We start from the raw sequence: 72,089 nt of genomic DNA, 5'->3' as shown, positions 1-72,089 counted from the left end.
TTTTGGGTTAATCGCTCTCAATTTATAATGTTTCATGGAAGAGAATTACAGATCCCAAACATATTGTGGAAATAAACTTATTCATGATCAGAAACTATTTTTTTAAAAAAATGCATACAGAACGGGTTAAATAAGTAAAAAAAACATATACATGCATAAGCTGAAACAATAAAATAACAAAATAAGCAATGAGGAAATAACTGACATTAGAAAAATACCATTTTAATCCCCCTTAAATAGTGGCTGACCAATCCAAACTGATCAGGTTATCACCATTGACCTTTTTATTAAATTCCAATGTAGAAAACCTATGGGGTTTTTTTTAGAAGCTTCTATGGAAATATCTGCTGGCAAAAACTGTACACCCTTAGACTCAGTCCATCCTCTGCATTTAGCAAGAATTAGGTGCAGTAATGTAGGTAGCATACTAGGCAATATAATTGGATTATTGCTTTGATGGCTACATCTGAATAGTTGCAGTCATGTTGTAGGCCTGTGGTGCTCCATAATGTTACTCCCATGGTTCTAATAAGGAGAGAGCGGAAATGTTTTCCTAGCTCTTATTTATAGCTCTTATTTAAGAGTTAACTTTCGGGGAAGAAGGCATTCAAGCTCAAACCTGCTATACTACTCTACCTGCATAATACGATGCAGCTAGGATACAATGATAAAAATTGCACTTTTCCTTTTGTAATATTATGTTTTTATCACTATGGTATTTTTAAGTTAATAGAATTAAACATTCAACTCCCATGCCTCGCTGCCAAGAATAAATAACATATCTTCCATTTTGGAAATGCAATATGGAAGGTATATTCTTTTACATTATTGGTAGCAAAGGGTAAAATGATTTGGAAGCAGAATGTTTTACTGATTATGACTGAGGCAAAGGAAGGAAGGCAAGGTGTCTCTCTTCTAAAAGTGCCATTGTTCATGACAACACAGTCTAGTAGTCTTATATGAGAAACTCTGATTCTTGATATATTGTATAGAATCACATATTCCTTCGTCTATCACACTGCCTTCCTTCTTATGCTGATTCAGTGAAAATTGCTGATTGTGGGCCATCTCAAACAGTAAATGCTTACATATAGGGGAAGGAGGAATACATGAACCTAATACTCCTTGATTGTTCATTTATACCAACATAAACATTCCTCAGATTTACACCTGAACCACCATTGGCATTGTCCATGTATGCCTTATTACTATTAAATTTATATACCACTTATCTCACCATTCAAGACAAGTTCATATCACACACCACACATCAGAATGGCTATGATGTGTGTGATACAACATATACTTTTTATTTAGAAAATGTATCTGAAATGCATCACTTTTTCTGATGAGATAGAAATATTTTGGGCAACAGAATCATAGTACTCCTCTATTTTCCTGTATAAAAGTATCACAAACGCAATTGACAGAGCAGATATGCAAACTTTATATTCAGAAGATGTCTTTTAAAAGTATTTGAGATCTGAATAAAGTGTAGAGTTGATGTTATTAGAAGTCACAGTACTCATTTGAGGCTTGAGGACGTAGCAAAATTAAGAGAGACTTTAGAAAATTGACAGGTCAATGAAGAAGAGTTTGAGGAATTGGGTATGTCAAGTTTAATGAAAAGAAGGACTAGAGGCGATATGATAGCAGTGTTCCAATATTTGAGGATCAATGTATACTCCAGAGCACCTGAAGGAAGGACAAAAAGCAATGGATGGAAACTAATCAAGGAAAGAACCAACTTAGAATGAAGGAAAAATTTCTTGACAGAACAATTAAGCAGTGGAATGAGTTGTCTCCAGTTGTGGGTGGAGATTTTTAAGAAGCGATTGGATAATCATTTGTCTGAAATGGTACAGGGTTTTCTGCTTGAGCATGGAGTTGGACTAGACCACCTCCAAGGTCCCTTCCAACTCTGTTTTTCTATTATTTTGTTTCTCTAGGCAATGACTTGGGGGCCACTCAAAAGAAAAGGTGGGGAATGCCTGTAGTCTATCAATCCCTGAAGTTGATGGTTTGCCTGCCCATAAAGGCAACATAATGGACAATATTTCTGCTCTAAGTCAAAGCTACACATTTATGAATAGAAAGGTACCAGGTATGTTGCAATGATTGTAACTGGGTGAGAAAAAATGGCATAATAACTTTTGGTGGTTTAATATTCTTATAAGTTTTTTTAGTGATGATGAACTTGGGTTTGAAATAGTGATATCCGGAAAAAAAATGTAGTAACCCATTTGTTTCTCATATTTCATTTAACATTTCTGGCAACTGTTTAGAAAGGGAGCCTTTTCCCGAGATTGGAGAAGGAGGACATGCAGCCAGGAAAATATAGTTTTAAGGTTATGGAAACAAGTGCAAGATGTTATACTCCAAAATCACATATTTCTTTTTGAATCCAGATCACTGCCCAGTTCAAGTAGTTATTAACAGTTCATGTTCTTTTTGGAATATGTTTGTTTATTTTAGGCAAGCAACACCTGTCCATGGTTCTCTCATTTTAATATACTGCTATGAACAAATAAACCTATCAATTTTCTTCCTGAAGGAGATGCTTTGGAGTAATTGGCATATATTTTCAATACGGTATAGAAATACCCAAAACACAACTGAAACAACTGAAGGATTCAGCTAGAATATCAATCTGTGACTTCCTCATCCAGTTTAATTCAAAAGTAGAAAAAGAACAAAATACGCATCTTGATTATTTTTACCACCCTACCGAGTTTCAAATTTCTTCCTTCATGCAACATATTTGAAAGCAATCTTCTAAACCAGGGGTGTTAAACTTGCATCATCACGGTATTGTCACATGACATATCACAACTTTTTCCCCCTTTGCTAAACCGGGCATGGGCATGGCCAGTGTGTGACGCATCTGGCCCACGGGTTGAACAGCCCTGTTCTAAACCTATTGTCAGCGTTCCAGAAAACCCCCAACTCCAAGTAAAGATGCGGAAGCAGGCATTTTCCAAAGTTCTCATTAGAAGAGGTAAACTGGCATATCTGGGAAATCCCGAATCTGAAAAGCCCAGGTTTTCCTTCAGTAAATCAAAGCTCCCAAAACCATTCCCTTTCTCCCCAGTCGATCACATGCTCCAATCAAAGTCCGTTCCATCTCGACCCATCCCCGACCACTCCTCCTCCAGATGCTGGATCGCCCTGACCTTGACCAACAGGAAGAATGCTATTAGGTCTACTAAACCCCTCTCCTAAATACCTCCTCCTACCTTCCCACACATGAGGTGGCAGCATTGAAGCTTCCGGCCTAATATGGCTTCCAAGGCTGACACCTATAATGCTGAGTACCAGCCTTAGCATTATTTCAAATCAGATATATCCTGCCAGAGATATTATAATGTAGTACACTGAAGCTAATGAGAACTCAGAAAAAGAGACAAGTATTTTCAAATTAAAATCTGATTTAATTAATACAGGAGACCAGTGGGCTAAGTATTTTGATGTCAATTGCTACTGAATAAGTATTTGTAATTTATAGGCATTGTTATGAAATATGAGATAATCGCAATAGTACTTAGACTTATATATTGCTTCACAGTGTTTTACAGCCCTAAGTGGTTTAGAGTCAGCATATTGCCCCAACAATCTGCATCCTCATGTTCACAGACTTCAGAAGGATGGAAGGCTGAGACAACCCTGAACCAGTGAAAATCGAATTACCAAACTGCTGGCAATTGGCAATCAGCAGAATTAGCTTGCATTGTAACCACTATGCCACCATGGTTCATTGAGAATATAAAGACATTTGAGCACAGAAGTTTCCTGGAATGGAACAACTTTCAGAGGATATATTGGAAACTTTTACTTGCACTTGGGTTAACTTCCTTTTATTCTACATTAATCTTCCCACACTGATAAAATTGTTTTCTCCATGTAAGGACAGAACTACTTGCATAGCACCAAGGGTGATTTACAACTACTCTTTAATTAGAGAAGGAACCTAAAGGCTTGCTTTGCCACAGTAAAAAAGATTTCTGGTATAGATTTGTCTAAGTATTGCATAGATTACAATCATGTTTAAAAAGTGTTTATGGTGTTAATTCCAGACTTTCCTCTGCAGTTTCAGGGTTGTAAACAAAGAAAGTTACAAAGGTTCAACAGTTGTTTTAATGTGTTATAAATGGCTTTTCTTTCAGTCATTTGGCTTTCAAATACAAGGAATGACTGCTTATTTTGAGCTGGTGTGTTGTGGTACTGGTCAACCACTCACCTGACCATTTCTGCCATGGGCGCCAATTGTACTTCAGCATGCTACTGGAATATATCAAATGACAATAAATTGGATACACTTGCCAGAAGCAAAATACATGGCCAGGTGTCATGTGACTGTAACAAGAACATACACTACAACTAAAACCATCAGCAATTCAATTATATTTCTTTTCTCTGAACTGCATTCTGCTCAAAGGGCTTGTATTCACAAAGGAGGTCAAAAGATACTTGCTTTCAGCTTTTGATGATGTATTTCCTACGCATTTAGGAGAAATACTATCTTTTCACTATTTAGAATATGAATCAATAGGTTTTATTGTTTTTAAATAGCAGTTTTACAGGTGGGTTCCACCCTTATTTACATAACACCTTTAAGTACAATATAAAACAATTTTATAAAGATACACAGTACAGATTTTTAGAAGTCAAGCCTACCATTACACACAGGAACATCTCTCTCACCAAAATACTGCAAAAAGATAGTTGGATTACTAGTATAGAATTGATCTAGCAACTTCTTGCGTTCCTTGGCGGAGAGACTGGAGTCTTCATCAATAGTTTTTAGTAAAGACACCAGTTCCTCTTTTGTAGTTTTTTTGGCACTGAAATGATACTCACATTCATCAAGCCTCTGGCAAAAAGTATATCCTGGAATAAGAATAAAATTCATTATTAAAAATAACATAGACGTTTGAGGTATTTATAATGGTTTTCTTAAATGTTTTCATAATATTCCCCTATTTATAATTCATAGAGTGATTCTGGAGATTTCAATTTTTTTGGATAAAGGTAGAATATCTGTCTTGCTTAAAGTTGCCCGACTAATCCCAATTCTCTTTCCATGAAGTTTAGGATGTTTAGTGTTAGAAAATGGTAAGCACTGAGATATTCAGTACTTCTTCTGAATAGGTTGAAAATACCATGTAAAGTTTTGCATAGCCCATATTGATAAATTTATTTACTTTTAATGTCACTCTTTCTGCAAAAGAGCAGATTTTTCTAGACTGTTTAGCAGCTTCATTTTCATAGTGGACTATGCCCAGAGCAGCTCACACTAAAGTTTATTATTAACATGACTAAAGCTTATGAAAATAAAGTTTACCAATATTCAGACTGGAATCTGTGCCTCTCTGTATAGCCAGAAGCTTATCGCTGACCATTTTATGTAGCGTCCCTGAAATCTTGAACAAAATAAAATAACATTAGTTATTAAGAATGGAATAGATTACTCATAATAGTGTGGAGAAAATGACTTGTGGATACTTACCTTTAAAACATCTTTCTGATAGTCCACTAGAAATAAAATCAAAAGATCTGTTTTTCCTTTAGATAATGTTTTATTGTTGATTATGGCTTTGGAGAACATTCTTTTCACAACCATCCTATTTTCACTCTATAAACCGGGAAGGGGTGGGGGGTGGGGAGAAGCAGAAGGATTAAAAGTTTGTACTGATAGATCTACCTTATTTCCTATAGCTATAATTATAGTATATATTCACATTTTTCAAATGCATGCCTTTTAGTCTTAGTAAATTGACCATTTTGTAAAAGGGCAGTCAACCATAGTTATACAAGTGCAAGCAATTTTAAACATTATGCAAATGAGGTTGATTTATTTCAGGGCAACCCATGGGAGCATTCTTCCCATGGTCTCCCTTCCAGCACTAAACTACGTCAGCCAGCTTATTGTGATGCTTTCCTGGGGCAATATTAGAAGTTCATAATCATGGTGTAGAAATCCATGCTGAGGTCACCTTCTCACTTCACTGTTCTTCTTCTCAGGAGGAATGATGTTGCCATGTATAATTGTGGTCTTTTCCTATATACAGTGGTACCTCGGTAGTTGATTGCTTCAAAACCCGTCAAATTTGGTATTCGACGCATTTTGAGGTGAAAATGTTGTCCCAGTACTCGGCGTTTGTTTAGTACTTGACATATTGTGATAGGAAGAAGGGGATGGCAGAAGAGAACAGACAGCAAGACAGCCATGCTGAGAAGGTCGCTGCAAAAGGATGTTGCTGACATAGGAAAAGGGACAGACGAAATTATTCCTGGCTGAAACAAAGGGTCACATGATTTGTTTGGGATTTGTCTTTTTTAGTACTCCTTGCACCTCCCGGAATCAATTAACAACCTGTACTGAGGTACCACTGTAGTCTTTGATTTCAGCTATTAATCATTGACACTGGAATGATCCACTGTCTAACAGCATTCAGGAACCTGAAGCCTTCCTGATATTCCTGAATTACCATATTGATTGCTGTAGATTAAGTTGTTGGGAGTTGTAGTTTAGCACATCTGAAGCAGAGGTGGGTTTTAGCAGGTTCTGACCAGTTCTGGAGAACCGGTAGTGGAAATTTTGAGTAGTTCGGAGAACCGGTAATAAAAATGCTGACTGGCCCCGCCTCCTTCTATTCTCTGCCTCCCGAGTCCCAGCTGATTGGGAGGAAATGGGGATTTTGCCGTAACCTTCCCCTGGAGTGGGGTGGGAATGGAGATTTTATAGTATCCTTCCCCTGCCACGCCCACCAAGCCACGCCCACCAAGCCAGACCCACAGAACCAGTAGTAAAAAATTTTGAAACCCACCACTGATCTGAAGGTCCACAAGTTCTCTATCCACATCCCCATGTCACCAAAGAACATAAAGAGGTTTCACACTTGAAGTACTTGCCTCACTTTGTAGCTTAAGTTCAGAATTCTGAGCGATCACGGCCATGAAATAAAGCAGTTTCCTGAATTCCTCTCTTGCAGGGCTATCCAATAATTTTAAATACAGCTGAATGGCTTCCAAAGCCTGATCAGTTTTTCCATTAACTGGAGGGAAAACCAAACCAAATTGTTACATTGTATTTTTATTTAAATACCGATTGACAAACATATGCATGGTTTGCCATTTTTGTCTTATAATAAACTATATAAGAATGTGAAATATAAATTTAGATCAGATTAATTAAATCAACTTTTTTTTTCATGATCTGCACCAGAACTTACTTTAATTTTTTTACTAAAATAATATGCTTAATAAGATCATAAATATTTCAGAAAATAGTCCCTTTATCAAACCTCACAGCTTCTTGATTTAATTAGAATCCTAGTTATTTTTTAGCTATAAATAATAACACCACTACCACTGCCAATATGACACACTGGCAGAATGAATCTGCTGGCAAATCCCTATCACATTGTTATAGATTTCCAACGTTCATTATGGAAGTTTCCCCTTATAAGGAGTACATGACATATTGACTATTGTCTGCTTCACTTAGAAATTAATTGTATTAATACATACATAAAAGTCCTGATTAAGTATTACATGCAAACACATGACCTGCAGGCATAAAGATAGCTTTAGTTAGGATCATGGCATTCAATGGCATTCTGACTTGGAGATGGTTGCTTTTATAGGGCTTTACTGCAGTTGTTAAGTGAAGAAGTGTTACTTTGATCGTTCAGCAAATCCTTCTTTCCCCATTGACTTTCCTTGTTGAAAGCCAGTTGTGAAGGACACAATTGAAGATCATGTGACCCCAGGACTCTGCAGCCATTGTAAATACATACACAGTTGCCAAGAGCTCAAATTTTGATCACGTAACTGAGGGGAATGCCGAGACAGTTGTAAGTATGAGCATCCATTGTAAGTCACTTTTTTCAGTTCCTTTTAACTTCAAACAATTGCTAAATGAATAACTGTATGTTGGGAACTACCTGTGTATATACAAATGTCACTGATCTGCTTGTTACAGAGGACTCTACAGTGATATAGGTAAAGCTAAAGGTTACATCCCAACGGTGTGTTTCACTGTTAACCAAAGAAGGTTCTTGGATGAGAAGCAAAATGTCTTCAAAGTCCAGTTGCCTTTGAAAAGCACCTTTGGGTCAACCATGACCTGGATGACTGAGAATGTCCATAGACATATGGATAACATCACTGCATTGGTAGGAGAATGTATCCTGCAATGCTACACATTGGAAAACTGGCAGATATTCACTACTTATCACTGGCCCTCACATAGAGTGGATTTCACACTGTGATAATTGGATCATTGTTGCTTGGTTTTGGCTTAGCTGTAAAGTCTGGCACTGGGGTTTCTAAATCATAGATTAGAATTTAGCATGTTATGTAATATGGCCACCGTAGTTTACTTTAAAAACTATAGTAAAACAAAGCATGGTTTAGTGCAGTATGTGGATATGAAGCAAGATAGAATTGATTTGTTAAAACTAAATAGATATATTTTAAATGCACATCTGACCTTTTTACCCCATCTTTTATTATTATTATTATTTGTAACTCAAAGTGGCGAGCATATTTAATACTTGGTCCTGCCCCTATTTTCCCTGCAACAACAACCAGTGTGGTGAGTTGAGCTGAGAGGGAATGACTGGCCCAAGATTGCCCAGCCAGTTCTTATGCCTAAAGTGGGAATAGAATTCACAACCTCCTGGGTGGTTGCCTTGCCCAATAGACCAAATTGGCTGTCATCTTTATTTCCATCACATCATAGGCTATTTAAAAAAAGTAACAGCCTGCATTTAGGATTCTCCCATTGCCTTTATAAGTAAACCTTTGTGCATTACCCTACTTTTCGAAATCTAAGCAGCATGATGGAGATCCCATGGATACTTGCTTTTCTCTGGATGGCCTGTTTGACAGGGCAACACAGGGAGGAGGGGGAATACATGACAAATTTGTATGACAAAACACTTTGCTTTTTACAATGCGTGTTAAATCCATTCACTTACCTAGCAACTCAGCAATTCCCAGGTGGATTTCAGGCACATGGTTTAGCAATGGTTCCTTTTTTTGGCTGTAATACCTCCCAATAGTATCAAACAACAACAGTTTCCCCACATGCACTTTGTCAGACCGATCAGGTAAACTGCGGCTTACTTCAACCACCATCGCATCTGGGAGATACTCCAAACAGTCAATTGCTGCTGAAAGCCATTCATCTGCCCTAGAAAAAGATAATGCCTACAATGTTCTATTGACTATAGTATTGGCTCTACTGCAGATAACATTTTGTTGTGAATAAGTCCCACTGGAAGTCAAGCGAACATGCTAGGGCCAAAGGAACAATAATGAAAGGATCTCTGCTTAAAGAAGATAAAGCAGCCACTGAGGATGGCACATTTGGGCAGAGATTATGACACAGAAGGAGGAGAACCCATCCCAAAACTCAGGAGTGAGCACCTTGTACCCCACATATGGCCCACAAGACCTCTGCAATATGTGGAGGCAGGACAGAGAGGCCAATATGTTCAGTTTTCTGAACTTGCAGGAGGACTTAAGGGACAAAATGGGTGCCCGGATCCTAATGTTTTCATCACTCATGTACACATCTCCCAATCAGTACAGCAGTTTTTTTCCTATTGGTGGATTTTCTAAAATGGGGGGGGGATTGTAATTCTCTTAAGGCCCTCATTCAGTCCCATTTCCCTCAGAGGCCATAAAAGGACAGGAATGTCTCGTATGTTCCTTTAAAACTCTCCAAAATTAAAAATCAGTTATTTAAGAAGGCATTTTATTTGCCTTCCTAAATAAACAATATTTTTGTTCAAACAGCAAAGGATGAGATTCAAGTATAGAGTAGACATGGGCAAACCTTGCCTCAAATCACAAAAGGTTTGCCCATGTCTACTCTATACTTGAATCTCGTCCTTCGCTGCTTGAAAAAAAATATTGTTTATTTAGGAAGGCAAATAAAATGCCTTCCTAAATAACTGATAAATAAGTTTTTTTGCCTTCCTATTCGTACAGATATATACATAAATACTTACTGAGCATCACCAAAGGCTTTTAGTATTTCTCGGTCAAGATAGTTGTTTGTGATGCTATGTTCAGGTTCCTGCTTTGTTTGTGGAAATTGGGATCCAATCTTGTGGTGTTTAAGTAAAGAATCAAGCAATGGAAGATCTATTAGCTGCAGGAGACGGGCAATAGTTTGCTCTCCCCAGACTTCATTAATGACTAGGGAAAATGAAGGGCACAAACGAAATAATGAAATTATTAACAAACATATAATGATCAAGAAATGTAATCCAACGTTGCAGTCTTTGCTCGTGGTGACCGACTTTTCTTCTGCAGAGAACATTAAAATAATTTATTCCTCCTGCTTTACTATCAGCCACAAGAGTACTTCAGAATTAAAAAAGAAGATAACCAATAGAGATTTATGCGGCAAACAGTAAAGACTTCAATGTATCCAAAATGCTTTACATTCTTTCCTGTTTGAATTGCCAGAGATCTTTACTAGATGGGAAAACCAATCACGTAAATCATGTTAATAAGGATGCATAAAAGAAAGAAACCCTTGTTAACATTTTTCCAGCTAGAACAATGACACCCTTAACTTGAAGTACTAAACAAAGAACTTGTTTGGGGTTTTCTACATTTTTTTGGAGCAATCTGCAAAGCCAGACACATACAAAAAATGATAGAACTAGCTACTAAGTTAGTATCAGATTTTGTTCTTGTTCAAGAAGCAGATTGAAAGAACATGGCAGCCACGTGTTACAATCATCTTGTTTAAGCCAGTTATGGCTTGAGAAGAATGGACTATTTGTACTGCTGGAGCCACAAATTAGGCACAAAGCAGGAGACAAGGCCACAGTAGTAAATTCCATATTCCTTCAAAAACTTATGTCTCTAGTTTTAAAAAAAAACTGAAAAAGGGAAAGCAGCAACAAGTGCTGGAGAAGGAGACATGAGTGCCTTTACCATGAATGGAAATCTTTGGTTTTGTTGAGGAGCTGAGACTACAACTACAACTCTCTCTTTCCCATCTCTAGCATGAACATACCAAATTGTTTCCAGATTACATCAAGAGCTGCAGGTTGTTCACTAATGATCTAGGCCCGTGATGGCGAACCTATGGCACACATGCCAGAGGTGGCACACAGTGCCCTCTCTGTGGGCATGCGAGCCATCAGCCAAGTTCAGCTCTGCCATGCATGTGTGCGCGGCTCCCACTGGCCAGCTGATCTTTGGGTCTCTGCCACCCATGCGTGGGAGGCAGGGTGCATGTGGGGAGGTCATGCACACATGCACGGGGTGGGACACATGCTGGGGGGTGTGCACATGCACAGGGGTGGGGTGTGCAGGGGGACCACATGCACATGCATGGGGCGGGGCGCGTGCAGTGGCTGCGGGCGCATTGCATTTTGGAGGTTCAGGCTGGCTCACTCGCATTCACGTGGGCACACGCACTTTGGGCATTCAGTCCGGAAAAGGTTAGCCATCACTGATCTAGGCTGTCATTATTCTCAGGTACTGCCTGTTTTTTTTCTAATGTATTATAGATTCATACTGTCTAAGATAACCATGATGTGAGACCATACCACAGGAGAGATACCTGAGTTGTCAGGCTTATGAGAAAATTAGCAGCTGTGAAGAATTTGAGCAAATACCCCACACAATGTGTTCTTTTGCTTGGAGCTCTTCATTTTATAGTGGACATGATGGAAGAGAGGTTAATTTTCTATTTGTCTACAATTTAAGAAACGGAAAAGCTTTGCTGGAGATAGTTCGATGTCTTTCCCCCTTACCTTGACGAGACAAATGTGAGGATGGATTTACTTGAGGAGAATTAACAGGTTTTAGACTCAGGTTTTCTAAGAGATCCTCCAAACTTTCTGATCTCATGGATGATGTACCAAATAATAATCTTTTTTCCTGTCTGTAATTTAAAAAAAAAAAAAAATAGGAATGGAAGATCCAAGTATCAGTACTGATAGTAATATTTAGATCTTATTTCTATACACAAAAGCCAAACCTCTGTACTATAACTCCAATGGATACATACATAAACACTCCCCTTAAAAAATATTTTGGTCATAGTTGCATTTTTTAAATTCCCTTCAATCATGTCCAATTCTTGGAGATGTCTAGATATGTCCCTGCAGTATTCTTGGCAAGGCTTTTCAGAAGCGATTTGCCATTGCCTCTTTTCTAAGGTTGACAGAAAATGACTAGCCTGAAGTTGTGCAGCTTAATTCATGCCTAAGGTGGTACTAGAACTCTTGGTCTCCCAGTTTCTAACCTGTTGCCTTAACTACACCACCAAACTGGCTCTTTATAATTAATCCACTTTACCTTAATTATCACATGGATACTTATATTAAAAAAACAATTCTACATATGTGCATTTATTTATTTGTATCCTACCTTTTTTTACAAATATTTCAAACCTGGTGTTTTAACCACTAGACCAAACTGGCTCTCTTATGTTTCATTATCCATAGTGGTCAGTCTGATCACTAACAAATTCATTTTCCAAGAATAAACTATTAACAGAGTCTATAATTATTGCCAAGATTTATATTATGGAAAAGAGTTTGCAAGCTTCCTCACTTTTAAGCATCATGTCTTTCACTTTAGTTAGTTATTTTCAATATATAGATGGACAACTGAAGTTAAAACAGCAATTTGACTAAAGATACTTAGTGGTTGTGATGGACTTTGTTTAATGATACAAGATCCAAATCCAGTACCACCTGCCAATACTCATAAATTAGCTTGCTAATATCAAATTGCAACCTTGGTTTAAAGTTTGCTAAGTAAGGTAGCTTTATGGATATGTTATTAATGTTTAATGCCACTGTAGTCAGCCAAAGAGATTCCTTGGAAACACATTTATGGGTGTCTCTCCTTTCTGAAGTTAGATTAGTGGCACCAAAGCGATGGTCTTTTTGGGGCTGCCTCTCCAGCTATGAAACACACTTCATAGAAACACTTCAATGGTCCTTACATTGTTACTTCTAGGCACATAACAAGATGCAATTCTTTAATATACATTTCCTCCTCTAGATCAGGGGTGGGCAACTATGACCCCTTGACAACCTGTGGCTGGCCCAGGAATTCTGGGAGTTGAAGTCCACAGGTTGTAAAGGAACCATAGTTGCCCACCCCTGCTCTAGGTGTTCTACAAAATAGCTCTTTTAATTCCAACATATCCATGCATGCTTTGCTTTGAGATTTGTACTGCCATACAACTGGGAGGGCATAAAAGTTAGGAAGATGCAGACAACCAGAAAAAAATGTAAGTTCCTCTCTAATTTTTCAATATTTCATCCTGAGCATTCTCACACAGACCTTTGCTGTATAAAATGGCCATGCTGTCTTCCGCAGAGGCTCTCCACTTGATTCCTTGTATTTGAGAATCTGTAAAGGCTGCAGCTGCTATCCTCAAAGACAGATCGTTTGTCTTTTCCAAAGACCTTGGTGGAAATAGCCTCAAACACCTTGTAGTCCATCAAAGCCTGGCATACTCGTACAACTTTACTCCGATTAATATCTGTGTCACCAAAATATTTGTTTTGGAGAAGATGGGCATAGACAACATCTACTGCGTCGGAGCCAATAAAACAGTCATTATAACATTTCAGATTCTGACGTCGTTTTTTCACTTCAACTTGGGTCTGAAGTGCGTGGATAATGCTGCTCCAAACATAAGTAGCTCCAAATGGTCTCTGTGCCAAGCTGAAGCCTTATAAAGCAATAGAGAAGATGAATTAGATGCATTTCCTTTCTGAAAAGTATAATTAATGTACAGGTAGTCCTCAACTTACTACCATAATTAAGCCCAAAATTTATGTTAAGTGAAAAATTTGTTAAGTGAATTTGTCCCATTTTACGACTTTTCTTGCCACATTTTATTAAGTGAATCATTGCAGTTGTTAAATTAGTAACCAGGTTGTGAAGTGAATCTGGGTTCTCCATTGACTTTGCTTGTCAGAAGGTCACAAAAGGGGACCCTGGGATGCTGCAACCGTCATAAATGTGAGTCAGTTGTCAAGTGTCTGAATGTAAAGCACATGACCATTGGGATGCTGCAATGGTCATAAGTGTGAAAAATGATCCTAATTCACTATTTTCAGTGCCGTTGTAACTTCAAAAAGTCACTAAATGAAGTGTTGTAAATTGAGGACTACGTGTACTCCTTATTTTAAAGAATCCTTTCCAAACAGGCATTACCAAAGAAATTATTCATCTGAAGCTTTTCTCTCTCACTTGAGGTGGCATTACCTAAAATCAGCTTCCTTTAGTGCCATTGGAGCACAAGTGATTTTGCTTGGCATACTAAAGCCCATACTCCAAAAATGGGCTGAGCCATGGATTATTCTGAGGAGGTGGTTTATGTGTTTTAAGAGATAAAATTAATACCTGATGCACTTATCATGAACTAAATTTGGCTCCTCAAATCTTCCAATGACATGTAGACTACAGGCCACTGGAAAAGAGAGGGGAGAGGAGAGGAAAGAGAGAAAAAAAGAGAGAGAGGAGAAAAAGATGCTGGTGATTTGCTTGCAACTGCCAGATAAACATTTTGCACTATCATTTGACTGGATAGCATTGAATTCTAGTAATATTCTTCTCTCCTTCTAGAGCAGGGGTGTCAAACTGGATTTCTTCAAGCAGCATTCTACAGTCAGCATTGTAGTTGTCCTCTGCGGGCCAACCGGGGGGTGGGGGGAGATGGGACAGATGGCAGACGGGACGGATGCCTCCTGCAGCACTCGGCCGGCCAAACCTCTGCCAGCCAAAACCATGCGTGGCCCCCCTGTGCCCCATTTTTGCTGACAGAGGCACCTCAGGCTGGTCCTTTTCTATTTCCAGATCAGTCCCATGGGCCAAGTTCTAAGCACCCTGTGGGCCAGGTGCGGCCTGCGGGCCTTGAGTTTGATACCCCTGCTTTAGAGGTTGCTACATTTCAGCTTCCCATATCACTTATTCATCTCATGTTGGCTGGGACCATTATTCTATGGCTACCTCAATTCTGCTAGACTTAAAATATGCAGACACCTGTCTGGAGTAGGCTAATACCAGTTTTCACAATCCCCAGTCAATATGGGTTATTGAACCAATGTCTAACCATTTAGGAGAAACCACACTGCAGATGTTGAAACCACTATGATGATTCAGGAAAAACAAGCTATATATTGTCATCAGTGTTTCTTTTGTTAAAAAGCATGCAAAAAGACCATTGTATTGTGGGAAAATTGAATAAAAGTCAATGCATAATGATATAACAGATAATAAGATAACTTAGTGCCATATAGGGATGCTGTTTTGATCTAAGACCTTTGGCAACAAAAAACACAACAGGTTCTTTTTAAAATTAATATTGTTGTAACATATTTCCCCCCAAAACGTTTATTGCAATTATTATTTGTAACTTAATTATAATCCACATTAAAACAAATTCCTCTGACATGTGTAACATGGGCACATCTATTCAGTTGTTAATAGGAACTGTCAGTGTGTAATAATTTTGAGTAGGCTACTACTGTAAGTGTTTCTAAGAAATATTGTATTCATTTGACATATTAACAATTAGGAGCAGGGTTGGCTCTAGATTAAGGCCAAGCAGGCACGGGCCCAGGGGTACCACATTGAAAAGACTTCTAAAAAACACAATAAAAAAAGTAAAAGTCATATGACAGCAATGGATGCTGACTTAATTAAAATTATAATGCAAAATGGGAGAAAATGTCCAAGAAAAAAAATTGTCCAGAGATAAAAATCATGACTATAAAGCTAAAAAATTGAAGGGGGGGGGAACACAAGAGAGAATGCATTTTTGCCATTCCTAACATCATCAGAGGATGAGCAAAACCACAATGGGCAGCAGAATATGACTTTCCCTAGGGTGCCAAAGTGGCTGGAGTCAGCTCTGGGGAGGATGGAAACCTCACCTTGAAACCTCTAAATAGCACCTTTCAAATATACTCTTATCAGAGCAATCACAGTAATATACCTAGAGGCATCCTGCTTAAACAAATGGAACTAGTTTTTGTGTGCATGTGTCTTGGTTTGCCAATTGTTCAAAATTTAACCCTGGACTGCCACAAAAACAGGGTAGATAGAGATAAGCTTCCAAAGACAGATTGCAAAACCTATTCTGAGGGCCAAATGTGAATACGGCCTGGAGCAATTGGAAAGAATACGGGAGAAATAAGGCACTGTTGCAAAATTTATTCTTGGTCTATAACTAGGTGCTTATGTTGGTTAGCAACAATTCAGTCAGGAGAGTTTCCTAGTTTGCTATCCCCAAAGTGGGAAGAAAATACCTCATTTCCTAATACTTCCCCAAAGGGTAGAGGCAAAGGTAGAGAGTTTTTCAAGCTTAACATAAACAATCATTTATTGATGCCTTTTTTTTAAAGAGGGAGTAAGAATGGCAACCATTCTTAACTGTTTATGAGAAAGGGAGGAACTGACAAGCCCGGAGCCCCTTCTCTTAAGGCAGAAGGTCGGCAGAAAGTACCAGATAATCTCTGCTTACAAAACGGCCTTTTCTCCTTGAATTAAATACGGCGGAGAGGAACCGCGAAACCAAGGCAATAAAGATAGCAGGGCTGGGAAAGTAGGTTGGAGGGAGTCCGCCTAAGCACACATCCTCCCCAGCCGGGACAAGCGCTGCATGTTCTACTACCACCTCTCCCAAAGCAGCGGAGGGGATGGAGAAGTGGCGAGCCCTTCTCCCACGATCCAACTCCAAGTGACCCGGAGTAGACAGAAGAGGACCGGCCAGTCCCTTTCTCCCCACCAGACAAGAGAGACGGGAAGAAACCGCACAAGGAAGAGCATCGGGGCAACAAACAGCGGGGTCCTTCTCCACCACCAATTCGGGTTGCGGAGAGGGCAGGGAGCCAGACCACCGGGACCGGGGGACCCATCTCTTCAGAGCAGCAGGGCAGAGAAGCGTACAACCTAAAGCCCAAATCCGACGGGAAGTTCTCTCCCGTCCTTATTTACCATCAAGCGCGGGAGCAAAACAAGGGAATTCCACCTTCCCTGCAGCACCACCAGCTTTAAAGAATCCGTCCCGACCGGTCGAGTTTCCTTACTCTTTTCCTTTCGCCTCAGCGTGACACTCTGGCCAGCAGCTTTTTTTACCCTTCTCTGTAAAACAAACCCCCCCCCCGAATCCTTGGCTCCCCTGCCTGCCCTCTGGAACATACCCCGGGAATCCAGCCTTACCTGGGGGTCTGTTGGCGGGGCTATACACCGCGCAGAGATTCAAAGCTGCCGCCTTCTCTTTCACCGTAGCCATCAGCGCGGCTCCTTTCGCCAAACGCGTCTCCGCGAATGATACAAACGCTTCGCTGCCTCCTAGTGGTCTCTTCGCCGGGGTAAGTGGGCGGGGGCCCTAATGTGCGCAGGACCTTGCTATTGGCCCAAATGGGTTCTCGGGGGGCGGTGGTTGGGATACGCTTCTAGTCTTCATAGAGGTCGCCGGAGAGGAGTTGAATGTCTCCTCCTGGACGTAGAAGCTGAGTTGTAAAGAGTCGCTCTTACTCCCTGTTGTAAAATCCGGTACCTCGGATAATTTTCTTTTACTGTTTTGTTATAATAAAATAATGGCATTGGCTGTTCCGCCAAAGCGATCGAATGTGATGGAAAAGATTGTTATTGTTCGTATCCAGTTATTTAAAAAGAACTTCGGGAAGTTCTTCTCAGCGTGTGTCAATTTAAGTGGTTTGAGGGGATCTTTCCGTGCAGCAGAAATAACCCTGCGCTGTACCACCAGTCTTCTAAAATCCTAGATAGAAAGACAAGAATTGGGATCGGGTTTTATGAGTAAGAATAATCTACAAGTAGCGATAGGATCTGGCTTTCCAACAGCATGCATATACATGTTTACTTGTGTAGGAAGAAATATCCGTCTGGGTTCAGCTCCAAGTGGGGAAAAAGACACTGGAAACACGGAGACTGCTTGGAAAGATGGTTTAATGGTGGACAGGATCACATGGTTTGAGTTCCTGAACAGGAAAGGGCACGAGAAGCAGTGAGACCCAGGGTTTTATGCCCTCTCTGGCTTTGAACTTCCTGGGGTCCAGAAAGAGTATCCTGATTGGTTGCCAGACTCCCAGGGGATGGGAGTCTTAGCTAGCCTTGCTGGCTGATGTAATCTTCCCAGGTGCCATGTGGTGAGTTTCTGTTGCTAGATTTATTTATTGATTCGATTTATATGCCGCCCTTCTCTGGAGACTCAGGGTGGCTTACAATGCGTTAAGCAATAGCCTTCATACTTTGTATATATCTGCTTAGTAGGGCTTTTGGCCCCTCCTAAGCGGTGTCCTTTTTTATACAAAGTCAGTTTATTGCCCCCACAATCCGGGTCCTCATTTTACCTACCTCGGAAGGATGGAAGGCTGAGTCAACATAGATGGGTCCTATTGTGTTAGTTTCTGTTGCTAGATGGGTCCTATTGTGTTGCAGTTGATGGTCCGTTGACAAAGATTGAGTTTCTGCTTCTGGCCCATTGACAAAGGGTGGGGGCAGGAAGATGGGAGCTCCTTCGTCTTTAAAACATGCTTCTCCATTTCTCATCCAGGGAAACATAATATTCTGCCTTTTTAATATTTTCCAAAATATTTCATTCCTCTAGGAAAGGGGTGGGTGCTAACTTCCTACACTTGTGTTCCAGCATAGATAAGGATGACTAAAAATGTAACGTTTTTACATGTATAATTAGATATCTGAAGTAAGCCGTATTAAGTACAACATACAACACCCAGTGACCCTCACCATTGGCCTCACTAGATGTAGCTGCTGGATGTGGGGTTATAGATTTACTGCTTGAGAGAAACTATTGAGATAATGCTGCACCTATCTGTAAATAATGTTGAGAACTGGAATTCAGCAGAAAGTTCAGATCAATAAAACTGTAACTATTTTCCAGGAGCTGCTGAAAAAAGTTCACACTGTCATGTAGTACAGATACAATTCTGACATTCGGGATTCTCACATTAAATTTATTGGTATATGGCAGCAGCATTTATCATACATGGTACTTGGCTCATGGAGGAACAAATTACAAAATGAACCAGCAACAAAATTGTTCAGTGTATCAGAATGTGAAGAACTAAGTCATCACAGAGAGAACAGCATATGTGTAAACACTGCACTCCTTGTTTTATTTCATTAGATGCAAAACAGATGCACAAATCTTGGCATAATTTATCAGAAGTAGCTCCCATTAATGGAACTTGTGTTACCCATGACAATAAGGATTATTGATTCCAGTGGTTTTATTCTATGCATGAATGAATCTAGATCCAATTCATTGGGGATTACTCTAAGGTAAATACATAAAGGGTTGGTGCCAAAATAGAATTAATTTTATCCTATTGCATTTTTATTCACATTGATTTGTATGAGTCAGTGGGTATATTTTCTCTATTAAAAATCAGATACAGTGGTTCCTGTATTTTGGAACTTTTTAATAAACAAACCTGATTGAACCTGGAAGTGGTTTAACTAACTTAACTTAATTTGTAGCATTAAGTTAGCCTAAGGCAGAGAAAACAAGGAAATTGGGAGGGAGGAGTATCAAAATATGAAAATATTAAGGCTGTAGTCCTCTCCAGGCTTCTAGAGAGGAAAGTTCATTAAATTCAGTGGTACCCACACTAGAAGAAACTAGATTTTATGTTAACAGTTTGGGATACCCAGATTTTTGGAAATAGTAAGAATGAGAAATAGGAGCAAATTAACGCACCAGTGTGGCTATTTGAAAAATACCCAGGATGTGTACAAATTTATAACAGAATTTTTATCTCTGTATCACTCTGTAAAGTGTAATGCTAAAGTCAAATTCTATCCAAATTCATTATCTGTGTGCAATTTCAAAATGTAATACATTTATATAATAAATACATTTCAACAATGTATTAAACATTGTTGTAGTTTTATCTATTCTTCCTAACATTATTCCCATTATGGCAGGGTCTGCGTAAAACTCGCTTTTTACAACTCTGTATCCCTTAATTAGGGGTAGGGTGACTGGATGGTGCTGAGCGTTTATTAGCCGGATGCCCTTCCTGACACCATGTGGAGTTCGCAGCAGATTTTTTTTCTTTGCGCCCTAGGACAGAAATATATACTGCTATCTAGGCTTGAACTCTTCCGAGTGGGAAGTGAGAATCTTCACCACTAGGCCACCATGCTGCTCAAATATATATAGATATAAAACTACAATGTTTATTACTATCTCTATCTAAAACAGCATTGGATACTTATAGCATCATTGAAATAGGGATAGTGTGTCCTTTAAAACCAATATTTTCAAAATAACAACACTCTAGTATGATAATCATTCAACTAAACTCCAACCGCTAATGCAGAAGCAGGTTGATGAGTTTTATTCATTTAATTATTAATCTGTGTGCTGCCCATCATCTAGAAGTGACTCTATGATCAAGTCCAATTTATAATTGACAGAACATGCCAGTAAGGTGTGCTGCTTGTGATTGGAGATTGGAATGTCAACATTGGAAACATGAAAGAAAAAAATATAATTGGACTGTGTGGTTTAAGAAATCAAAAGAAGCAGAAGATCAACTTACCAACTTCTGCCACTTCACTAATTTCTTCATAGCTCATCTTCATTGTCTTCCAGCAGCCAAACTGATGTCTCTGTGCATGGATGTCACTAGAAGGAGTGTATAGAAATCAAACTGACTATATTATTGCTAAAAGGAGGTGCACAATTATAATATCAAAGACATGGCTAGGTGCTGAGAGTGGAACAAATCTGCTCTTATACTAGTTGCAAGTTAACATAAAGAAGAAAGCCAATCAGTTTCTGTTATATGAACTTGAGCATATATCCACCATTTTCAAGGAATACATCAGGAATCCCTCTAAAATCTGGACTACTTTGATAAAAAAACCAAAGCACGTTGTGCCCATGTGACACCCCTCCTGCACGAGCTGCACTGGCTCCCAGTGGTCTTCCGGGTGCGATTCAAGGTGTTGGTCACCACCTTTAAAGCGCTCCATGGCATTGGACCTGGATACCTTCGAGACCGTCTTCTGCCACCAGTAGCCTCCCACCAGCCAGTCCGCTCCCACAGAGAGGGTCTCCTCAGGGTGCCATCGGCTAAATTATGTCGGCTGGCGACACCCAGGGGGAGGGCCTTCTCTGTGGGAGCCCCTGTCCTTTGGAATGAGCTGCCCCCAGAAATTCGTAAAATCTCTGATCTCCGTGTATTTCGCTGTGCCCTCAAAACCTTGTTGTTCCGCCAGGCTGGGCTATCAAGGTAAAGATTTTAATTGGGTTTTTAAAAATGGGATTTTAAATTTGGGGTTTTAAATTGAGCCTATCATTTAAAAGAGCCTTGGTAGTACAGGGGTTTAAGGCACCCTGTTATTAAGCTTATTAAGACCTGCTGCCTGCAATTACTGCAGGGTTCGAATCTCGCCAAGGCTCAAGGTTGACTCAGCCTTCCATCCTTTCTAAGGTAGGTGAAATGAGGACCCAGTTTGTGGGGGCAATAAGCTGACTTTGTATAAATATACAAAAGGATGAAGGCTATTGCTGAGCACATTGTAAGCCGCCCTAAGTCTTCGGAGAAGGGCGGCATATAAATCAAATTAAAAAAATAATAATAATAATTTTAATTATTTTTAAATTTTGTCTGTCTTTATGCTTTTAATCAGGCTGTACACTGCCCTGAGTCCTTCGGGAGAAGGGCGATATAGAAATAAAATAAATAAATAAATAAATAAATAAATAATAAAAAGGAATTGTGGTATGAACAAAGAAGTTAAGGGTGAATGTGAAAAGAGGCTGCCCAAAATAAAGGAAGAGAAGAAAGCAAAGTAGACATTAGAACTAACCATGGAAATTGCTGAGAAGAGAAGTCAAAGCCAAGAAAGATAGAAACATCAGAAAACAAACATCAGAAAACAAAGAGTTTCAGAGAGCTATTAGAAGACAAAAACTAGTATTGCACAACATCTGCAAAGACATTGAAAATGGAAACACACAAGTAAAGTCTTTCGATGGATATCTGAACTCAGGAGGAGGTTCCAACCACAAATTGGTATGATAAAGAATATCAATGAATAGATAGTAATTAATTCCAAGGATATCAAAGATGGAAGGAGTATATCAAAGTACTGTACAGTAGAGATGTTAACATCCAAGATACGTTAGAAAATATTCCCTTTTAAAAGAACCTCTAATACTGGAAGATGAAGTTAGATCACTACCAAATTGTAGAATACCCATATGGTAAAAAACAAAAAAAAGAATCAGTCAAGGTTCTATCTAAATTATGGCAGTAAATCAGGACGACACAATGGCTAATAAATTGGAAGAGATCAGTCTACATTCCAATACCCAAAAATGGAGATTTAACAGAATGTACAAGCTATCACACTATACCCTTAATTTCACATGCTATCAAATTAATGCTTAAAATTATCCAACACAGATTAGACCCCTACATGGAAAAAGAGGTGTTAGATATTTAAACTAACTTTAGAAAAAGCTGAGGATCATTAGAGATTACTACTGATATATAATGGATAATTGAAAAAGCCAAATAATACTAAAAAGAAATCAGTATGTGCTTCATTGACTACTGAAAGACTTTTGATTGTGTTGATCATGTCAAGTTGTGGAGTGTGTTTGGAAAAATGGTGATCTGAGAACATCTCATTGTCCTAATGAGAAACCACATTATGGACTGAGCATGATGAAATAGACTTCAGCTTCAGCTTGACAAAGGAGTAAGATAAGGCTGTATACTCTCGCCTTATTTATTCAAGGTACATATTTGAATATATATTAAGAGAAGCTGGATTGGAAGAAGAAAAGTACGGTTTTAAAATTGGAGGAAGGGGTATCAATAGCCTGTACTATCCTGATGACACTACTCTAATAGTAAAAAATGTGAAAGATTGCAAGGTCTAGTAAGAAAAGTCAAGGAGCATGGTGAAAAAATGACTAAAATTAAATACAAAGAAGACCAAGCCAAAGAGGACAGGTGTGACAGCCAACTATAGAATAATTCTAGTGATATATGGTTGCTGTCTTTTATGACCAACCATCAACCACAAAGGATCAAACATCAAGAAATATGCTGCGGGCTAGCACTTGACTAGCACAGAACATTCATGAAGGCCTGTAAAACATATTCAGATACTGTAATGTATCTATACCTATAAAGATCAAAAAATGAAAGCTATAGTATTCCCTTTGATATTCTATAGAAGCAAAAGTTGGATATTGAAGGAGCAGAAGTGTATTGAGGATTTTGAATTTTGGTGTTGGAGAAAACTCCTGGGAATTCTGTGGTCAGGAAATAAGAAAACAAATAGATCAAACAATTCAACTCACAGACACAAATGATTGGGCTCCATTTATCCTACTTTAGACATACTATGTGAAGAACTAGTTCTCCAAAGAAGGCACTAATGTTGGGAAAGATGGAAGGACAACCAATGGTAAGGTGGATGGACTCCGTTACAGTGGCCATGGATGCCCTATTCAGAGATCTGAAAGATCAGATTGGAGTTTGTAATGGAGGAAATCAATGTGGTCGCTAAGAGTTGAACCAACTTGGTGGCACATAACCAAGGTCAAACAAGTTTGCCACACGGTTGAATACTTGGTATGCATCCTTGATATTGTACATAACTGTCTATGTTTAACCATCAGAAATAAAGGCGTACAAAAATAATAGGAAGACTTTTCAATATAAAAATACTACTACTGTTTGGATCCTATTGCTTCAATCTTGCTGAAATAACACTGACTATATTGCAAACATTGCATAAATGGTCTGAGTTTTAATGGTTTGTCTTCTTTTTATTTCATCAAATGAACAACAGCTTCACTCAAAATTAAAGCATCCTGAAGGTTCCTCTTCTTTCTCTGGGGTCAGTATCAGTCAGGGCTGGTGCTGGAAAAGAAGTCCAGCCCTAGGCCCCTATTATGTGGGTTGCCTCAAGGCTCCCTTTCCTCATACTCAACATCTATATATAGCCATTTGGTAGAGGTCATCCGCCAGCATAGTGTTCAGTATCATCAGTATGCTAATGATACCCAATTATACATCTCTACTCCATGCCAGGCAAGTGGTGCCATTCAGATGCTGGCTCAATGCCTGGAGGCTATAAGGGCCTGAATGGGGAGAAACTCAACCCTAGCAAATGCAATGGTTGTTTTTTTAAGCCACCCTGGGTCAGGAACATTGGCATCTCTGACTCTATAGACAGGGAAATGCTCCCCTGAACAACTCTGGTGCACAATTTGGGAGTCCTCTTGGACTCAGTGGTCCTGCTGGAAGAGGTGGTGGCAGTCATGGTTAAGGGAGGTATTTGCACAAATCCACCAATTTTGCCCATTACTGGACTGGATGGCCTTGCGTGGTCATCTGAGCTTCAGTCACCTTCCACTTGGATTACTGCAATGTACTCTACACAGGGCTGCCCTGGAAGACCAACTGTAAGCTGCAATTGGTACAGAATGTAGCAAGTTGGGTATCCTGTGGTTCATCTGAGCAGCACCATTGCTGTTGGTGTGTTCAAGATGCTACATGACACAGGCAGGCTTGTGGGAACATCTTTCCCTGAGGATATCTGCCCATCCTACTAGGATAGGATGTATGCACTCCCCTTGCTTAAATATTGCCATCTAATAGGATCTTCAAGATGTGCCTTTTCAGTGGCCATTCCAGTCATTTGAAGTAGCCTCTCACTGGTGATCAGAGAGACCCCCTACCCTTAGGTGGGAATACCTGGCTCTTCCCTCAAGCATTGGGCTAGGATAGGAGCTTAGCTGTGAGGTTGTTTGGTTCTGTCACCAGAGGGAAGGGTATGTTTTTAAATATGGGTTATTCAGGTGTCCCTGCATGAGATAGGTGACCATGCAAGTCCTGTAAATTAATTACTGGTAATAACTGCAACATCATATTAACAAAATACAGCAAGGTTCTTTCCCCCTAATGAATACAGCACATTTATCTCAGACATTACAATCATTCCACATTAACCAATAACAGTACCCAGTATTTTGAAAAACTGTATACACTTTAATGAATTTAGTAACATCAAATCAAAAATACAAAAATTATGAAAAAGTCACAAGTCTGTACATTATTGTGGACCATATGAAAACTGGCTAGAAAATATCCTTTATTAATCCTAGCCTACATGTTTGTAGTAGATAGAGGATAGGTATTACCATGCATTTGTGAGCATTAACTTAAATAGGAAAAGATAAAGAAATATGTGCACTGTATAATACACAAAAAGTATGTAAGTATATGACATGAAACACTCATCAACAAAATCATAAATGACTATAAACTGATTTTCAGTTTCCTAACAGTTTTGGCTTGTTCATTTTTTTAAATTACTTTAAATAGTAGTACAAATTTAAATATTTAAAAATATTTTCTCTATGACAACCATTTATTGGAAGACAGTTTGAGTTTCTTTTTAACCATATATTATTAAAGGAAAAAGAAAAATATACTGTGTTTTGGTGGAGCAGGCTGTACAACCCATTTGTTTTTCTGTTAAAACAAGTGATATCTGGAATAAAAAACATCAGGTAATTCACATTTTTAGAATTCAGAACATAAAACAGTGATTGATGAAATGCCAAAATAATGATGTAATCGTTTTTATACAGAACATCAATTAATGTTTTCTCATTGCAACCAGATGCTAAATTATATTGGAGGGCAAATTCAAATGTTAGAGTTTAACAAACTGTGAAATTAGAATATTATGTTCCTTTGAGAAAATTAAACTACTTTGATCTTGCATAATACCTAAAATTATTACCAGTAGTTCTTCAGTTTAAACAGAAAAACTCTTTAAAAAGATTAATTTGGAACCAAACCTCAGTGATTTCAATGTTTAGATGAGGCACTGTTAGATACTTTATTTTTGTGACTCTGCTAATAATTCTCTAAAGAAGGAACTTTTTTTCAGAATAAAGACTGTACTTAAGTGTTAAATCTCTAAGCAATATCCTTCAAATGTAGATGTGGATAAAAATAAATTGCAAAAATTAGATTTGAATAAATGAATGAAAATAAAATGTATTGTTGCTACATATTTGTTCTTTCATTTGCTGTTATCCTATTGTTTGCACTTTTTGAATAAACGCTGTGGCATCTACTATGACAGGTTTCTATATATTTCAGTAAATACTGGAGATCTGATTAAATTTACTATGATTTTCTGTCCTACTATCGCAGCACCATTGAGAGTGTCTTGACATACGGCATTCTTGCATGGCATGGGAGCAGTTCTGCAGCAGATAAAAAAGCTCTACAGAGAATCATTAAAACTGCCCAGAATATCATTGGGCTCCAGCTACCAGCCCTGGATGACATCTTTGCATCTCGCTGTTTGAGAAAGTTGCATAACATTCTCAGAGACTCTTCCCATCTTGCTTACAATCTTTTTGAACTGTTGCCTTCTGGCAGAAGATTAACAATTAAAACTCGGATCACACATTTTCTGAATAGTTTTTATCCCAGAGCGATAATTGCACTCAACAATGAATTAAAGGGCCATCATCAGTGAGTTTACTTGCGTCTGTTGTGTGGATGTTTGGGTGGTTCAGGGGTGGGGAATTTGTGGTGGGTAGGGGTGTGTTTGGGGATTGTTATGTGCATTGGGCCTGGTCTTTGGGTGTTAAGTGAATTTCGTTGCATGGGTATACTTTGTATATACATACAATGACAATAAAGTTAAATTTAAACTTAACTTAAAAACAAAAAGTTCAATGACTGAGCGATAGTACCAGAAACACTTTTGGTTCTCACCACAAATTTATTCCCAAAATATGACGCCACCTAAGGCAATAGGTGTCTTTCAAAATGCATTTTCTTTTCTATGACAAAACTCAACAGGCCTCATAAATAATTTGCATAAATTAATTTATAACAATCTCCTCAAATATTGTACTAAGTTTCTGTGTGAAACACTGAGGTCATTTTAATTGGAGGAATCTTTTTAATAAATCTGATTTATTAAAACACAAAAATTTGTATATTTACTTCCATAATCCTGAGCTCTTCCCCATCCTTTGACAATTGCCACCTAAAATTAAAACAGAAATCTGACACAGCAGTATAGTTACATCTAGATTAACCAATAGTAAGTTCTATTGGTTTTAATAAAATGGAAGAGACTGTTATAAGACTGCAGTCTGAAATTAGAACTTGAAAGTCTCTTTAGTTTATTGAATGAATACAAATTTCAAAGATGGTTTAAGAATTGGTGAGAAGTGAAATGATAGGGCTGTGAAATATTTTAAAAAATCACATTTCTTAAGTTTTATCAACTAAGTCCATTGTGTTAATTGTTAGTTTAGTATATGTTATAATTGACGAACCAGTCATAGTCCACCTACAACTTCTATTTATAAGCCTTTTTCAAGATATATTTTAAATTGATGGATAAGAACTATTTTGGATAACATTTATAAACCTTCAATTGAAATATTTTCTGGTATTTTAGAAATTAATATGGAAGCTATGTCTTCTTTAAATACCCGTCCCAAATAAGTAGGCTATTGCATCTGTAGCAGAAAAAAAAGTTCTATTTTTTAAAAATACAGAACAGTATTCGTATACTACTGTCCTACTGATTTGGGGGGAAAATTCCTATGAATAAATGGGATTTGTATCCAGATGAATATAAGATTGCAATTATAAGGTAAGAATGAAGTATATTTCCAGTAAATATGCATATGCTAAGTTCCCACTTTCAAGTAGTGCTGGTTTATTGCTTGTAACCAAATGCATTTGACAAATTTTTCTTAAGCAGGAAATCAAAAATTTAGTCTTAATAATATATAATTATGTATCTTTAAATTTTCCATAGGATCAGTGGAAATGCAGTATATTTGGACTGAATTAACATATTGTGCTAAGCCATGATATACCGGTAGTTTTCTTTGTTTCAGCTTAATCTTAGCACAAGGCATTAACTCTAGCTTCATAGCTATAGTACCACAACTTGACTTTTTTCAAGGCAAGTGCAGTAATAGAATCTTTAAGTCCAATTAGCAATTTCTATCAGTATTTTGACTGAACCCATCAGAGGAATGAAATGAATACTACTTCCAATAACATGAAAACATATTTTGAAAATATACAGGTTGTCCAACGTAACATACACATCGAGATAACAAAATGCTGTCTTTTGATATTTTGAAATCCTAGTTTAATTGCTCATGAACACAGCCCTTCATTGCATTTTACATATCTAAGGTGCATGAACACATGTATAACTAAAGAAAATACATCATGCTACATATAATAATATCCTGATTGGCTAGTGAATGAGGACACCTGCTTTCTTGGCTGAAATTAAGGCACTAAATGGCAGTGAAAAGAGAAATGAATTGTTTTTATATATTATTTGATGGAAGTACAGGATCTTCACTTTCACAAAATCTAAATAACAAGTCCTGCATATATTGAATCAATGGCTGAGGTAAGGCATTCTGTTAGCAAATTTAAAAAAAATCTTCCTATTGATGCAAGTATAGCCCATTTGTAACTTAAGTGGGACTACTGATTCCTACTGAAAAATAATTAATCAGAGAAAGTCATTTACAAAAGATGCCTGAGATTCTGAAAAGGCACCAAGAAACAAACAGTTCTGCCATTACCAATTCTAAATAACAAAAATAAAAAACTTAATTGTTTTCAACACTGCATATAGCCTGGTCAATTGCTAATCCTCACTTTACTGAAGACCAATGTAGTAGCTGTTTATTGAAATGTTCTATTAATCAAGCAGTTTTAAGACAAAAATCATTTCATTTATCAGAAAATAAGTTGCAATCTGTCAATATAACCATACATAAAGCAAACTTATGAAGTCTAATATGTCTCATTCATGGTTAACACTGAAGCAAACCTGTATAAACAAAGATAATCTCAAGATACATACTTTACAATATGAAATTAATATATAAAATGAACAAGAAAACAATTGGAAATGTATTACAAGGGTATATGAAACAATTTTAAGCCACAATACTTTTTCCTCTGAAAAATACAACTATTTGTGGGATAAAATGTACAAGTGATTTCTTTCCAAAAGGGAAAAATAAAGGACACAAATGTAAAGAAAAAATATGTCTTTCCTCAAGACCTAGGGAAAATAATTAAGGTAATTGTTTTTATTACAATATAATCTGTCACAAAATAGCAGTCATAGGATTGCACCAAATCCATATTGAGTTTCCTGAACATAACATCAGTAATTGGAGTCCATAAAGGAGAATGGTATTCTTGAATGTAGATGGAGGTTATTCACACAGTAATTCTTGTCCTATTAAGATTTCTCTGCAAAATGTTCGAGACTCTACTTGAGCTCAGTCACAGTTACCATCACTGTGACTCTTCCTAGTGTTCAGAGTAAAAAAAAAATGGCATGATATTTAAAAAGTTATTTCAATCATAGCCAAAATATATATATTTAAGTACATGCTTCGATCATTTGTCAAAAATAAACCTAAGTTATTTCAAAACAAAAGTTTACAAAATAGGAAAAAATATTCTCCAAGTAAAAAATGCAGGTTTGTTTGTAGTTCCATTTGCTTGGCAGCATTTTTTTTTCTTATTAGAATCCAAGGAACCCAGAATACCATGATTTTTTTTGACCTAGAATAGTGCTTGGCATGACCAGCCTATCAGCCTTTGCTTTTATTATGATGAATAGAACAGAACAACAACAAAAAAGTCACATTTGGATCAATATTTGTTAGCAACATTTCTGCTGAACATGGTTCAAAAGTTCACCAAACTTCTCAAAGAGATCTTCTATCCATTTTATATTTTTCATGCACTGCTGTACAATTTCTTCTTGACCTAGATCTGCATTCTTTTTTTGAACGGAAGAAATCTATTGAGAGAACAAATTAAATGTCACACAGTTAGCTTTCTATTATTTCTCCTAGTACTCTGAGTATGTATGCATGCATTCTCCTAGGGCACGGGTGTCAAACTCGCCATGTCACATTGCCATCATGTGACATTTTGTGACTTTTTCCCATTTGTGGAGCTGGAGTGGGTGTGGTCTGCACATGATGCAGGCCGCCAGTTTGACACTCCTGTCCTAGGGTCTGTGAGAGTATATTACACTTACTATAGTGACAGAGGTAACCTTAGTATAAATGAAGTTCAGGGTTATTCAATGATTTTCTAAGTATGCTTCCTGATGTTCTAAAGAGCTATTAGAATACCTGCTACAGTAGAATCTCCAATATTTTTAATATATCTTGTTAGATCACAACTCTCATTATCCCCAGCTGTAAACTCCTGAAGCATCAACAGATATTAAAAAACAAACTTTTTTCGTTTGTGCAAAATTTATATTCCACTTCAGGTTTACACATTATCCAGAATTGTTTAAGATAATGAACACACAGGACTCAATAAGACCATAAGTAATGTTTTTCAGTTCTCTTAATCCACCTTGCCTCAGAGATCTACATTCATTCAGGTTTCATAAGTATTATGTATCTCGTGTTACCATGACATAAGACATTTTTACAAGTGTGTGTGTGTGTGGGTGTGTCTTTGAATCAATATTTGATTCCTGGCAACTATCTGGACTTGTCCTAGCAGTTTTCTTGGACAATGTCAGAAATGGTTTGACATTGGCGCCTTTCTAGGGCTGAGAAATAATGATTGAGCCAAGGTACCCAGTCCTTTGTACCTAAGTGGGACTAGAACTCAGTGTTTCATGATTTGTAGCCTGATCTCTTAACTATGACACCAAACTAGCACTCTTTTTGGAATCTGTAAAACTTGATTCATTAAATACAAAACTGCTCAATATCTTCTGAAAATAGTTTATCTTCATCTGATTTTAATTGAGTTTAAATTCTACTGCACTAATGAATACAATGAATAATAACATAAACTAGAAAAAGACTCACCTCTACTTTGCATCTGAGAAACATGTGGTATTTGTAATGGTGGAGTGAATGATACAAAGAACACAAAGGTATTTTTTCTGGATCTATAGTAAATTCCTGCAGAAACAAATATTTATTAACCACCCTAGTAACTAAATACAGTTAAGTTTCTTGATACTAATAATTATTTGAAAATATAACAATTTACTCATAGCTATACATAAAACCATACACAAAAATAGAATGAAGTATATTTTATGCATATATGTTTTATTTCTTATGTAATATTATTTCATCTAAGGCTGTGAATAATTAAGAAAATTTGAGTTGGGAGTAGGTTTCTACTTGTAGGAAAGAAGGAATATGATAAGAAATCAGAGAACTATCACTTCTAATGACATGAAAGAAAGAGCAATCTGCCCAAGTGCCTTGGATTCTAAGAGAAATAACCTTTACTTTACTACTTGTAACTAGCAATTTTTAGTCCTGATTTTTTTCTCTGATTTTCAGAATATTATTTTTAAGGGTAAATAAACCATTTCTCCCCATTAACCAGAATTTTGTTTTCTAATTCTATAATTACAAAATAGCCAGTTTAATGGTTGTTTTGGTGTTTGGTTGACTTGCTAGTATAGAAATAGGAGTTCTAGGTCTCCCTTAGCAATGAAAGGCAGCTGCCTGACCTTGGTCTAGGCACTCTCTCTCAGTTCAAACCATCTCACAGGGAAAGGGAAAAATAGGAAGAGGAAGAAGTATTAAGCACTTGCACTGAGTTTACCAAATATTTTTTTAAGGTGGGAATAAAAATCTAATAACAACAAAATTAAAAACATGGTTCTTGATTTCCATGTCTATTTTTCATTTGAAGAAATAACAGCTCTATCAAATTATAGGAAAAGTTTTTAGGATATAACTAGGTGTAATTTAATGCTATAATAGAAAATCTGGTTCCTTTTGCAATTATTTGCTTTGTTTTTCTATGACTGGAGTTGTTGTCTTTATGCACTTTATGGAATTTTATGCACAGGATGCTATGTGTTCCTGTTAAACCAGAACTCATCAATGTGAGATAATGTCATTGAAGCAATGAATATGATGAATTTGGGCAAACTCCAACAGAGGGTGGAAGATGCAGGGCCTGGCATGCTATTGGTCCATGAGATTGTGAAGAGTTGGATAACACTTAGCGACTCAACAACATCAGTTTGAAGTTTCAAATATGGAATTGATCCTTCTTGTCAAATAGGTGTCTGTTAAATAAAGTTCTCCTAAGATTTATAGAGCAATTTTGGTGTGTGGGTGTGTGGGTGTCCTTTGAGTTGATGTTGACTCCTGAACAGGTCCCTACAGTTTTCTTAGCAAGATTTCAGAAATGGTTTACTATTGCCTCTTTCCTAGGACAGAGAGAGAATAACTGGCCCAAAGTGACCCAGCTGCTTTCATGGCTAAGGTGAAACTAGAACTCATAGTTTTCCGATTTCTAGCCTGGTGCAGTATCCACTATGGATTTAACACAAGAGATTAAAAAAATGTAGCATGGTTGCTTACCGTATCAACTATGTATTTTAGTTTTGGCTGTGCACCGCCCTGAGTCCACTAGGAGAAGGGCGGTATATAAATTGAATAAATAATAATAATAATAACTAAAATCTGACATATTTGCCATTTTGAAGTGAAAATTATGGTGGCAAGAGTTTTTACAGTTGTAAATACAAATAGATTTAAAGTGTCCAGGTAAGGGCAATCATGGAGATAGGAAGAAAATGTAGATATTATAGTCTAAGGTGTGTTTATAACATGTGAGGAAGGACCTTTACAGAGGAATTCTAGTCATGTTTACTCATTAGGTATACTGGCACGTCCTCCTGGGTATCTGGAAGTTGAGTCATGGCAACTGGACTTTTCTTGTTGGTTTGAAATGTTTCACTGCTTATCCAAGTAGCTGCTTCAGTCTGAACAAGTTGGTTGGGGGACCCCATATATATATATATATCCTCCAGGGTGGTTTTATTTTCACCTAATCTGAATAAGATTGTTAGGTGAATAGAAGAGTTGTTGGGATGTAAATCTTCCATCGCCAGCTGGTTTGAGAGAGGAGTGAAGGAATCCATTTATGTCAAATTGGAAACTCCTTCCCTCAACAGAGGTGGAGATTTCAGACACAACCTGTCCCCCATTTTTTATGCTGCTTTTTCATCAGTCCTCAAGAAGATTAAGACACTTCACAAGTTCATCAGGGAGGCCACACTTAAGGACTCACTCGGGTATTTAGGAGTTGAAACATTGTCTCCTAATGACTCTCTGCCTACTCACCTAATGAGCCTTTTCGGATTAGGTGAAATGATACCACCCTAGAGGACATATATCCTCCTAACAAATTTGTTCAGATTGAAGAAGCTACTTGGATAAGCAGTGAAATGTTTGTAACCAACAAGAAGTCCAGTTCCCATGTCTGGAATTGTCAACTTCCAGACAATTCTACTTGGATGATTAAGAATCTTCATCGACATATTCTTCTCAGGTAAGAATCTTCAACCATGAGAAACTGCTATCTTTAAAAAAAAAAATCTTTCTCTGGCTTTAAAAAAGTAAAGAACAAAGAAAAGTCAAGGTTTTTTAAACTTGCTGTCTGGTAATTTAGTTTTTTTAAATTTTAGAATGGAAAAGGTATTAGTTCCTAATTTACTGATTTAAAATACACTCAAGATAATCAAGAAAAGTTTGAGATCAACATTCCATCAGAAATACTGCAGAAACAAATACTATACAAACATACCTGTGCTAATTTTGTGGTTGCTTTGGAAATTTTCAGTGTTTTCTTATTATAAGCTTTCCCATTCATCTTGATTCTAGAAACTGCATTCATCCCCATTTTTGCTTTAGAATCTCGAGTTATTACTGTCAGTTCAGGAAAACATTCCAAAGCAGCCTTAAAAAAAGTTATAAAAGCAGCAGATTAGCGATTAAACAGAATTATAAAGTATGCCTTATTAATGTGGTAAGAATTTAAACTCGGATCCTTTTTTAAAAAAAAAATCTGCTGTAAACATGCAGGCTGAAAACAGTATGATTTTCACAACTGGCCAGTCTACATGCCAGACAGGCTTAGACAAAATCCACACCCACAAATGAAGCACGTCTTTTGGTCATAGTCAGATTACGCCAATCTTTTCACCTACTGAAGAGATTTTGGAGCCATTTTAAAATCAATGAGCAGAACTCAAGGAGACATTTGCAGCAGATGTGGCACAGAGGGATTGAAGAAAAGCAGGGGTTTACCAATAAGTCAGTATCTCTATTGGGACTAGAAGAAATCCAAGCAAATGAAGCAGAGAATACATGCTTTTGAAACTTCTTATTTCTATTTATTTCAGTAGAATCACAGGGAGTTCTTGACTTACAAACACACTTGAGCCCAACATTTCTATGGCTAAGTGAGACATTTGTTAAGTGAATTTTGCTCCATTTTACGACCTTTCCTGCCACAGCTGTTAAGTGCACAGTTGTTAATTTAGTACCACAATTGTTAGGTGAAGTTGGCTTCCCCATTGACTTTGCTTGTCAGAAGGTTGCAAAGTCCTTCTGAGACTTTGCAACCCTATGACCCTGGGACACTCTAACCATCATAAATATGAGTCAGTTGCCAAGCACCTGAATTTTGATCACATGACCATGGGGATGTTGCAATGGTCATGTGAAAAATGGTCATAAGTCATTTTTTTAGTGCTGTTGTAACTTCAAACAGTCACTAAACAAACTGTCCTAAATCAAGGACTACCTATAAATACCAGTCTAACCAGGAACCTGTTTTTTTCCCCTTTCTTTTTTCTGTGTGGTGCTTGTCAATCAAATCTTATTCTTTTATTTTCTCAGATTAGTTCAGAAGTGCGTGTAATCTCAGGTATTATATTAATGTTGCGGACTACGCAAGAAGAAATAATGCAGGTAGTCTTCAACTTACAACAGTTCATTTAGTGACTGTTCAAAGTTACAACAGCACTGAAAAAAGTGAGTTATGACTGCTGTTCACACTTATGACCTTTGCAGCATCCACATCAGTGGTAGGTTGCTACTGGTTCATCCTGGATCAGGTGAACCAGTAGCGGCAGTGGCGGGAGGCTCTACCCACCCGCCCAGATGGTTCTGTGCATGTGCAGAAGCGTCGCGTGCATGCGCTAACGTCCACGAGCGAACTGGTAGCGATGGATTTTGAAACCTGCCCCAATCCCCATGGTGACATGATCAAAATTCAGACACTTGACAACTGACTTGTATTTATGATGATTGCAGTGTTCCAGGATCATGTGATCCCCCTTTTGTGACCTTCTGACAGCAAAGTCAATGTGGAAGTCAGATTCACTTAACAACTGTGTTACTAGCTTAACAACTGCAGTAGTTCACTTAACAACCGTGGCAAGAAAGGTCATAAAATGGGGCAAAATTTACTTAACAATTGTCTCACTTAGCAAAACAATATTTGGGCTCAATTGTGGTTATAAGTCGTATCTGTACTGTCTTCCTACTGTTCTTGTAATTTACAATATAAATTGGATTATTATTTATTTTTTGCTAACTTCTCTTCTGAGATATTGGCTGAATTGCTCTATTTGTAAACAGAGCGGTGCCATCTTGTGGTCTGTACTTTCTTTTGAAATTATTTTTTGAAACAGCTGTTTCGTAATTATCCAGGCAGCTCTGGAATTTTTCCTTTCTAAATGTTTAAGTAAAGTTTGATATTGTTTTTCCCTTGACATCTCCCCAAAAGGAAAGTAGAAATGAATAAGTTACTTATACACTTCAATGTTTCATTTCCAAGAGAGTGCCCTAATGAAATTATTTCATTTTTTTGCATTTTTAATTGTCATGAAGGAAGCACTGGTTATAAAAACTCTAACACACCCATATTACAGGATGGTTGTTATATGAGATGCCACTTGGAAAATAGTAGGTGGCAGCAGTAACTTTCAAACCAATACTCCAAAGCAAAAGGAAGGGCCAAAGGTGAAGATCCAGGATTTCTGGAAGAGAAGGTTAGTCTCTCTTATGGACTCAACTGTCCATTATAAATATAGTATAAAAACAAAGTAAAAACTAATCTTCGCAAAAAAAATTCTGTTAACCAGTTCCTGAAAATTTTCTGGAAGCAACTGTGTTTGAAATGCTATTATAGATTTCTGTCCTACTTACTGACCTATAAAAATGTTGCATTCATTTGAAAATACAGACTTTTTCAAAGGGAGTAGCAAATTAGAAATATAGAATAAATAAAACTTTGATTTTGGGTTTTGCTAATTAGATAGGTTTATTGTTATAGAAATGCCTATTATACATTATCATGTAAAAGTAAAAAGTTGAAGTTTTATGTTACTACCTTATTCTACTGCACCAAAAGGAGTCGGAACTCAATGCCTATCTTTTTCTTTTCCCCTTTCCCCTACACCTGTGATGGCGAACAGGTGGCACATGGAACCATATCAGTGGGCATGCGAGTTCAGCTCCGCTGCGCATGTGCACGCCAGCCAGCTGCTTTTCAGGCCTTCTGGGTCCACCGGAATTAGGGAAACAGGCTGTTTCCGGCCTCTGAAGGGCCTTGAGGTGGGGAAGGCCCATTTTTCACTCTCCCCAGGCTCCAGAGCCTTTCTAGGAGCCTGGGGAGGGCGAAAATGGGCCTTCTGGTCCCACAGGAAGTTGGAAAACGGGCCGTTTCTGGCCTCCGGAAGGCCTCTGAGAGGGGGGAGAGGCCATTTTTGCCCTCCCCAGGCTCCAAGAAAGCCTCTGGAGCCTGGGAGGGCGAAAAATGGGCCTACCGGGCCCACTGTGCCATCACGTGCCAAAAGCGTGGGGGTCACGCACGCATGCGTGGGACGCATAGAATTATGAGTGTAGGCACGCATCGCGACCCCCCCATGCTCCCACCACTTTTGGCATGGGATGGCAAGAAGGTTAGCCATCACTGCCCTACACTTTTCTCTTTTCCCCCTTTTTTTCATTATTTCCCCATAACTAAGAACCATGGTGGTACAGTGGTTAGAATGCAGCAGGCTAACTCTGCCAACTGCCAGCAGTTCGATCCTGACTGGCTCAAGGTTGATTCTGCCTTCCATCCTTCCAAGATCAGTAAAATGAGAACCTAGATTGTTGGGGGCAATATGCTGACTCTGTAAACTGCATAGAGAGGGTTGTAAATCACTATGAAGTGGTATATAAGTCTAAGTGCAATTGCTATTTTTATTTTCTTTGTACTTCTGTATTTTATATTTTGATAAACCAATAAAATGCTGGAAATCCCAAAAAAGAAACATAGAACAAAGAAAAGAACAAAGAAAAAAAAATAAAGAACTTAAATTTTTAAAAAGTCTTATTTGCTTTGCTCCACTAATTTTTAATTTCTATAAAAGAATTAATGAAAGAGTGGCAAACTATGAATAAAGAAAGTATAATTATCAGTACCTTGAATGGTCGCTCTATATGTAATTTGGAAAGCAGCCTTTTTCTATTGTCATTCAGCATGCCATCAATTTTTCTCATATGAGGCAAAAGCAGCTCATCTAAAAAAGGAGACGCAATAGATGCCTTTTACTGAATGTGTTATGTCTCGTGGCTCTATGATTATTCAAATAAGTTAACATAATTAATAAAAGTTTATTTAATCAATATATTAGCAACCAATTAAAACAATTGTAGTTATGCCCCAAATACATATTTCAGCATAGAATATTCTTAAAATGTTATGTTATTTTAATTCAATATACAGTGTGAATAATTTTTTTACAAAATTGGTTTTACTGCAACAGTGAAGATACGTTGCATCAATGGCACACTGTGTGATGCTGTCTGAATCGGAGGTCAAGCAAATAGATTTCCAACGGATACTTATAAGACAGTAAGGCAGTTGCATATCATGGCCAGGAAAATTGCACTGGCATGCTTATATAGTCACCGGAGATAAATTCAACTTGGAGATTTACTTTTATTAATCTATAATCAACCTACTTACAAAATACCAAACCAGAAGGAACAATTTAGTACAGGACAAGAAATACTATAAATACAATAAAACATGCCACCTTCCTTAAGTTGAACCTATTCCTGGGTGACCATATAGAGATATTATTAGCAACAATATGAAAAGTGGCTGATACTTTCAGATTGGCTAGGTTCTGACAACTGCTGCAGCTTCATTGTCAAATAGCTGAGTTACCAGCTAGTTTGACCAAAATTCTCCTGGGACCTCAAATGTAAATGATTAACACACAAAATGAAAGTAAAACCTCTCTAATAGATTATTTTCTAGGTACTTTATGAATAATGAACTCTGTCCTAAATCCCTAACATTAATTTTCATAAACTTTAAAACAGACCTGGGTATTTTATAGCCCCCAGGGCCTTTGGCTGTCCCTGTCCAACCCACATGAGGGCAATCAGAAATAAGAAATCAAATGTAAATAAGTGTACACTGTGCCCACAATTCAACCACATTGCTTTTATTTTGAAGGTGATTGCTATTTTTTTCCCAATTTATGTTTGCGCGCGCGCGTGAGTGCCTATGCTTCTGGCCCTCCACAACAGTCCCTATTTCTCGTGTGACCCCTTAAGAAAATTAATTGACCACCTCCGCCTTAAAGGAGTATCCAAACAAGTACTGTGAAGGAAATGTTAATAACAGCAACCATTTGTCTATGAAACCATAATAAATCTAAAGTACTTAACAAGCCAAATATGTCACTGCCCAACAATATTTTCAGGAAACATCTTGATACAGAACAAAGATGTTCTAATGACTTCATTTTATTAGCTATTCTTATGAGAAATTTTAATATAGTACATATATTTTTTCTATTCTCACCTGCCGAATAGTTCTATTAAAACCCTAGTTTCCTGACTTATGCATGCGTACTGCTCATGACTTTGAATAAAAATACATAAGTAACTTTAATGTGTGTTAAGAGTAACAGGAATTGATTTGGATTAACTTGACTAAGAGTTTTAGAGTTATGCAGGGCTTTGTACTGAGAACTGAAATGGTAGTTCAATATCAACACAGATTCCTTCTTAAAGAAGCGTTCCCCCACCAGACCTGCAGAATAGCAGCATCAACTGAGTAAAATGCACCTTTGAGTTAAAAAGGGATTGACAGGATTGCAACAAGATCCTTCAGAATGGCCACAGGCATACCTCTTTAACTCAAAACACATATTTTCCTGAGATTGTTGGCTATTGCTCGAGTCCAGGAAAAGAAGCAACTTCTTTAAAGAGGTGCTGTGACTCTGGATTCAAAGTGCTGCTCGTCCCTAAGAGATTTTCAATATTTTAATTATTGCTTTTTTCTGCTGTTTTGTATTTTACATCTTTGTATTTCAAAGTGATGTTTCAACCATTGTTTTCTTATCAGCAGACTTAGACTTCTGAGCATGATGCAGTCAGAGTGAATCCATTTCCAAACAACTGCGGATTCTTGGCTAGGAGTTAAATTGTTACCAGAGAAGCAATCTGTTCAGAAAGTACGGCAGAAGGGACAACCATGGCAGGGGGAGCAGAAAATAGTGGCCCTTCTCCCATCTCAAATAATGGGGACCTTATTAGCCTTCCTGCCACTATTATCAGGAGATGTGTTTTCCAACTATGGCAACTTCCTAATCTGTGTGTGTGGCCTTCAGTACCTAGAATCTTTAGCCATAGGATCATAAATCTCAATGCTGCCAAGATTGGAAAACACTTCAGAAGGAGCTTCAGAAGTTCCATTCATTATATCTATAATATAGATCCTGACCAATAGGTAGCTTCTAAACAAGAGAACATCTGATAAACATTTGATAACAAATCAAAAACAAACCAACCAACTAACAAACAAACAAGACATTTAACAAACTGTACCATTACTCTTCTCCAATGCCTGCATAGTATCTGGATCCAAGGCAAGGCTAACAAGCAGTTCCATATAATTCCTAAATGTTTCCTTCATAGCTCTGGTGTTTAAAAAGCGGGCAACAATAGGTGCTGGTGGTTCAGTGTCTGGAATATCAAATATATAAATATATTGTACAATCGTATTGTAATTTTTTCATTGGTTTTATTATTGCTTTAGTGATTCTGCAGAGCAGTTCATTCTTACTCTAATTATGACTGAGCTGTGACATTAATATTCACAACGATATTTTAGACTTCATGTGGATATCATCATGGCTACTGGTTATATATTTTATTAATCCAATTATTTTATCTCTTATTTTATTATATTTTAGATTATATTGAAGACATTTTAATGTCTTAATTAGGAATTTGTGTGACTTTTTCAATGGTTTCCTGTGCAGAGATGTTACTGCGAACATTTACTAAATATTGAAAAGGACCAAAAATATGCCCACAGCCCTGCAATGAATATAGCCTTCAGACTCTGTACTGAATATGACATCAGAAGACACTTCCTGATACATCTACAGCAGCAAGCATATAGGTGCTCTATGCTATTGGGCTGTTTGGAGAGTGTGCAGCTCCATATTTTTGCAGTCACTGGGATCAACAAACAAATAACTAGAGATACTGGAGCTACTGACACTTGGAACATGCTAGGGAACCCCCCCCCTTCTTCTATATGTAGAAAAAAGACACAAATGCCATATATAAATTAGGGTTCTTATTATATTGATTAATGTGTACAATTAAAATAGAATATTAAAAATGTGCCTCCTTATACAATGTGACTAATAAATGTGACAATACAACAATGGAAATTATACAAAATCCCAAATTTTCATAATTTCTTCTGTTATAGGGACACTTACCTTCCTCATCACTCTGCGGCTGAGGAGTAGAGGGCGATTCTTCTTTCCATGTTTTGCGTTTTTTTGGTGGTGGTTCAGCCTTTGTCTTTGGCTGTTTTGCTTTGGGTTTCACTGAAGTAACTTTTGTTGTGACTGTTTTTGGCACTGGGGGATCAGGAACTTTAGTGATGCTCATGCTTGGCTTACAGTGAGGAATTCTATAAATTGGAATAATTCAAAGAAACTGTTTTATAAACTTAGTGTTTATAAGTCAAATTGATACAATTTAGCTGATTAGTTTTCTTCTTGAGTTAGTTTTCTTATAGATTTCCACACTTCATTTATTTGTACATTAAGATAATTGTTTAAACATCTAATTAGAGGGTCTAGACAATGTTAGGAGCAAGCCTTAAAATCTTCATGCCTATATTATTAACTAAAGAGTATCTCTAAACATAAATAGATTTAAAAGTACTCTTAGCAAGGAAAGTCTTTAGCTTAGAGTAAACAAAATTATTTAAAAGAGAACAGAAAGAAATCCCTAAAAATATTGGTCTGTAGATTATTGTCTAGAAAATATATATACCTGAAAATGATATTGATTCAAGGACAAAATAGAGTTGATTTGATCAAAATGACGATCCTCTTAAAAAGTATCATTCCCAAACCTGATGCTGTTTTTACCTATGTTGGGACTATAGTTCTCAGAAAATTTTTAAAAAGTATAGTCAATAGCTTCTGGGGATGTAGTTTCAACATCTCTTGAGAAGCAGGTTGAGAAAAAATGTTTAACCCATGAGTTAAGTTTGAGGATTGTTTATGTTTAGTTTCTCTATCCTTTGCAAGCAAATTGAGTAAACACTTTTACTTTTGCATTTGATTAAACTTTGATTCCTGAAATTACATTCAGTATAAAACTGGTTGAGTGAAAACTGGAAGCAAAAATTTCCAGCTGCTCTCAGGTTTATAACTTTTTAACAGCTCTTCATAATCTAAATGAAGGTAGTTTTCTCTCTGAAATTATTCTAGAGCATAAAATCCCAACAATTATTTCAGATAGTAAATTTTCAAAATATCTATGGAACATGTGCCTTTAACAAATTTAAAGCTAGTAATAACCCCCACCCCATTAAATACAATTAAAAGACACATCAAGGATCTGAGAAAATGGATTAAAATAAAATACCTTGCAGATTGTACAAGTGAATTTTTTGGCTTCTTGGAACATACTCTGACATACTCTTTTTTGTTTGCGTTTTCTATGAACTTTACATATACTCGTTTATACTTCAATTTTGCATCTCCAAAATATCCAAGATACTAAAAGGAAAAAGAGACTTGTATTATGCTTGCCTTGTAAGTAGTTTATAACCTTGTTAAGAAATTAAGAAAACACAAAAAGTGGATGGATCTGGAATATAACCCCAAATTAATTTAAATTTTATTAATGATTAGCTCTGTTACAAGTAGCTTGCATGCTCATTGGTGAGCTAATGTCTATAAGAGATACTTTGTGACTTCTTAAATACTTTGCTGAGAGTTTCTTTAGTCAGAAAATGCTTCTGTTGGAAGCACCAGAAAAGACTTTTGCACTTGTGTAACTCCTGCACACAAGCCTCTTCTGGCTAATGAAACAACTGGAGGGAAAATGAAGCAATTTAGTCATTTGATTTTTAAAGTATGGGGTGTAAAAGATGGCATAAAGCAGCATCTGAAGTTCTTCATAAGCCCAATCATTATAGCCCAGTGTAGTTATGAATTCTTGTTTTTATCATGTTAAAAAGTACTTCTTAGTGCTAACTTCTGCAGGAGTTTTGTTGTAACTTCAAAACAATGTTTTTATTTTCAATAAATCCTACCCAATTATAATGAAAACAGTTTAATTCATTAATTCAATCCATTTATATAGCTAGTCATCTCAAGTATATAGATCTGGGCAGACCATAAAAAAACGATATTAAAAATTATACCATAATAGACCTGGTTTTTTTTCTTCTGTTCAATCATGTCTGATTGCAGACTCTATAGGACAAGTTCCTGCAGTTTTCCTGGCAAGGTTTCCCCCCCTTCCCCCAGAAGTGGTTTGCCATTGTTCCTTCCTAGGACTTACAGAGAGTGACTGGCCAAAGGTCACTCAACTGGCTTTATGCCTAAATCGTGACTACAAGTCATAGTTTCATGGTTCCATCTTTTATGTATTTATTTGACTCTTTTTAAAAATCCTGTCTTTATTACTTTATAAGTAATTTAAGGTGGTGCACATACCTAATACACCTTCCTCCTCCTATTTTCTGCACAAGAACAATCCTGTGAAGTGGGTTGGGCTGGGGGTGGGAGGGAAGAGAGGGAGAGGGAGAGAGAGAGAGAGACTGCTCCAATGTAGCCCAGCCTACTAATAAAGCAGGAGTAGAATTCACTGTTTCTTGGTTTCCAGGCCACACTTTAACCACTACACTGGTATCATATACAGTGTAAACATCTCACCAGTTAATATGGTTAAAGCTGAATGATTATACTTACACTATTAGTAGCTGCAAATTCTCTTTGTCCATCTCGTACTTCAGGTACAAATTTTTGCAGCAAAGCCTTTTGAACTTTCCAGATGGCTGGAGGCTCCACTCCTTTTTTTAAAGCAGCCTACAGGGACCAAAATGAAAAGCACTTAATTCCGTTAGTATTTGAAGTACTTGTATACATTCTAGACCAGGGGTTACCAACCTTTCAGACCTCAGTGACCACTAAATTCATAATTTTAAATCTCGTGGACCACTAATATGATCTGCCTAATGACCAGCTGGGTGGGCATGGCTAGGTGGTCATGTGATTGGGAGGGTAGGGCCAACTCCTCGCCTCCCCGCCTGGGCTCCTTAGGGCCCCAACAGGAAGCAGTTGTTGGAGCTAAGCAGCCACCACAAGAAAGTTGGCAAAACAGCTCAGTTCAAATTGGATCTGACCAAGAGGAGGTCTAAGAGAAGAACCTCACTGAGGACTACGAGCATAGGCTTTCCAAGCAGAGGGAAGACCTGCGGGAGTGCAAGGCCAGGTACTGGCGCCTGGAGGCTCAGCGGGCTGAGATGGTCAGCCAGTTCCAGGCAATGATGCAGTCCCACTGGAACAAGGCCCTCCGGCTCTTCGCCATCAGCAGCACTTCCTCCAGCCTTTGCCCAAAGCCCCACACCAGGAGGCTGAAGCAGACCCCAAGCCAGAATTTCTGCTCCCTTCTGCCCCGCACAAAAAGACCCTGAAAGGGGAGATTCTCTGCAGCAACACAAATATTCATTGCACATATCTGCCCCAGGGGCCGTAGTTTGAGGACCCCCTATTTAGTGCAATATTAAAAATGCAAATAATTTTTCTGCGGACCACCAAAATTTTCTTGCAGACCATCAGTGGTCTACACACCACCGGTTGATGACCGCTGTTCTAGATATTTTTTCTGGAGGCATATATCAATGGTTCATCATTTTATTTAAAAAATCTGTTTTAAATTATAACATAGTATACATTTCAATCCATAGTATACATTTCAAACGGAGCCTTGGTAGTACAGTGGTCTAAAGCACCCTGTTATTAAGACCAGCTGCCTGAAATTACTGCAGGTTCGAATCTCGCCAGGCTCAAGGTTGACTCAGCCTTCCATCCTTTCTAAGGTAGGTAAATTGAGGACCCAGTTTGTGGGGGCAATAAGCTGACTTTGTATAAATATACAAAAGGATGAAGGCTATTGCTTAGCACATTGTAAGCCGCCCTGAGTCTCCGGAGAAGGGCGGCATATAAATCAAATTAAAAAAAAAAATCTTTGTAACCCACTAACCCATCAATACAGTATGTCCAAAATTCTTTGTGCATTTTATCAGTCTTTTTCCATTTCAAATTTCAATAAAAGTGTATACATTTTAGCTACATGTTCATTATTTATACACAGTTCAACTTGAAATTCTGTCTTCTGCTGCTCAATTCCAAATGCTCTGTTGACTGCTTAAATCTTTCTCTTAATTTTGCATATGGAAACTATTGAAAATAAATCCCTCTGCACTTAATTGCTGTTTTGATTTCATCCTATATCCTTCATGTTGCTGTTGTAACAACTCTCAATAAGTTCAACATTTTTCTTTACCTACTGTTTGTTTCCTGTAAAATGTTCTTCTGCTGAGAGTCTTAAAGGCATTTTCGGGGACAGTCTGGGTTTATGTTTGTTCCATATTCTCAATAGGGTATTAATAATTCTTAAAATCTACATTAACTTTAACTTTATTATGTCATAAAAAAACATACAATCCAAACCTCTGATTGTGCCCTTCTGATTCTAAAATTTTCTTATTTCTTAACAAAACCTACACACACCCAATCCTCCTTATTCCTTTGCATATTAATTTATATTTAACTCTCTTTTTCCCTTTGCTACACAAACTTAGTTATATTTTTCTGCTACCTACTGTTGTGCATTCTGAAGTTGTTTTTGGCCTTCCAAGGTTTTTTCTATGTATTGGGAATGCAGTAGCAATACAAAGCAATTCAACCCAATGAACTAAGTCAAATACTGATTAAAAACAGACACTGACAATCTACTGCCACAGATAGAAGTGTAGATTTCTTTTTCTGATGCATAACAATTCTTTTAGGTATCCTATGAATGCAGTACCATGACTGTTGACATCTCAATTTCAAGAATTTGGGATATCCAGAAAGAGATTACATATCTTTGCCCAGCAGTAGCTATATTAGGACGTGGTATACTTTAGTCAGTATATAACTAAAGAAACTATGGCTGAGCATGATGTGTGAATTATTGCATTAGAATAAGTGCAATAATAATATTGACTACACTGTAGAAAAAATGTAGAGCTAAAGAAAAAAGTGGGACGTGGTGTCTGAGTGGCTAAGATGCTGAGCTTGCCGATTGAAAGGTCAGCAGTTCAGCGGTTCGAATCCCTAGTGCCACGTAATGGGGTGAGCTCCTGTTACTTGTCCCAGCTTCTGCCAACCTAGCAGTTCAAAAGCACGTAAAAGTGCAAGTAGAAAAATAGGGATCATCTTTGGTGGGAAGGTAACAGTGTTCCGTGTGCCTTTGGTGTTTAGTCATACCGGCCACATGACCACAGAGACATCTTCAGATAGTATGGGCTCTTCGGCTTTGAAATGGAGATGAGCACCGCCCCTAGAGTTGGGAATGACTAGCACATATATGCGAGAGGAACCTTTACCTTTAACTATATTAAAACTATAATCGAGAATTCTGTCAATTTCAGACTAAGTTCATCTTTGTAGCACAAGCTCAAACTATCTAACTTAATGTTCCAACTCCTGAATTGTATAGTAAGGCAACTGGAACCAAATTTAAATATTCCTTGAAGTGCTCTAATTTTTGTTTAAGAGCAAAAAAAAAAAAAAAGCTTTAATTTTAAACCTATCTGCCACTGATTTGCAAGAACAGGACACCCCATTTCATTATTCCACAAATCATTAAAATAATTAGCATAACTTTCATTTATTTCTTTCAAATTCTGATGGAAAATTTTTATGGTCCTTTAACAATAAATAATTTTTTTAAAAAAAGACAGATTATTCAGATTAAAATAGATGGATTTTACCTTTAGTGGTTCTATGTCTTCAATCTTCACTACAAATTCATCACGCTCTCTGTATATGCCTTCGCCGTCACTGTCTCCATGGTCATCTTCAGTATATCCTTCTATTGCAACCAATGCTTGTGGTTTTGCTAACTGCTCTGTAAGAACACTCTCGGTTTCAAATTGTGCTACACAGGTTTTCACCTGAGCATCTGCCAATGTTACAGTCATTTGGGAAGCTTCCTTCTTTACGACAATATTAGTGATGGTTTGAGAATATGTTTTGTCAATTTCTAAAGCACAAAACAAGCACTTCAAGAATTCGAATTCATTTTCATATTTATAACACAGTGCAAAATATTAGCTGCTCTGATTAACATTAGGCCTCAGAGTCACCTTGTAGGGGAGATAGGTGGCGTAAAAATTTAATAAATAAATTCAGCATATTTCTCAGATTCTAAGAATCTTCTATATATTTCATAGATCCGCTTTCAGTTAAAAAAAATCAGTAGCGGGGACAAATTTTTTTTTTTAAATTTACCTCGCCTTTCAAATAAAAGCAATGTATCTACATATCTGAAGATATTTAAATGAAAAAAACAAACAAACCCTATATAAATTTCTAAAAGCATATAATATATATGCTACAGGCAAATCTAAAATTATTTGTAGAGGTGTTTTTTTTTAAAAAAATCCTCATTTGGTTAAGTTATTGAGATTTCAGTTTAAACAAACAATTTTGGCAGTTTATAAAAGCGTTTTTTTAAATGCAAATAACATAACTATTTAACTATTTTCATTAAGCAACATTTAAAAGCACACCTGACAATCTTAAAAACTAAATTACTTTCAAAACATGTATGTAACTCAAAAGAAAAAGAGAGATCTATTGATTATTGGACTGGTTTAAGTATATTTTTATTTAAAGCTACATTTATATTAAAATCATATATCTCATCACAAGCATAGTAAACTTTACCTGACTTTGTCTTTGTATCAGATGATGATAATGGAGAATATATACTCTTTTGGTAATCTTTGTTGTTCCTCACATTATCTTTATCAAAAGAAAAAAAAGGCAGGACTTCTGGCTTTATCTTAGGATCTTCATAACTGTTCTTAACTGAATTTTCAACAAAGCCATCAAAAGATGAAGTAGCTGTTGCCGTCTGCACTTTTGAGATTGGCAACTGACAAGGTGTTCTAATAAGTGGGGTGACAGGTCTTCTTACACGATTAGGAACACGGATAGGAGGTGCTGAAAACTGCTGTCTGGGTCCAGATTTTAAGAAATCTAAAAAAGAACCAATAAATCCTGTTCTTACTTCTGGCTGCTTTTCTTCCACCTCTTTAATTTTTTGCCTCATTTTTTCTTGATGTTGGTAAGTTTCGTGACAGTTTTCAGGAACAGGAGAGTTGGCATCAATGCCTCTTGAATTCTGACGTTTGCACTGCCCACTTCGTTTCAATTGCTTCTGATTTGTATCAACTTCATTGACATTTTTAATTTGATTCTGTCCTCTGTCCTTTTGCTTTTGAGGGTCCTCTTCCAATAAAAGTTGACTCTTGTCTTCAGTATTATTACCATTTTCATTTCTTGGATGCTGCATAGATATTTGCTGCAGTGGAACTTCAGCATTCTCACTTGCCATGCTATAATCTGTTTTAGACACTGCAATCTCTTCATTTAGAGTCCTACTACTTGAAATTAGGTCTATATCTTTAATGTTTAATGTTCCATCCATATGAACATTGTTTTTAGTTTCAGATTCACTCCTAGTGCTGGACTGTTGCTTAACTTGACTAGAAACCTGTTCCTGCCTTCTTTCCATTTCAACTGCTGTAATTCTAGTAGGAATACCTTGGGCAGAAATTTCTATGTGTTGTTGGTTCCTATCTTTTGCCTGTTCTGCAGATACTGCTGTTAAATTTAGGGTAATGTGACCTCCATTTAAAGAAATATTATCCACACCAAGTGGCTTTCCAGAAAGTGCAGGGGATGAGTTGAAGCTAGGAGTCATGTGTCTGACATCTATTGTATGAAACTGAGATTTAGGACTATCTCCATTTTCAACTGACTGAATTTCTTCGTCATTGGCTGTTGATTTTGCAAATTCAGATGGTGTTACTCCACAAGCTGCAGCTGTGGCTGCCAAGATATCATCTACATTAGACAATATATTCCTTTCATCATTGATAAGTACAGATTCTGGAAAACATACAGAACTAAGGGGAACAAATTGATTCTTAGATTCATGATTTGGCTGTCCAAAATGATCTTTGGGTGTCAAATGATGTTGTAATGGCTTTGATGGTTCAGAAAGGTTAACTTTCAAAACTTCAGAATGTTGTGAATGAAGCTGCTCTTGAGAATGCCTTCCATTACCTTGAATCATATGACCATCCACTTGTAGATACTGCTGAGAATTCATAATGTGCTGCACTTGTGGAACATTTTTTGTGTATCCTAAACCAGATTGCAATATTGACTGCTGAAGCATTTGTAAATCACAGGGGGATTCTAGAAGTACCTGTGAAGTAGGCAGGCATAGCTGATGGCTGTGTCGTATGGGCTGAGTATGAAGCTGAGATGGTGAACTAACGGCATGAATCTGTTGCTCTGAGACTTTAACTTCATGTACCTTGTGCATAAGAGACTCTTGCTGGCTAAGTTCTTTACTGTCTGCATTTACTTGTGCTGTTGACAGTAAACTACCTGCTTTTTTAATATCATGATTCGCTGTATTGGTAATATGGCTGATTTGTGTTACAGAGTTAACCATGGTTTCCTCTTTTTTTGACCCTTGAAAAGTAAGCCCAACAATTTGATCTTCAAGACGAGAGTTACTTCTGATTACACTTTGAGAGTAGCGATTATCTGCTTTGGAAACTTTGTAAGTTGTATCCTGAGCATTAATCTCACCATCAGTAAGTCTCTGAGGAGAGGAATCAAGAGATGCTTGCTGTTGCAGTGCCTGAAAATTATGCATTGGAAACTGATCATCTTGTTTAGATGTTTGATACAAATTAGGATCAGATTTCCTTTTAATGTATGACTTTGTATCCGAGGAAGATCTGTTGTTCTGCAATGCTGGTGAATTAGCTGTTACTTCAAAAGGAGTTGACTGTACAACTGGCAAAAATTTTTGAGATTGTGGAGAGGATGACTCTTGTACCTGAGAATGCAATGAAATATAGTTCTGGGGAGGACTTGTAGTTGATAAGTTTTGAATATGAGAAGAAAATGTTTCTGAAGGACCAACAACTGACAAGACCTGTGACTGAGATGAATAGCTAATCTGTGGTTGGCTAACTGTTGACATACCCTGAGAATGATTAGAAGAATAATTTTCAGACTGGCTGCTTGAAGAAAGATCCCTTGTTTGCCCAGAGAAGGTATTTGAAACTGAGGTTAATACCTGTTGATCAGAAGTGTATGGTAGCGACTGGCTTTCGGACGTAGTAACTTCTGATTGCCCAGCAAAAGAAAGTGTTTTGTATAATGATGGTAATTTCTCAACCTTGATGGCTGAGAATACTTGTGCGTGACTAACAGGTGGCACATTCTGTGACTGTGTTGAAATATAATTTTGCGACTGACTTACTGACAGGAGACTTGGGAGCTGTGCTGTAGAATAGATTTGTGCTTGACCAGCTATTACAGTGTTCTGGTTCTGTGCAATTTTGGAATAGCTTTGTGTCTGTACAGAAGGGGCTACACTTTGTGGTTTAGGTGTCTTTGTTGACCTTGTTGGTTGCTTTGTAGAACACTGTTTTGCCTTTGTAGTGGAAACAGATGGGAAACCTGGTGACGGAACTGCTGATGCATATGACTGAGCAAGTTCCATTGAAACCTGAGAGGTTTTCTGCTGTGGACCACTACTGCTCACCTGAGTAGCATCGCCAGCTGGGCTACAAGTTGATTGGCGGGGTGCATCCTGAAAATCAGATTCATTTGTACTTGGTAAATAGTTCTGTAGGGAATGCTGTGAACCAGTCAGTTGTGCCTGAACAGACTGTGTGTTTGAAGGCCGCTGATGGTGTTTAATCACACTACATTCACGCTGCAGTGCTCTTTCAATGGAGGCAGTGGAACCAGTAAACAGCGTTGAGTTATACACCTGTGGAGTTTGCTGAGCTCCTCCACCAAGTGACGAAGGCAATAGACTGAACTGTGGCTGTAGGAGATGCGGTGCAGACTCTTGAGCAGAACGGTATGTTGAAGACTGTGGTGGTATGCTGGTACTTAATACATAACTGCCCAGTCGGTCAAAAGTCAGTGCAGGGGGGACTGTGCCTTGGGGTGTCTTGATCTGCAATAAAGGGTCATGAGCAGTTAGAAGCCCATTTGAGGTTGCACTAAAAGTTGTATCCTGAAGTGTTAAAGAAGGAGTAGTAACAAAGTTTCTACTGCTAAAAGCATTGGGATGTTGATAAACTGAGGTTGATGGAAAGGTTCCAGATGTTGGCAGAGTTCCAGTAACAAAAAGCTCAGATGATGAATGCATGCCTGCTTTAAAAAAAGCACACAAAATGAGATGAAATCAGTCATTAAAAAGGAAATATAGAAGTTGTATTAATCATTTCATTTAGTCTTGAATTTAATCACAAAAAAATATTTCATCTCAGTATTTGAAATGCACTCAAAGACTTGGTGCTAAGTTCTCTCTAGATTTTGAACTTACATGACATTTAGCAGATAGTACCAGGAGTGAAATGCTCCCGGTTTGGACCTGATCTGGTAGGGATGGCGGCGGTTGGTTTGGAGAACTGGTAGCAAAAATCCCTATGCCCCCCCCCCATGCCCAGCTGAGCCGCGAGATCATCAGAGGCTGTTTTTTTTACTTTTAAAAGCATTTTTTCTACAACCTCTTCCGACGAAAAAATGCTTTTAAAAGTAAAAAAAAGCCTCTGATGATCGCGCGGCTCAGGTGGGATCGTCAGAGGCTTTTAAAAGCATTTTTTTCTGCAACCTCTTAAGGTTGTAGAAAAAATGCTTTTAAAAGTAAAAAAAAAAAAAAGGTGGCCATATCCACCCAGTCACATTACCCCCACACCAAGCGACGCCCACAGAACCGATACTAACAAATTTTAGATTTCACCCCTGAGTAGTACCAAAACAGTCTTTTCAATTACTTTATCCCATGCTAAGAAGACTGGTGGAGAGAGGATGAAGCATTTTGTCCTCTTTTTATATTTAACATAGGAATGCAGAGGGATGTATTAGACCAATCGTGTTTAAAAATTTCTACAGTCCAGAAACTCAATTGACTTCAAAAATCCTAATCCCACCTTCAGAAACAGGATAACAACAATAGTTTCAATGGCAATGTTAGGTAAGTTGCTTCACTGCAAAAAAATCATATATACTCATGACCCGGTCACCTCCTGAATTGATTACTGTAACTTGCCCTATATGGGCCTGCCCTTGAAGAGTATCCAGAAGCTGAGCTGAAGCAAAATGATGTGACACAGGCAATTGTGTGTACTCCTGAAAGGACTCACATTATACCTCTGCTCCATGAGCTGCACTGGTTTCCAGTCTGCTTCCAGGTCAACATCAAGGTGTTGGATTTGACTTTTAAAGTCCTACAGTGGCAGGTTACCTGAGGAACTGCCTTTCCCCAATTACATCTACATGTCCCATTAGATCCGGCAGAAGTTGCATATTGCAGGCCCCATCTATGAGGAAGTTCCAGCTGATGGATCCCAGGAGACAAGCCTTGGCATGGCACTTACCCTCTGGAACAAACTCATCCCTCCCAAACTCTCGTGACCTCCTAGAAAACCCTTAACACTTGGTTTTATCAGTATCGCCTGGTAATAGGAAGCCTGAGAATTGTCTGTATAATATATAATAGCTTCCTTCTTATGATCTCGCTTTTATTTACGTTCATTGTTTTAACTGGTTTTATAGAATGCCTTGCTAGTTTTATTACACACTGCCCAGAATCAGTTTGTGAGAGAGGACCACATAAACTTGACAAATAAATAAAGAACCTTGGTAGTACAGTGGTCTAAGGCACCCTGTTATTAAGCTGGTTATTAAGACCAGATGCCTGCAATTACTGCAGGTTCGAATCTCGCCAAGGCTCAAGGTTGACTCAGCCTTCCATCCTTTCTAAGGTAGGTAAATTGAGGACCCAGTTGTGGGGGCAATAAGCTGACTTTGTATAAATATACAAAAGAATGAAGGCTATTGCTTAGCGCATTGTAAGCCACCCTGAGTCTCCGGAGAAGGGCAGCATATAAATCAAAATTAAAAAAATAATAATAATAATAAATAAAAACTGCCTACTACAGAACACAGAAATCCAGTCCTATATGTTTGTTTGTCCCAATGTTTAATACTTAAGCCTTTTCTTCCCATCCTCATGATCAATGGACTTTTGATCATTCTTTTCCCAACCTGGAGCTAGGAAGGCATCTGATCATTGTTGAGATTATGATTCACACCAGCTTAGTTGCACTGGTTTCTAACTTGACAGTTCAGTTATTAAAAGTTATTTTATGAGGAAACTTTCCATTGAAAATTATCTTTTTTGCTTCACATTTTGTTATGCCATCAACAAGTAGAATTATGCTAAATATATTCCCGAAGAATGAATTGACAGTTTTGCAATTTCTTCGTCTTTTTCACTATCACAATCACAAATTTTCTTAGCTGTCTTCTGTCTAGAATAATCCTCCAAGCCTACATAGATCATACTTCTATGTAGATAATAAGGCTACAGATAGAAATAAACAATGAACTTCAATCGAGTGAAGTAAGTCTTCCCTGCATAGAAGCTTCCTATTCAGAGACTAATGGCTCTAGATCTAAGCCAATGTTATATAATTTTTACACAGAGATATATTGATATGATTACAAAATATTAAGAAAATGTCACCTGGTTGCCATGTAGGCGCCCTAAATTGTGGTAAAAGTGTTGTTCCCGAAGAAACAGTCTGAGTATTGCGAGATTCGATTGCAGAGAGAAAATTCATAACTGATGTTTCTTTAGTGTTGCTATTGCTACTGTGCGTAGTATTATCAAAAATTCCAGGAAGACCTATAAGAAAAAGTACACCAGATATGAGCTTTATACTAGATATACTTCAGCACTTAAACATCTAATGAAAACATTCAATCACAACATTGTAGTTGAGTTTTGGTAATAGCCAAAAAGCTCTATTACAAGGTTCTGATAGTTTATTTAATTAACAAGTTGCTGAAAGTAATAAAGAGAGGAAATAAACAATAATATTACAAAGTATCTGCAGAAACCTTCATTTATGCTGTATTTAGCATACTATTAACTGAAGGATGAAGGGAAGGAAGGAATGGGCAATTTTCACCAATTCTACTCTTCTGTAAATCTCCATGCTTAGAGCTCCAGGAAACAGTGTGCTTAGAGAAATTTCTCCCTCCCAAACTTTTTAGCAGGTATAACAGGTATATCAACATATATCTCAACAATTCTCCTGAACTGTATTCTATCATTTGTCAGCTCTCAACTTTTAAAAGAAAGGCATCTATTTCATAAATTATTATTACCAGAAGGATGGGGTGTGGTAGTGTACACAGGAAGTTGCTGAGAAGCTGTATATGTTTGTCTAAGAAGATCCGCTTCAGAGTGTGATGAATGTCCTCCTCCATAGTTTAAACTTCAAAAGGCAATTAAAAAGGAAGACAACACACATGTAGATGAAAATATGACAATTAACCAAAACATAATAAGAGATAGTAGTAATATTACAAGTTTAGACTTTAATGGTTGAGCAGCGACTGATCCTCAAGAGTATTGTAACTTAGGATTTGTTTGCACAAATACACAAGTAATGTAATTTAGTTAACATGTTTAAAATAGAGAATGACTGCCTTTTCTATATTTCAGAGTAATTTGTAAGATATTATTTACTATTCTGCTCCCTGCATTGTTAAATTTATGAATATCCCAGTTTTAATAGTATTACACATACACACACAAAACAAACTTCAATTTCTAAAACGTTATGCATACAGGTTCTATAAGACATTCATAAGGAAATTTCCTTTTGAAACCAGAAATATACTTCTGACAAGTTAGCTTTAGAAAGCATTGCTAGGTCTGAAAAATGTTGAGTAAAAGGACCCATTGGCCTTCAAGCAAGAGGAAAGATATTTCTTGGTAATACTTCAAATTTGAAAGACACTCCAGATTCTAGAAGCAAAATACAGAGCAAGCCCCAGTCTTTAGATCTCTAAGCAGAAGAAAGACAAGGAGATGTTTTTGATCCTTGTAGGTTTTCCAAGAATCTCAGAAGCAGATTCAAACCAAAAAACCCCTTTCATGAGTTTAAAGGAGAAGACTATGTCAAGTACCTCCAATGTTCAATGTAACTGTGAAGTATTCCATATATTCTCCAAGGTTTGTCAAGATATATCAAACTTTGGATGGAAACCTGGATAAAGCAGCATTTATCACAGGGAGTAAAACGGTTAATTCTGCATATGATAAGCCATTTATCTATGTGCGTCTCTCTCTCTCTCTTTCTGTGTGTGTGTGTGTGTGTGTGTGTGTGTGTGTGTGTGTGTGTGTGTGTGTGTAAATTATTTCAGTGTACATTAGGAAGGCAATTTCTCTTCTTAGGGACATGACCTTCTATCAATCACAAATCAATCACAAAAATGAGATACCGTATTTTCCGGCGTATAAGACGACTGGGCGTATAAGACGACCCCCAACTTTTCCTGTTAAAATATAGGGTTTGGGCTATACTCGCCATATAAGACTGCCCCTCTTCCAATGCACACCAAATAAAAATTAAAAAACATCAACTGGCTCACCTACAATGTAAAAGCAGCTGTGCTAGACCCAAAATGGCCCCTGTAACAAGCAGGAACCTCACACAGCCACAAAAAGCCCCCCCAAAAAACTTTCACACTCTAAACACACACAACACAACTGGCTCACCCACAATGTAAAAGCAGCTGTGCTAGACCCAAAATGGCCCCTGCAACAAGCAGGAACCTCACACAGCCACAAAAAGTCCAAAAAACCAACTTTCACACTTTACACACACAAAATTCCACATACAGCTTTGTGAGATTTTGTGTGTTTGTGTAGTTGGAGTGAAACACTACAGAAACACACTAAATCTCAGAAAGCTGCACAAATATTGTTTTATTTTATTTTATTTTTATTTTTATATGAAAGCTAAATTTAAAACTTCCTAAACTTTAAATGGCTAGGTCTAAAAAAGAACAACTAAAAAAACCCCAATTGACTATTTTTTTTAAAGCTCCCAAAGGGGAAAAAAACTTACTCAATAGAACAGGGGTCTCCAACCTTGGCAACTTTAAGACTTGTAGACTTCAACTCCCAGAATTCCTCAGCCAGGTTTGCTTTGCTGGCTGAGGAATTCTGGGAGTTGAAGTCCACAACTAACTCCTTGCTTGATTGCAGGCAGGGAGTTGCTTGCTTGCCTGAATAGATTCAGGCAAGCAAAGCAAGGCAAGCGTTGCGACTAGCAGCTGAGGTAAGCAAGCTGGAGGGGGAAAACTTTTTCCCTTTTACGTGGTTTCTGGCGATCCCAGCTGAGTTGCAGGGAACTCAGCTGGGATCGTCAGAGCTGGGATCCTCAGAGTAAAAGGGAAAAAACTTTTTTCCTTTTACGTGGTTTCTGGCGATCCCAGCTGAGTTGCAGGGAACTCAGCTGGGATCGTCAGAGCTGGGATCGCCAGAGCCATTTAAGGCTCGTCAGAGCCTTTCGGGCTGGTCTGCCTGGTTACAGGAGAACTACACCCGGCGTATAAGACAACCCCCGACTTTTGAGAAGATTTTCATGTGTTAAAAAGTCGTCTTATACGCCGGAAAATACGGTATATCTTCACGAATATAAAAGAAATTCCCCTTAAGAAGCTTATATACATGACGCTGCAGCAAGGTGGTCCCTTTTTTTATCTTACCATGTATATAGTTTTGAAATAATTATTTCAAAAGTCATAGTCATTAGATGGCTGTATGGTTTCCCAAATAGACAGAACACTTGTTTCAAATCCCAAAAGTGATCCTTAGTTCTCCAAACAATTAAAAATGTAAAATTTAATGGCAAATATAAAAAACAATATTCCGCACAGTATTGTTTAGGAACAATCCTAATTAAGAAAAACTTAAAAGTAAATATCATTCAAATCTAAATCATCATTGTTATATAACTATAATTTCCATATTAAATATGATTTTTTGCCTACTAATGCTCCAGAAGCATAATTGTCATATGAAAGAAAATGGGCTGTCATAACATAGGTATTAACCTTTGCATTTGACAATATAATTAAGTCCCATGGCACAGATGTATTCTCTTCAATTATGGCAAAATACCAATGCCCCAAATTTTGTTAAATACTGCCAATTAGTTGACATACTAGCATGCATCTCTACTGCAGTAGTTTTAAATCAAAATTATATTAGATCAACATTTTCTCTGACAATAGTCTTGCATATACAGGATATATGATTAAACCAGGAATTTATATTTTAAGTTAGGCTATATTAGCTGGCACACAATCATTACTCCCTATTTCATATTTTGTTTGTGCAACTATATAAACTAAACAAAAAGTTACTTCTTGAGGCATGGAAATCTAAATTTACAGATCAGTGTGTCCATATAATTTACGTTTTCATTTAATATTAGCTTACATATACAGGTGAAACTTGAAAAATTAGAATATCGTGCAAAAGTTCATTTATTTCAGTAATGCAACTTAAAAGGTGAAACTAATATATGAGATAGACTCATTACATGCAAAGCGAGATAGTTCAAGCCTTGATTTGTCATAATTTTGATGATTATGGCTTACAGCTCATGAAAACCCCAAATTCACAATCTCAGAAAATTAGAATATTACATGAAATCAATATAACAAGGATTGTACATAGAACAATATCGGACCTCTGAAAAGTATAAGCATGCATATGTACTCAGTACTTGGTTTGGGCCCGTTTTGCATCAATTACTGCCTCAATGCGGTGTGGCATGGATGCTATCAGCCTGTGGCACTGCTGAGGTGTTATGGAAGACCAGGATGCTTCAATAGCGGCCTTCAGCTCGATTGGACTTCCGGTGGCACCGCAGGCACTGACAGACGCTCCTTTTGATCAGCCCCACGATTTCGTTAAAACCGCCAAGACAGCACAAATCAGCTGTCTGGTGGCTTGGAAACCTTCCCCTTGGGAGAAGAGAGGAAGGCGAGCAGCCGGACAAAGGTAGAGCTCCCCAAAAGCCCTAGGAGCAATTCTGGGGCTTGGAGGGTGAGAGCTCCCTGGTAATTCGACTGAGCTCTGAATCTGAGGCTTTTCTGCTTCAAGCAGAACAAGACACCGCGACCACCCCTGCAATCAACATTCAGATTCAAAATAAGCTTAAAGCAGGCAGAACAAAAACAGGAGTCCTAGCAACTGCAAGTACTGAACTTTAACTCTGTGTCTATACTTCTTCCTTCTAAGATTTTTAAAACGAAAGCAAAAATGGCGCCTGAACTGTAACAGGGCGTGAAAGTGAAAGTTATAGTGAAAGTGATAGTTAACATTGTTAGCGCTTCTAAGGCTGTTTAAGATTACTGGGTTCTACAACAAAGAAAGATTTAAAGTGGAAAGACTACAGTTTGGACTTTAAATAAACTATAATACTTAAAAAAGATTTAAAAACATTTGGATTTATTGATTTGGTTGCTGTAGGAAGTATAAATTGAAAGCTAAAAATGGCTTCTAAGCAAATAAAATCTGGCTTTAAAAGTGCTGGAGGATCGCCAGCACAACCATCAAAACTACAATCTTTGTCTACTTCAAACCCACAAATATTGACTTTGGAAGTTCTACAGGAATCTCTGCAGGAAGCTTTGAAGCAACAAACTTCTTTTTTAGAGGGGAAAATTAAGGGAGTGTCTGAAGAGATGGCTGAAATTAAAGAAGTCATACAAATTCGGAATAAGGAAATAAGAGAAGATATAGTAATGGCATTTCAGGGTCATTTTTTATAAAATGTTTTATAGATGGCATTTAGATCCTAAAAAGTTGGCTTGTATATATCCGAATTTACAATCTAAGTGTTGAAGATGTGATTCTAATGACACCACTTACTATCATATATGGTGGACTTGTAAAAAAGTTAAAGCATTTTGGATTAAAATATGGTGGATTATCCAAAATATTCTTAAAAAGAAGATAAAGTTTACTCCACAATTGTTTTTGCTGGGTATAATTACAGATTGTACGGTTATAGAGACTAAATTGATTTTAAACTTAATAACTGCAGCTAGACTTTTGGTGGTGCAATATTGGAAGAAGGAAGATTTGCCTACTATTGAAGAATGGACATTAAAAGTAGCGAATCTGACAGAAATGGCAAAGATCACTCACAAGAAAGATATATATCGGAATGGAGAAGATGGACTGATTATATTCAAAACAAATATTGGACTAAAAAGTATCAAATAGCTTATGAATGAATAGAAAAATTAAGAATATTTATATTTAGTTAGGTAAAAGGGGAGTTAAAGTGTGAAGGGGGGGATAGGAATCCTTGTTAATTAGCTTAGTTTAGCATATGATTGTTAATTGTTATACCCTGTATTTTGTTCTGGGAAGTTCGGGGTAGGGAGGGTTGGGGGGGTAAGGAAGGGAGGGGGGCATGGGGAATACTTGTAAAAAAATATTTTTTTTCTCTCTTTTTGTAAAACTCTTTAATAAAAAAAAAATAGCGGCCTTCAGCTCTTCTGCATTGTTCGGTCTCATGTCTCTCATCTTTCTCTTGGCAATGCCCCATAGATTCTCTATGGGGTTGAGGTCAGGCAAGTTTGCTGGCCAATCAAGCACAGTAATCCAATGGTCATTGAACCAGGTTTTGTACTTTTGGCAGTGTGGGCAGCTGCCAAGTCCTCCTGGAAAATGAAGTCAGCATCCCCATAAAGCTCGCCTGTGGAAGGAAGCATGAAGTGCTCCAAAATCTCCTGGTAGATGGCTGCGTTGACCCTGGACTTCATGAAGCACAGTGGACCAACACCAGCAGATGACATGGCTCCCCAAATCAACACAGACTGTGGAAACTTCACACTGGACTTCAAGCATCTTGCAGTGTGTGCCTCTCCATTCTTCCTCCAGACTCTGGGTCCTTGGTTTCCAAATGAGATGCAAAAGTTGCTCTCATCAGAAAAGAGGACTTTGGATTACTGAGCAACAGACCAGTTCTTTTTTTCTTTAGCCCAGGTAAGACGCTTCTGACATTGTTTGTTGTTCAGGAGCGGCTTGACAAGAGGAATACGACATTTGAAGCCCATGTCCAGGATCTGTCTGTGTGTGGTGGCTCTTGATGCACTGACTCCAGCCTCACTCCACTCCTTGTGAAAGTCCCCAACACTTTTGAATGGCCTTTTCCTGACAATCCTTTCCAGGCTGCGGTCATCCCTGCTGCTTGTGCACCTTTTTCTTCCACACTTTTCCCTTCCACATAACTTTCTATCAATGTGCTTTGATACAGCACGTTGGGAACATCCAACTTCTTTTGCAATTACCTTTTGAGGCTTTCCCTCCTTATGGAGGGTGTCAATGATGGTTTTCTGCACAACTGTCAGGTCAGCAGTCTTTCCCATGATTGTGATTCCTACTGAACCACTTACCATTTAAAGACCATTTAAAGGCTCAGGAACCCTTTGCAGGTGTTATGGCTTAATTAGCTGATTAGGGTGGGACACTTTGAGCCTAGAATATGGAACCTTTTCACAATATTCTAATTTTCTGAGATTGTGAATTTGAGGTTTTCATGAGCTGTAAGCCATAATCATCAAAAGTATGACAAATCAAGGCTTGAACTATCTTGCTTTGCATGTAATGAGTCTATCTCATATATCAGTTTCACTTTTTAAGTTGCATTACTGAAATAAATGAACTTTTGCACAATATTCTAATTTTTCGAATTTCACCTGTATTATTTCAGCGCACAGCTTTTTGTACTCAATGGAAAAAGGTAAATAAGTAAAAAGGAAAGGACAACAGATATAGGCAGTGGAAAGCGGGTTAAATCAACAAAGATACACACACACATACACACAGTAGTTTAAAATATGGTCTTAGAAAGGTTAATGCTTAGAATGAGTTGCGTTTGATAATGGATGCTAAGAAAAACGAACAAGATTTTGGATATGCTCAAAATAAAAGGAAGAGGAAAAAATAAATATATTGACTGGTTGGGTAAGAAAACCTAGTATTACCCTTATTTCAGATTTTTCTGAGATGACGACTAAATATTTCACCTCTCAGTTGTGGAATCAGAATAAAGCAGCAGGATACAAGTCCAAGACTGATAGAAATGTTTATTTACTTTGAATGAATTTAGAACTTCTGGGTCAAATGAACTGCATTCCAGAAGTGAAAAGTAACCAAATGTTTATATTTTATTTCTGAGAATCCCTGGGAGCAAATATCTCAATCTTCAAATAAGGAAAAAAGAGGAACAAGGGAAGTACAAACCTGTTACTCTGACACTGGTATAGTGAAAGATATAAAAATTATTCAACTAACAATAATGCCGTAATTGTTCAAGAACAGGTATTATCAGATTATGATCATTTTAACACATTTTAAACAGCAATTTACTTAGCAGTTTGTGGGAATGTTATAATCACGAAATATGTTGATTTCAGCAAACAGTTGATCAATTATCCCACGATATTCTGATCACCATTGAATGTTGCTTGGATGATATGCAGTCCAACAGTAGACTGTACTAAAAATCTACTCCTCAAACATTCCTGATCAAACTCAAATAAGGTACCAACTGCGGGTGATACAACAGTCACTATTCTTCAACTTTGTTATTAATATTTTAATGCATGCTTATCAGATGACACACAACTAGGCAGAACAGCTAATAATCTAGAAGACAAAAACAGAATTCAATAGTTTGTAATGAACTAAAGGACTGAAATTTATAGAACAAAATGGAGGCAAATGAAACATTCTTCAGTGAGAAAACAAATTTTAAAATCAGATAAACAGAATGGAGGCAACCTAGTTTGAGAGTATTTATGATTTTGGAATAGTAGTTTGTTTTATATATGCTAAACAGGGAACAAGTTCTGTGTATCAACACATTGTTCATATTCTTGATCTATTTATATTTGACTTGTTATGAATTACCTCTAATATATCTATGTATGTATTTATGTATATATAGGCATATACAACTATATTAGATATTTTATCCCACCTTTATTATTTTTATAAATATCTCAAGGTGGAAAACATATCTAATACTCCTTCCTCCTCTTATTCTTCCCACAACAACTCAGTAAGGTGTGTTGTGTGGAAAGAATGAATGACTGGCCTAGTTACCTAGTTGGCTTTCATGCCTAGAGCAGGACTATAGTTTATAATCTCCTGATTTCTAGCCCAGTACCTTAACTACTAAACTGGATTTTATATATATATATATATTATTTAATAATTTAATTCTCCAGCACACTAATATTGTTCCACTCTTTTTCTGAGCTATTAAATTAATGAGACAATTAATTATAAAAGTATGTTGAGAATTTCTAATACTAAAAAAACCACCACCAATGTCTTTTGCTATGAATTAAATGACTAAATAGATTAGAAAAATGCCCCCCCCAAATAAAAATTTGTATGTCCTTTTAATACTGCAATGAGATGGGTATTTGGCAAAAGTTACGTAATAATAGTCTGAACAATAAAGAATAAAGAAGATAACCCTAATTGCATCTAAATAAAATCAATATAATTTTGGAACATATTTTTCTTAATTAAGTCATATGCTTTCTATCTTCATTTCAATCAATAATAAAACAAAAGGAAAAAATCAGCATCAGACATACGTATTCTAAGTAAAGGCTTACATAATTGAATCAGTAATTTGCTGGCTATTGTGATTTATTATTTTGCAGAAATGAAGCCAGAGGGGAAACATAGCCTCTAGAGGCATCTATCTGAAGACTGAACTGATCATACAAAAATTTATGTGTTTCAGTTAATTTTTAATATGAGTTAATTTTTATTAACTTTTGCAATACATTCCTGAAGGACCAAATCATCAGCTCAAATGCACACAATAAATTTATCTAGTTACTCTGTGTACCTCTACCAGCACAAGGTGATATAGAAATCATAACTATTTTAGAAATATATAAGTTGGGAAAAATGATGAACAAAAAATTTACTGTAAGATGGGCAACTAATATATCAATCTAATATCTTCTCTCACAACAAAACATATAAATGCTTAAAGAACTGAACAAAATATATCTATTACCATCTGACTATATTAATCTTCTTAGTAAATTAGAATTACTGAAAGCTGATGGCTTTAATGTACTGGTGGTGTTCTTATTTTGAGGCAAGATATAGGGCAGATTTCAAGGAACTTAAAAAAAAATATATCTGAATCTCCATAACACATAAACCAAAACACTGTGAATCAAAAATCAAAGAATGTAGAATTTAACAATACCCACTGATGTTTCAACCTATCAAAGACACTACATTTATCAACGACTGATAAAAAATAGTAAAGGAAAACAATATGTAATAGACACTGAATACGAAGAGTGCTATAACAAGAAAATTTGTGTCGAGAATGAAAAACATTAAGGCATCAAGCAATTTTGTAAAGTAAAATTTCAGAAAAAGCACGAAATGTCTCATTCGGAGTTACCGTCGATGTTTCAAATGTATCATTTCTTAGTTTTGACAGAACCCAAAGCAAAATATAAAGAGGGTTGAAACCAGAAAAGAATCTGAACAATGCTTGATGATAAAAAAAATTCACTGCTATTTTTCTACAAACTATTTGTTACGATCAAGAGACTGTCTGGAATGCCACTAACTGAGCCACAGGGGTCTGTAGCAAGATAAAATTCAGTATGAATGCCATGCTGCTCATGCAAGTCTCTCTCAAAACCCACTTTTTAATCTAATCTGTAACTTGGGGACATCCTCTGTTTTTCACTGTACTGTTTTTCACCAGCAGTCTTCCCACAGGATGAACAAACTAGAGAGAGCTTTAATGTTTCTTGTCAAAAACACTAATTTATATAAACCACACGAACTGCTAAGTTAGCCAAATCCTCTCACGGTTTAAGTCATGCAATAATACTTTCTAAATTCATCAGGGATCACAGGGATGAACATTTTTTTTATGTACTGAGAATTTAAGGAAGCAACCCAAGCATATTTTTTGTGGAATGGAAAATACTAAACCAAATGTAATTTATTTAATTTTGGTTTCTTTTGCTGTGAGAACCTTGCCATTATGATTTCAACTTAATAGAATTAGTTCCAAAGAAATATATATAGGATTACATGTCAATAATTATAACATTTATCCTTAAAACTTTTTTCCTAATTATTAATTGGACCAATTAATTAATTGGTGAAAATATATACAGACTAAGAACCACAGTAGTTTCTTCATCAATAATTCTTATGAAACACAGTAATTCTGGGGGGCAGGGGGGGGAGGGAGATCAGGGAGTTCAAAATATACTTTATATTATGACCTTGGGTAAGATGTTCAAATTAAAAGGAAAAATATCCTTTTAAAAAAACATAGAATCAAGCTACTGCGTTATCCAAAGTAGCTTTTTAGCTAACCAAATGTCAGGTTTTGCTTAGTAGGATGAGCTATTATTTATGCTGTTCCTGATAAACTCTTATACACTATAAAACTGTAAGAAACTAGGAAGAACTATGCCATAGACCACAACATTCCAGCAAATCCAATCATATCTTTCTTTTGACATTAGGAATTTTGACTTGCAAAGTTCATATAGCACCACTGTCTATCTTTCATCTTATCCTATTCCATAAACCGGAATTAAGATCTGTTTTATATATTGAAAGCTACTGCAGAAGTCTGTAGAGATCTTATATACTATACTCGCTAATTAACAACACATTTCTTTATATTTTTTCATTACCATTGTTTTTGGTTGGGTATATATATGCTGAAAGTTCCAATTCTCCCTAACTTCCCAAAATTCTGTCAATTTTTATCTACTCATTTTCTCCCTATAGTTCATCCTTGTTACAAGTAGTCCTCAATTTACAACCATTTGTTTATTCAAAGTTACAACAGCACTGAAAAAAGCGACAACTGCTTTTCACACTTAAGACTGTTGCAGCATCCCTGTCAGATCAAAATTTGGACACTTGCCATGTATTTATGACAGTTGCAGTATCCCATGTCGTGTCATGTGATCCCCGCATGAAACACTTGCAATGTGATCACCTTTTGTGACCTTCTGGCAAGCAATGTCAATAGAGAAGCCAGATTCGTCTTAACAATCATGTTACTAATTTAACAACTGCACTGATTCAGTTAACAACTATGGCAAGAAAGATTGTAAAATGGGACAAAACTCTTTTTAACAACTGTCTCACTTAGCTACAAAACTATAAAAGATACTCTCAAATTTGGATTATTGTATTCTACTGTTCAGGGAACTCTGTTTTTAGCAGATCAAGAGTACTTAGTGCAAAATACTGCATCTAGGTTGCTGAAGGAGGTAATTTACTATAAACAAATTAAAGCATTCTGAATCAGTTGCACCTATAGTATAGTATTGGATAAATTACAAATGAACAACAAAAACTGCAGATCTTGGAAAACTGAAGGACCACTTACTAGCTCCATGGAAATTAGGACATAATTCTGCACTTTCTAAGACAACAATCATGTGTTAACCCAAATGATGGTATTCTTACCACAACTACCTGGATTATGGAATTTCCTCCCTATCCAATTTAGTTAACCTCTGGAATCAACTAAAGGCCTATTTGCACTTTTGGCTGAATGTATGCTTTAGTGTCACTACATTTCTGTCATAATTATTTATTTTGCCATTTTAACTTTTGTAAAAAATAATCTATTGGTTTTATTGTATGTAATCATATATTTAATACAATATTCAATTTTTTCCATGGTGCCATTAGTGTAAAAGAAGCAATCGGTCAGGCTACATTTTTCTAATTTTGATCAGTGAAAGAACAAGCAAAATGCAATATGGAAGTGATTCAATAGGGCACAAAATCTGTCTATACTTTAACATTCATATTTGTCACTCAAGTTAAAGTTTTTTTAAACCCAAAAATAGATATTTCAGTCAATAAAATGATAGACTGGTATCACCACTAAACTATGAGGGCCAACAGTAAACTATGGTCTGTTGAATGATTGGATTCACATTAAACTGAACCATATATCAGAGTTTATAAACCACAGGAATTGAATTTACTGCCCCAAAACAAACCTACACTGTTCAAAACAATTCCCAAACTAAGTCACAGGTGGATTTAGCATGTTGTGTGGATCCAGGCACGGTAAATGGCTAGGTTTCTACATAGCACCAATTTATATTGTGCACAATACATAATATATAAGCATTGCAGTTTGGGCTCAGCAAATAGTGTGAATCTGGCTACAAGTAGTCAATTTATAGTCATTTTAGTGACTGAAGTTATAACAGCATTGAAAAAAATGACTTATGTCCATTTTTCACACTTATGACTGTTGCAGCATCTCTGCGGTCAGATGATCAAAATTCAAACACATGGCAACTGACTCATATTTATGATGGTTGCAGTATTCTGAGATCATGAGATCATCTTTTGCGACTTTCTGACAAGCAAATCAATGGGGAAGCCAAATTCACTTAACAACCATGTTACTAATTTAACAACTGCAATCATTAACAACTGCAATCATTAATAAGTGTGGCAAGAAAGGTCATGCCATGGGGCAAAACTGACTTTAACAACTGTCCTGCTTAGCAACTGAAATGTTGGACTCAATTGTGGTTGTAAATTGAGGTTTACCTGTACTATCATTCTGATTGCACTGTCTATACTTAATACTATATGTTGCATGCCTAGGATTGTTCTTTCATCTATGGTATCTAAATCCAATCATTAACACTTAAGCAGACTAGCAACCAAATAATTCTACAAGATCATTCATCTCAAGCAGGAAACTAAAGTGCTGGATGGAGCTAAAGGACAGGAAGGAACAAGAGATAACAGCCTTAGTGAACTTACTAGACTGTTGTTAAAAAGAATTCTAAGCCCCCCTCCCTCTTAAAATACAAAATAGCTTATTGAGACTTAAGCCTGACCCTTAAGGCATGCAATATGGAGTGTGAGATAGAAGAAAAAAAAAAAAACATGGGGCTGAGCATATAGGGTAGCCTACCGAAGAGTGCTTGTGTGACTAGCTGAACTTTCTTACCAGTACATTGAAACAATTTGTTGCAGATTCTATTTGTTTCTTCCAAGAATGGTCTCAGGGGGTCAACTGTCAAACTAAATGTAACCTGGATCATTAAAAAAAACAAGATATGAATTTCTACAAAACTGTGGAACTTTCTGAATCACAAAAAATATTACTTTTTGGTTTAAGCTTTAACCAGAAAATAGCCATATAATTAGTAAAAAGATAGGACCACAGAAGATCTAAAATAATAAAGCCATTCAGCTTACTTTCTGGAAAACTGTTGCGAGGTCTATTTGTTGGTGCCCTATCACAGTTGACTAAATCACTGTCTTCTATGGGCAGCATTATTTTCAGCTTAAGGGAAGAATATGTGCAAAAGAAATAAAATTGGGTAAATGGTTGATGGTTCCACAAATTGCCTTAAGACTTTATTTTTTAAATCAGCCACAATGTGGCTTGGTTTTGATTTAGCACAGTGTATAAAGCCAGAATGTGTCACAACTTGGTTGTGGATATGTGCCTTAGTCATACTGGCTAAGACTGATAGGAGCTGGCAATAACGTAAGGAGAATGATATGTTATCCACTCCTGATTTAATTCTACAACAGATTGTAATTGAGATATATGGTACACATTTTTAGAATTAGCTGAAGTTGACACATATATGGAAAACAAACTACGAAAAACTAAAATCTGCTAAAACATAATAACTAGAGTCTGTGATACATTATATATAATTCTCCCAAACAATCTTCTTGATAGCAACAAATTGTTAATGTAAACCTACTGTTTTCAGCATCACACTGTTTATTAGGGATAAAGCTTCTTAGAACAAAACTCTCCACCCTCATCCCACCTTATACAAAGAAAATGCTATAATTTTATATACAAGCTGACTGGACTATTCTTCCCCATTTTTTTTCCTTGTTCCTTACAATTGTAAAATGGGTTATTGGTTTGGAAGCAAAACAGGACAATCAGCAAGAGAGAAGGCTTTCTGATATATGGGAGAATATTCAAGGTATGTAGAAATACATGTCATTTAAATATTGATTTCTCAAGGGAGAGGCAATGTAGAAAAATGATGCCCTTCTGTTCATATGGCATTCTGGCTATATACATGTAGTACATAAATGCAAACTATTAAGTCATTATTTGCTGTGACAGTCCTGCTCTCCACCCCCCCACCCCCAATTATCAGGTGGGAAACTTGGAACAAGTTATTACATGGCCTTCTCTTTGTGCGTGGCTTTCTGAACTCATCAACCAACATAGAAGAGCTATTGTATCAAAATAATGAAGGCTGCTTCAAGTTTGTGCATGATACTTCTACATATTCTTCAATTAAGAGGCTTTCTGAAATCATTATATGCATATGGAATGAATTAGAATTAAATTATTTTGCTTTTATAGCATTTCTGAGGTGGGCTGTGGGCAGAGCAAGGCAGATTTCAAGGCAACAATTGAGGCTTGAGTGGTCCCGAACATGGGGCAATAATCAATATCCATAAACTATTTTCTTCAGTAACCCGAATGATATATTCTGAAATTTTAAAAGATCTCACTATAGATTTGTTTACTGCAATAAAAATATACAAGGAAAAGTTAATAAAATCTAGGATTGAGGGAAGCTGATGAGTGATTTTCTTCCAGATATTCTGAGTCATCTTTTCCACTAATCTTCAAATTAGAATCAAACCTTGTCTCTTTAGTCAGGAACCCACTCATTCCTCCCCAGAGGAAATGAACAGATACTGTATAATCATTCCCCCCCCCTCTTTTCAAAATATTTTCTTCATTATTCAGGCAGCTTTCTGCTCTACCCACTCACCTTGCAGGTGAGCCTTTTTGTGCTTCCTCATAATTTATTTATTTTTAATCCTGCCTTTATTACTTTTATTAAAAACTCAATGGACCATACATACACAATGCTCCTCCTTCCTCCTGTTTTCTCTACAAAAACAAGCCTGTGTGATAGGTTGGTCTGAGAGGAAGTAACTGGCCCAAAGTCACCTAGCTGGCTTTCATGCCTATGGTAGGACTAAAACTCAGTTTTGTTAGTTTTTGCCCTGGTAGAACTACTGGACTACCTGCACAACTGCCTACTCCTTCAATGAAATGTGATTTTTTGCTTTGGGCTATTTATATTTTGCTACATTTTGTTAAGTTAAACTACAAAACAAGTCATCTCAGAAGTGACATAGCTGCAGAACAGGAAGAAAGAATATATAGAGCATACAAGCCACCAAGCAATTAAGGACTATTGAAGAAACCAAAGCTAATTTAATTTTTGTTGACCTACAGGCTTAAAGATTTGTTGCATTTTTGTTATTTTACACTTACTGTACACATATTAGAGCCCAAATATACAAATCACCAGTAAACATGTGTAACATCTCTTAAAGAAGCAACACAGATTCTTCCTTAAACATCTTATTACATCTATATTAAAATTCATTTCATAATTAGTTTTTAATTTTTTTACTTCATGTCTCACAAGATGAGAAAGCCAATTGCTATTCTATCTGATAAAATATCCTTGGAAAGTATCTCATCAAATATTCTTTGTGTTAGTGTCCTAGCCCTGGGAGCCGAATATTCTTAAGCAAGTTTCAGCATGAATCAAGTTTAAAAGCGTAGGCTTCAGAACTTCTACCTATAAAAAAAAAAAAAAAAAGAAGGAAAAGTACAAACTGGCAAAATGAGACCGAAAATGATAAAAAGGTATTGAGAGTCAGTGAACTCAAACCAGTCTCTGGTGGTTTCAGATGAGATTCCCCCAGAATTAGCAATCCCCATCCCTGGCTACCACTTTATAACCTGGCAAAATTCTAATTTCAAAGGGGCACATTTACTCTTGGTTTGTATGCTCTAAATCTTCAGTTAATCAACGGAGCCACACCTTCCTTAAAGACTTCTTTAAGGGACTGCACTCCATTACTAACTACACTGTATAGATACATTGGGGGGGGGAATAGTTAGGTTTCCTTCTTTTTCCCAGAGACCTCAAAAATGCCTTCCCTAGGCAACGCAGGAAGTAAACATGAACTCTTGAACCTGAACGGCCTGCCCAACAAGCACCTTGGAAGCGAGAGGAGGAGGAGGAGGAGGCCAAAAGCTTTCCCTCATCCCTCGGCATTTGCAGTGGCGAGGACACCCTAGAAAGGGGGCTTCTGTCATGCTGAACTCTTCTCCCGGGTGGGCGGGAGGGAGCTTTTCCCGACTGAAACACGTGTGTGTTATGGTGGGCAAGAGAGGAAAGCGGGGCTCGGGGTTCCACGGCAGCCACGAATTCCCCAGCGTCCCTCCTCTATGGCACCCCGCAACGCCTCCTGCTTTCATTGTCCCTAAAACTCCCTCCACGCGCAGGTTCCACCTTGCTACGCCCCCTCTAAAATCCCCGCTTGAAGCTCCGAGAAAACGGGGATCCCGAGGGCCCTAGCGCTCCCCTACTGGCGGGCCCAAGAGCGGAGAGGCGCCCTCTCACTTCTCCGTCCCACGCCACGCCACGCCACGGAGCAAGGAAGCCGCCCAGACTGGGAGGAGGGCGAAAGCGCCGCGAGCAGGTCCCGCGGGCGCGCGAGGGACGGCAGGCCTCGTCTCAATCCCCGGCCTTTCCTGACGCAGGCCCCCCCACCCCACTCCCGGGCTGGCGAGGGAAGAGACCCCTCCTTACCTGGGCTTGAGGTTGCTGACGCCCCGTTCATAGGCCCAGACGGTGGCGGGTTGCGAAGACGCGGCAGCGGCGGCCGAACCCAATGGATCAGGGTAGCTGGGGGCTGGTGGGTAGTTCCTGTCCATCATCCGAGTGGGAAAGGAGGGGACGCCGGGCTGCGCTCGGGGCCTGGCGCGTAAGGAGCGGCTAGCCGGGGCGGAGGGGGGGGGGGTCAGCTGCAGGGACCGAGTAGAGTGGGACGACTCCCCCTTCCCGCTCGCAGGAGGAGGGCAGCTGCGGCGGCGGCCACCCCCCCACCCGGTCCTCCCCTCAATTTCCGCTGCGAGAGGCGGGAGAGCGGCTTGGAACCCGGAGAGCTGCGGCGCGCCGCGGCCAAGTTGGCAGCGAGGGCTGCGAGCCACCTCGCCGAAGACCCATGTCGGGCTGTGGCTTTCCCAGGCTGCCCCTCCCACCCTGCTGCAATTGACTGGGGCCCGATCGGCTTCAGGACACGAGAAACGACGCCCGCCGCCGCCGCCGCCGCCGCCGCCGCCGCTCTTCCTGCTGCGGCCGGTATGCTGGAGTCGCAGCCGTAGCAGGAGAAAAGAGGAGGGCGCCTGCAGCGAGGAGAAGGACGCCGAGCGGGAACGCGAAGGGATTGCTCCGACTCACTTTGTTCCCGCGGTGGCGAAATGAAGCGGCGGCGAGGTGGGGGGGAATGTCCTCTCCGTTCCCGCGGTTTCCATCTCTGCAATGTCTGTACATGAAAAGCTTCGCTGGGATTTGTAGACGGTTGTGCAGTAGTTTTACGCCTTCGCGTATTATGAAATGTAACAAAAGGCTAACAAAATAACGCGCGAAATGGCTTCGTGACCACGTAGCTGGTCAGCTTAAAACGACACATTTTTTTTACTCTTCCCTATTTATGCCTGCTTTAAATTTAATGCCGAATGTCTTAAATTGCTTGTATTTACACACGTGATTTGAATTCTTAGTGTTTTTTTTAATTAGGTATACCTGGACGTGATGGAAAATCCAGGCAAGGTATTGGGGAAACTTGTCTGAAAGTTCAAAAGAAAGGTGTGTGTGTGTAAAATTTTCTTTACGTATATATTTACTATTTCAGAATGCGTGAGGTAAAATACCTGAACAGTGGAACTTCATAAATTGTGTTTTAATTGCTTACGTTTAAATTAGGAGAATCCTCTTCTGTCTGCTGAATGAATCACTGCATGTTTCTGTGCTTGAGTGCTACACTCAACATTTTTTGTATTAATGTTTGAGAATTATAAATAGCAATAACAAGATAATGTAAAAATGAATGCTGTAAAAAAATAAGATGCATCTTTTTAGCACAGAAATACTACTGACTTCCAACTTTTGTGCTGGTGTCTAGAGAGCAGCTGGGGATAGTAGGAAATGCAGTTAAAAGGAGTTTGAGATTAACATCTGAGGGATATTTGTAGTACTTATTCTGGCATGTACCATAGGGACCTACTTTCAAATATGGAAGTTTGAATTATATTCATTGAAAAGGAAGACACAGACTTTGTGATACAACATTGCCATTAGGAATTGTGCAGGGGAAATAGATTAAACAATCTTGTGTTTCATTATTTTGACAAAGGTGGACAACAAAGAATTCAAATTGTTGTAGAATGGTCTGCAGAAATGGCTCCTATAGCAATTCTAGCAAGTTTGTATAAGTCAATATGGCAGACAAATTGGTTTAATATTTTAGTGGCTCAAAGCTTTGGCATGTAACATTTTCTTTCAGAACAAAGATTGGTAAACTGCAGTGCCAAGCATTCCTTAGAATTCCTTTATGTGGGCTGAAAATTGAAGACACTTTTCTGTCATTCTTAGGTGAGAAGCAAAAATGGTAGTCACAATCACATTTGGACAACTTG

The 72,089-nt window shown here is 37.6% G+C and overlaps 2 protein-coding genes and 1 long non-coding RNA gene across 8 annotated transcripts in view; 1 reads left to right on the top strand and 2 right to left on the bottom strand.

Annotated features, from left to right (window-relative positions):
* The window catches only part of LOC117665374 (uncharacterized), a 7,436-nt gene extending 2,078 nt beyond the window's left edge, over positions 1-5,358 (top strand). The window contains exons 2-3 of the long non-coding RNA XR_004591331.3: positions 1,950-2,104; positions 3,566-5,358. This is a non-coding gene — a long non-coding RNA (uncharacterized LOC117665374). The remainder of the gene's footprint in view (positions 1-1,949; positions 2,105-3,565) is intronic.
* On the bottom strand, positions 4,530-17,788 carry DEPDC7 (DEP domain containing 7). 2 transcript variants are annotated; one of them, XM_087878210.1, is made up of 10 exons: positions 17,227-17,336; positions 14,407-14,473; positions 13,336-13,729; positions 11,790-11,920; positions 10,023-10,212; positions 8,985-9,199; positions 6,913-7,055; positions 5,507-5,632; positions 5,342-5,420; positions 4,530-4,887 (listed from the first exon to the last, which is right to left on the bottom strand). In XM_087878210.1, the coding sequence occupies exons 2-10, from the start codon at positions 14,420-14,422 to the stop codon at positions 4,658-4,660; spliced, it is 1,524 nt and encodes a 507-aa protein (XP_087734336.1). In that variant the 5' UTR covers positions 14,423-14,473; positions 17,227-17,336; the 3' UTR covers positions 4,530-4,657. The 2 variants fall into 2 exon arrangements, with proteins under 2 accessions (XP_087734336.1, XP_034273045.2); XM_034417154.3 differs by lacking the exon at positions 14,407-14,473 and having other exon boundaries at positions 17,227-17,788.
* A 7,267-nt stretch (positions 17,789-25,055) lies between these two features.
* On the bottom strand, positions 25,056-70,873 carry QSER1 (glutamine and serine rich 1). Of its 5 annotated transcripts, none has more exons than XM_034417159.3 (13): positions 70,201-70,873; positions 53,812-53,921; positions 53,165-53,326; positions 47,254-50,784; positions 46,296-46,567; positions 43,225-43,341; positions 41,891-42,024; positions 40,726-40,922; positions 39,818-39,955; positions 37,394-37,491; positions 33,720-33,872; positions 30,965-31,060; positions 25,056-29,925 (listed from the first exon to the last, which is right to left on the bottom strand). In XM_034417159.3, the coding sequence occupies exons 1-13, from the start codon at positions 70,326-70,328 to the stop codon at positions 29,785-29,787; spliced, it is 5,277 nt and encodes a 1,758-aa protein (XP_034273050.2). In that variant the 5' UTR covers positions 70,329-70,873; the 3' UTR covers positions 25,056-29,784. The 5 variants fall into 5 exon arrangements, with proteins under 5 accessions (XP_034273050.2, XP_087734324.1, XP_034273048.2 ...); XM_087878198.1 differs by having other exon boundaries at positions 46,296-46,432; XM_034417157.3 differs by having other exon boundaries at positions 47,254-50,787; positions 70,201-70,867.
* Between the last annotated feature and the right edge of the window lie 1,216 nt (positions 70,874-72,089).

The sequence above is a fragment of the Pantherophis guttatus genome, chromosome 1 (genome assembly GCF_059756535.1).
Source record: "Pantherophis guttatus breed Tessera chromosome 1, ASM5975653v1, whole genome shotgun sequence".
NCBI lineage: Eukaryota > Metazoa > Chordata > Lepidosauria > Squamata > Colubridae > Pantherophis > Pantherophis guttatus.
Note: the sequence above shows the minus strand (reverse complement) of the source record. Positions and strands in the feature narration are given on the sequence as shown.

Coding starts and splice junctions, on each gene's coding strand:
- DEPDC7 (XM_034417154.3), bottom strand. CDS start 17,299: ATGGCTACGGTGAAAGAGAAGGCGGCAGCTTTGAATCTCTGCGCGGTG. Junction 9,200..10,022: donor AAAGCCTTTGGTGATGCTCA/GTAAGTATTTAT, acceptor ATCTTTTTCTAG/GGCAGATGAATGGCTTTCAG. Junction 4,888..5,341: donor AGATTCCAGTCTGAATATTG/GTAAACTTTATT, acceptor TTCTTATTCCAG/GATATACTTTTTGCCAGAGG.
- QSER1 (XM_034417157.3), bottom strand. CDS start 70,328: ATGATGGACAGGAACTACCCACCAGCCCCCAGCTACCCTGATCCATTG. Junction 33,873..37,393: donor ATATAGAGCGACCATTCAAG/GTACTGATAATT, acceptor ACTTTTTTTAAG/GCTGCTTTGGAATGTTTTCC. Junction 31,061..33,719: donor CAACCACAAAATTAGCACAG/GTATGTTTGTAT, acceptor TTGTTTCTGCAG/GAATTTACTATAGATCCAGA.